The sequence below is a fragment of the Nicotiana tomentosiformis genome, chromosome 5 (assembly GCF_000390325.3).
Source record: "Nicotiana tomentosiformis chromosome 5, ASM39032v3, whole genome shotgun sequence".
In the NCBI taxonomy this organism is placed as follows: Eukaryota; Viridiplantae; Streptophyta; class Magnoliopsida; order Solanales; family Solanaceae; genus Nicotiana; species Nicotiana tomentosiformis.
Genome location: NC_090816.1, coordinates 39,432,099 through 39,503,832, shown reverse-complemented (window position 1 = coordinate 39,503,832; position 71,734 = coordinate 39,432,099). Strand labels below are relative to the sequence as shown.

At 37.8% G+C, this 71,734-nt stretch overlaps 4 protein-coding genes and 1 long non-coding RNA gene across 9 annotated transcripts in view; 3 read left to right on the top strand and 2 right to left on the bottom strand.

Annotated features, from left to right (window-relative positions):
• LOC138892205 (uncharacterized) overlaps nucleotides 1–1,152 on the bottom strand; it is a 1,220-nt gene extending 68 nt beyond the window's left edge. Inside the window, exons 1-2 of the mRNA XM_070175910.1 lie at nucleotides 1,014–1,152; nucleotides 1–534 (exon numbers count right to left, since the gene is read on the bottom strand). The exon at nucleotides 1–534 is cut by the window's left edge and continues 68 nt beyond it. Of these exons, the coding sequence (XP_070032011.1) occupies nucleotides 1–534; nucleotides 1,014–1,152 (673 nt within the window). The remainder of the gene's footprint in view (nucleotides 535–1,013) is intronic.
• An 11,610-nt stretch (nucleotides 1,153–12,762) lies between these two features.
• Nucleotides 12,763–13,423, top strand: LOC138892204 (uncharacterized). Its single transcript, XM_070175909.1, has 2 exons — nucleotides 12,763–12,912; nucleotides 13,220–13,423. The coding sequence occupies exons 1-2, from the start codon at nucleotides 12,763–12,765 to the stop codon at nucleotides 13,421–13,423; spliced, it is 354 nt and encodes a 117-aa protein (XP_070032010.1).
• Nucleotides 13,424–14,044: 621 nt separating this feature from the next.
• On the bottom strand, nucleotides 14,045–19,555 carry LOC138891499 (uncharacterized). 4 transcript variants are annotated; one of them, XR_011407769.1, is made up of 9 exons: nucleotides 19,102–19,555; nucleotides 17,458–18,282; nucleotides 17,151–17,360; nucleotides 17,033–17,065; nucleotides 16,392–16,915; nucleotides 15,929–16,087; nucleotides 15,450–15,807; nucleotides 14,562–15,099; nucleotides 14,045–14,478 (listed from the first exon to the last, which is right to left on the bottom strand). It is a non-coding gene; the product is annotated as an uncharacterized lncRNA (long non-coding RNA). The 4 variants fall into 4 exon arrangements; XR_011407768.1 differs by having other exon boundaries at nucleotides 15,450–16,087; nucleotides 16,392–16,442; nucleotides 16,839–16,915; XR_011407767.1 differs by having other exon boundaries at nucleotides 15,450–16,087.
• Nucleotides 19,556–19,931: 376 nt separating this feature from the next.
• Nucleotides 19,932–34,880, top strand: LOC104120864 (OVARIAN TUMOR DOMAIN-containing deubiquitinating enzyme 11-like). Of its 2 annotated transcripts, XM_070174829.1 has the most exons (10): nucleotides 19,932–20,135; nucleotides 20,522–20,750; nucleotides 21,799–21,872; nucleotides 22,471–22,525; nucleotides 22,614–22,688; nucleotides 28,576–28,649; nucleotides 28,731–28,779; nucleotides 32,874–32,958; nucleotides 33,754–33,810; nucleotides 34,387–34,880. In XM_070174829.1, the coding sequence occupies exons 2-10, from the start codon at nucleotides 20,568–20,570 to the stop codon at nucleotides 34,428–34,430; spliced, it is 696 nt and encodes a 231-aa protein (XP_070030930.1). In that variant the 5' UTR covers nucleotides 19,932–20,135; nucleotides 20,522–20,567; the 3' UTR covers nucleotides 34,431–34,880. The 2 variants fall into 2 exon arrangements, with proteins under 2 accessions (XP_070030930.1, XP_070030931.1); XM_070174830.1 differs by lacking the exon at nucleotides 33,754–33,810.
• Nucleotides 34,881–65,839: 30,959 nt separating this feature from the next.
• Nucleotides 65,840–66,325, top strand: LOC138892203 (uncharacterized). The gene has a single exon (XM_070175908.1). The coding sequence runs from the start codon at nucleotides 65,840–65,842 to the stop codon at nucleotides 66,323–66,325; it is 486 nt and encodes a 161-aa protein (XP_070032009.1).
• Nucleotides 66,326–71,734: the final 5,409 nt, after the last annotated feature.

Genomic DNA, 71,734 nt, shown 5'->3' with positions numbered 1-71,734 from the left:
TGCCTGACACCAAATCAATGCCGAAATCGATATCATGATCTGGTGGCATGCATGGTAGATCAGCAGGAAATACATCAAAAAACTTCCACACCACGGGCACTGAATCTATCGTAGGAGTCTCCGCAGTAGTATCCCGAAGATAAGCCAGATAGGCCAAACAACCCTTCTCAATCATATGTCGAGCCTTTAAGAAAGAGATAACCTGACTAGATGTACTGATAGATGAGACCCTCCACTCCAATCTAGGAAACTCTAGCATCGCCAAGGTAATAGTCTTGGCATGGCAATCAATAATGGCATGCTTCGGAGACAACCAGTCCATGCCCAGGATGACCTCAAAGTCGGTCATATCAAGCAACAGAAGATCCTCTTTGGTCTCATAACCACAAAAATTCACTACACAAGACTGGTAAACCTGATCCACAACAACAAAATCACCTACTGGTGTGGACACATATACAGGAACACCCAAGGACTCACGAGATACGTCCAAAAAATGAGAAAATAGAGAAGATACATAGGAATAAGTAGACCCTGGATCGAATAGTACCGAAGAATCGCTACTATAGATAGAAATAATACATGTAATCACGGTGTCTGAGGTTACTACATCTAGTCTAGCTGGGAAAGCATAAAATCTAGTCGGAATGCCACCTGGATAGCCTCCACCTCTAGGGAGACCCTACCCACCTGCCATTCGCCTTTGGCCGGCTGGACAGGGGTGCGGCAGCTGGTGCGGTAATCATGGGCTGATGGCTCTATTGTACTGCCTTCCCGAAGCCTCCTTCTCATGTGACCAAGCTCCCCGCACTCGTAGCAACCTCTCGGTGCGGAAGACTGCTAACCCTGGGTCAGACCCTGGTGACAAAAATACCCATTGGAAGAACCCTGAATAGTCGATGGATGGTAGGTGCTCTCTGAACTAGCACTGAACTAGGGTCGTGTTGGAGCACTCCGTGCAGGCGGTAGTGCTGAATACATGGGACTACTAGACTGGCCCCTTATGAACTGACCTCTGCCCCTAGATGGGACACCACTTAATCCACCAGAATATCGAGGCCGCTTATCCCTTGATGTATACTCTCGACCCTGGTTGCAGATATGCTCGATCCTCCGAGCTATCTCCATAACCTGCTCGTAAGGAGTCCCCATCTCAGCCTCTTGGGCCATAGAAACCTAGATACCATAGTGCAATCCCGTAATAAACCTCCGCACTCTCTCTGTATCTATGTGGAGTATCATAAGTGCATGGCGAGACAACTAAGAGAATCTCGCCTCATAGTCAGTCACAGACATTTGACACTGCTGGAGCCGCTCTAATTGACCTAGTAACTCTTGCCTCTGTGAGGGTGAGATAAATCTCTCCACAACGAGACGAGTGAACTGGTCCCAAGTCAAGGGAGGTGAACCTACTAGCCTGCCATAGAGATAAGACTGCCACCATCTACGGGCCTTTCCCTCTAGCTGAAATGTGGTGAAGTCCACTCCATTGGACTCTAATACTCCCATATTATGTAGTCTCTCCTTGCAACGATCAATGAAATCCTATGGGTCCTCTGGCCGCTCAGCACCAAAGACCGGAGGACGAAGCCTAGTCCATCTGTCCAGCCATTTCTGCTCCCCAACGGTAGCGGTCAGTCTGGTCTCTGGTCTAACTGTTGCAACCGGCTGAGCCTCGCCCGAAGGTAGTGTACCTGGGGTTTGATAAATAGTAACAGTGTGCCCTGGAGAATGAGTGGTAGGGGTCTATGCTCCCACTCCCGCCTGAGATATGGCCAGATCTGCCAGAAACAGCCCGGCCTGATTCATAGAATCCGTGAACCGTAGCATACGACCCATGACCTTTTGAAATCCCGGTACGATCATAAAATCCATTGGGGCAGTCTCAGCTACAGAAACCTCATCCTACTCCTCAATAACAGGATCCTCTATCGGATCCACTGGTGGTACAACGGGAGCAACTCTAGGATGCCCCGTCCTCTAGCAGGAGTTGTGGCCCTCCCCCGGCAACTGCCTCTCCCTCTAACAACGGGGGGAGCAGTCGTTGAGTATAGCTGTAGCGCGAGTTCTCACCATATGTGAGAGAATTAGAGAAAGATATTTAGCAGAACATCAAATATACGATAGGAGATGAAGAAAGAGAAGTTTCCTAACACCCTATAGCCTCTCAAAGATAAGTACGGACGTCTCCGCCCCGATCTGCAAGACTTTACTAGGCATGCTCATGACTCGTGAGACCTATGTGAATCTAAGGCTCTGATACCAAATTGTTATAATTCAATTCCTACTATAGGTCATGACGACGCCCAACGCCGTCGTTAGGCAAGCCAACCATGAACTAACAGCTTAACTATTCATTTTATTGCTTTTGAAATCATGGTTTTTATTAAGTAAAGGAAATTAAGCGTAGAAAACCATAGAGATATGAAGCATAAATAAAACATAAAATGAATGGTGACAATATTAGGCAAAACCATAAACATCTACTAGAAATTTCCAAAACTCGGTGTCACAAGTGCACGAGCAATCAAGTAGAATATACAAATCACTATAGCTATTGTCTGAAATGAAATAGACAAAAATGAAAACACAACGGGAAGGAGACTCTAGGTACTGAAGATCGGAGCATGGAGAACATTTGACCACTAAGTCTCTGGATAACAGGGATGCGCGCCCGAATGGCCACCAGATGTACCTGCCTCAGTACCTGCACAATTAGTGCAGAAGTGTAGGATGAGTACGTAAATCAACGCGTACCTAGTAAGTATCTAGTCTAACCTCAAAGAAGTAGTGACGAGGGGTCTACATCGACACTTACTAGTGGTTAATCAATAAAGTACATGAAATAAAAATAGACATGAAGCACAATAGAAATAATGGAATAAGAAAGATTGTAAGTAACATGATCCCTCAGCATATTGACAATATAAAATCTCCAAATATCATGTGCTATCTCCGATAGATAAGAACCATCAGGTAAACATCAAATCTGAAATCAAGAAGGAAATATCATGTATATTCTGACTCCGAACAATATTACGTGCGAATTATGTTGAGGCCGTACGGCCCGATCCCTAATAATCGTGTACACTGCCGAGAGTCGATCGGTGCGAACCATAGATGCATCTCAAATATATTGTTGTAGTCGTACGGCCCAATTCTTAATGTTATTTCATAGCACTACCGAGGCGTACGGCCCGATCCACATGAATAGAAAAACTCTTCGAACTACGGGTCTTACAATTACAACACAAGGATGAGCACATAAGGAAACCATGATTTCACCAACAATCAAGTATCCCACCAAAACTAAAGGTAATGAAGCTCAGACCAACATAATCCCTAATCAAATTTCAATTATAAATTTAGATAATTAAACTAACAATTTGAGTTCAAGTAGTACAAATATTGTATGGTAAAGTCCTAAGTCTACCCGGACATAAGCATGATTTTAGCTACGTATGAAATCTCGTCACCTTGTACGTACGTAGCACCTACAACAAATAGCACATAACAATTAAAGCACCTATGGGGATAATTCCCTCTTACAAGATTAGGCAAGAGACTTACCTCGCTTCCAAGTTCACTACTCGGATCTCCAACCTCACGAATTGCCTCAAATAGATGTCGAGCAATCCGAAACTAGCCAAAGGTCGTACGAACTAATCAATAAATGCCCAAAATTTTATAATTTAACTATTAGAGTAATTTTTCAGCCCAATTTGGAAAGTTCATAAGAGTCACCCACGGGCCCACATGCCCGAATTCTAAAAACTTTCAAAGATAAATGTTACCCACGACATTACGAACTCAAATATATAATTTATACTCAATTTGATAATCAATTTTGTGATCAAATCCCACTTTTACCAAACCCTAGGTTTTTCTACATAATCCCTTAGTTTCAACAATTTCTATGTTAAAATATACCATTAAACTATGTATTAAACTCACATTATAGTAATTTCCATAGCCCTACTCAACCACAACTATGAGAGCTCACCTCCAAGCATCTTGAAGATGTGTATATCAACAGATCCTTCAATGTCATGCAGCTAAAACATGATCCCCAATGTCTGACCATTACACAATTGTTGTAGCACTTAGTCGAGTTATCCATAGGCCCTATCTATAAGCACCCTCTACAACACATTCCTTTTCTTGGTGATACTAAAATATGTACTGTTATTCCTCTCAAGTAACTCAAATCGTCTGTGTCATCTCTGATCTTGATCCATCTACCTAAAGACAAACCGCACCTCTCAAAGCAACCAAAACTAGCACGACTTTTCATATCCATCATGATACCATATCTAAGTACCAGAATCTCATTATCTACCCCAAGTCACAAGTAGGATAGTCCTCAAGCTCTTAGAAACCCACTTACTCAATAATCAACCATGAAACCGAGTCTCCCCAAGCTAACCAGGTCACACAGGTTTCCACATCCAAAAGTCCTACCACAAATGTAGTTGTAATGCCCTATTATACTGAAGGAATTGATCATTTCTATTACCATACAAATCCAAGCCATAGCTATGATGATCTAACTTCTTTAGATAACCTTTGACCTGCCTTCAAGGCATCTCTTTCTTTCCAATACAATGTGGTTTATAAGCAAAACTCATAACAAGTGATCCCAACATGAAACTATGTCATCCCAAGATCCGTAAGCCACTTTATTCCTTTTTTGTGCATCCAAAGCACCTCAAACCTAAATGTCTGATCTGTAGAGTCCTTCAATGAATCTGAAATTATTCTTTTCACCTCCCCAACACTATATTGTAAAACCAATGATGATGTACAAATACTCCAAGTCTCAGGTACAATCCAATGCAAATCTCAATTCGTTAGCCACACAACAAAATCTGCAAATACATAAGTACCAAATCCTGGAACTTAAACCCACTAGAACCATTCTCGAGAGTCATATATTCTGCTCTAGACTCTGATGCTTAATCAATACGCTCCAAATGGCTTGTGCGTTAGCATATAAATACTCTAAGAAGCAACCTTATCCTTAGGCAATTGAGTAAATACTTTCTTTTTGCACACTATATCCACAAAGAATATCAAACTTGAGCCATTCCACCATCTTCATATATCAATAATGTATGGTACACTATGCATCCAGCAAATTCCTTACCCAAATCATCCTCGATGTCACCCTTATCAAATTATAGCTAAATCCACAATAGTATCCTAGTCCAAAAATCACAACAACATATGCCCATATACCCAATTGTCGATGGTGGACTCTCCCACTTGGCTTGAAGTCATAATAACATCATCTGATAATCCACAATAACTTTTCCTCCCTAGTATCATGATCTCGCATTTTTACTCAGTTGAATTTCTCATAAGCTCATATAGCACTAGTCATCACACATTCCAATCTATCAGCCCAACATATACTCATCCTTGTGACAATCATGCCAAATTCCTCAAGCGATCTGAACTCTCATTATAGTAAATACATTCCCCTGGGTGGAAGGAAAAACTCTTCATACAAACCTCATAAAAAGTCATACAGCCTCAAGTCTTCTCACAAAAGATAATCCACATGTTTAGTCTCAGATCGGCACCCTTCGATGACCTTACCATGGTTACAACCACTATATAATCAATTGGCCTTTCCAAGTCTATACTCGTCTACAAGGTATAAGAATCCATTTCATTCCACTAATAAACAACTGAAAGGTCCATCAATGCATCCACAACTCAAGACTGTATTAACCACCAAGATGATAATCAAGCATCCTTATTCCTTTTTGCATCTCAAGAAAATCCTTCTAGCCACTTCCAAACTATCTAAGCGTAGTACTTAATAACGTAATACTCATCATATAGCTATCTTGACACTCACAGAGCCATCAATCCCACCACTAGGGACACTACCAGTTATAAGAATCCAAAGCCACATACTCGCATAACTGAATTTGTCGAGCCAAAGCTACGATCTAAACCTGGTCTTAAGTCCTTTAGACTATCCTACCTTCACAACATAGAAATATCTTGCATCTCATCCACGACATCACAAGTTGTCGATGCACAACTGATATTAAATACTTAACATCGCATACAAATAAACTGAAAGAAACCAAAAATATATACTTCAAGCTTAAATAAGTTTGCACGATGAGGAAAGAAAGAAAGCGAAGTTTCCTAGATGCCTTCTAGCCTCTCGAAGATAAGTATGAACGTCATCATACTGACCCACAAGACTCTACCAGGAATTTGCTCATTACTCGTAAACTTATAAACCTAGAGCTTTGATACCAACTTGTCACGATCCAAATCCCACCTAGTCGTGATGGTACCTAAAACAACATGTTAGGTAAGGCAAACAACATATAACACAACTCTAACGAGGAATCATCAATAAATAATAAATATAATTGTGAAAATCAATACAACTATTCCAAGGACTGGTAGTACAAGTCATGAGCGATTAAGAATAGGAATACAACACTAACATGAAGAAGGATTCTATCATCTGTTTGAAATGTACATAAGTAGAATTATAAGTCCTAAACTACCATGAACAAAGTGGTAGCTTGCATCTGGAATGCTAGTATATCTTCAATGCTAGCCTTCATCATCCACAATAGCTCAACTCCAAAATCTGCATGCAAGATGCAGAAGTGTAGTATAAGTACCACCGATCCTATGTGCTCAGTAAATATTTTGACTAACCTCATTGAAGTAGTGACGAGGTATTTTAAGTCAAAAGATTCTCACTTTATATATAACCTGCAGCTCAATAGCATGTATAATAACAAAGAAATATCCAAGGAATGATCAAATAACATTGGATGTCAATAATAAGGTGCCCATATAAAAAATAAAGTAATAAACGTGCCTTTAAATAATCAGATAAAAGCATGTACGAATGCGCCAAATCCGCGTATCCACACAATTTGCATCAAATAGCCTTAATTCAAATACTTATACATGATCATTAAGGACTATGCATGATAAAGTCCATTTTCTCTTAATTTCCAAATAGCATTTATATGAATGCTTCTACATGAGTTCAACATGTCGTTGTATGATAATACTCACCCTTTTTATCAATATAATACTCTCCATGTGTCCAACAACTCACTAGCAAGTCCCATGTATATGTATAATGAATCAACTAGCATATGCAGAAGATGTGCATGAATAAAGCATGTAAAATGCATGAATATTCACAAAGCAATTGCTTGAACAGTCAAAGCTTTCACCTTTATGCTCAAAACTCATCACATCGGATCCCACATCATAATCATCACAACATGTGGGTATATTATCAAGAGAGAAACATGAGAGGGAGATCCTAGGGGGATAGATCCATATCCACAAGCTGCACGGCAGAAACCTCGTACACTAGACGACAGAAACCTCATGCTATAATAATATCAATAACACAATATCCTCACGGAAGAAACCGCGTGCCATAGTAATCACAATATTACAATAACTGCACGGCAAAACCCTCATGCCATAACATATCAATATCACAATACTGCATAATAAAAACCTCGTGCCATAATTATCTCGTTTGCACGGACAACTTATGTGCCAAATCTTGGTCCATATCAGGGGACCATATGCAGGGAAGTATGCATGTGAATAAGAGATGAACTATATGCATGATATATGCATGTATGTAATGCATGACTATAGCTTCTACATGTGATATATCCTCCAAATAATCATTATGTTCAATATAAATAAGGGAACTCAAATAGTCATACAACAGTTTGAGGCATATCACAAGATTAACATGTGTGAATATGTGTTCATAATACAATGTATGACTACAACAAATCAAGTAGATAATCAATCTTAAGAATGGCTCATCATGCCCAAAATAAGGTATAATTAACCTAAACATTATCTCTACCATAGTTTATCGTGCCTACGTAGTCATTTGATCGAGTAAGACATTAAAGTAAAATACACAATCAAACAAGGCATAAAATAGTCTAGAATCTACCCCCGAGCATGAATAAACATGATACAACATATACATTCATCACTTTGTATACACATCACTCCTACATGTAGAAAATAATATTATTTATTAGTAAGAATTCCCTCAACTAAAGTTAAGCAAGGCATTTACCTTATCCGACTAGTCATCAACCCTAAATTATGTCTAAACCTTGTTCTTGACCTCGAATCACGTATTTCTAAGCCAAAAATTCCAAGAAAGTCAAACAATGATATAACGAGCAATCCCAATCAATAAAGCCTTGATTTTTGAAGAATTTTCAAAAAGACAACAAAAGCCAACCCGGGCTAATCCAAAACTAAATACCAAATCTCGATGACCCATAACCTGTCGTGTCAAAATATGTGATTAGATTTGAAATCCAAGTCCAAATCGGTACTCCAATCCTCAAAATTCACTCTCTTAAGTTGTAGACAAAAGTCCAAATTTCACTTTGAAATTCCTATTTTTAATGTAGAAATCTACGGGGATCAAGATATATGATCAAATCTAGGTAGAAATCACTTGCCCTCAAAGTATCAATGAAATTCCTCCCAAAATTCTTCTCCTCTCGTGCTTCCCAAGTCAAAATAGTGAAATGTGACTTTTTCTCAAAAATCAGGACTAAAACTGCATCTGACCGAAAATCCTTAATCGCGACCGCCAAGTCAGATGATCGTGATGCATAAACTAGCATTGCCTCCAACCCTCTTCTATGCCATCGCGGGCACGCCTTAGCGATCGCGAAGGCCAACTGGCCTCTCCTCTATACGAACGTGATCGACCCTACATGAACGCGAAAGCCAAGCTTGCCTATCCAGACTTCCTCTTACGCGATCGTGGTCTCTTACACATGATTGCGATGCACAACACACCCCTGGCCCAGCTCCTCTTCGTGAGCGCAGTGCCCACTAAGGGATCGTAATGCGTCACTTCCAGCTCCACTCCGCAATCGCCACCCCTCTTTCACGATTGCATAACAAAATTTTGTTGCCCCACCTTCCTTCTCCGCGATAGCGAGATACCTCATTGCGATTGCGATGCCCTGCAACACATCAGTAAACCAACAACCCCAAAATGACCTGAAATGATCCGAAATCATACCGAAACTCACCCGAGACATCAACCACAATCACTATCAATACCAATACCACCGTAATTTTAACACGGAATTCGATCACGACCCGATCGGCTAGGCCATCTCATTACAGACATCAACCACAATCACAATTTAAATTACAATTTCCAGCACAATCACCACCATGTGTGCGGCATCATGTTCGATCACGATCCGATCGGCTAGGCCGTCTCACTACAATGTCTTGTGGATTGACATCATCCTTTTCTATCAATCAATCTCATCCCAATTAAAGGGGAATAATTTTATCACATCAATCTCATCCCAAATAAGGGGAATAATTTTATAAAATCAATCTCATCCCAAATAAGGGGAATAATTCACAAAAATAACATAGGTACAAATGTATTTACCTCATCATCTTTCACATTATATGAATCTCTACTAGTATTTTCAACTAATAACATCAACAATATTCCCTTGGCTCTTTTGGTCATTCACAAGATTCTTTATTCAAGGCACAGTGGCCGTATTTGACATTCCACACTTTTATTTCTTCCCTCTCAGGTATCATCATCATAAATATCAACATATATAATATTCCGAAAATCACAACTTTAAGCTCATTAGAAATGAACAACTTAAGCACAATAGATTTCTTTCCAATAAATGGAGTAAAATAATTGGCAATTGATGCGCAAGTTAAAATCATCAACAAGTAATACACCATTTATTCTTGAAATATTTTTTCCCAAAATGGGAAATATACAATTTCCACTCACGAATATGTAAGAACGCAAAACACATTGAAAATACTCACAAAGCATAGCATTTGTTAAAACAGCCACAAATGGGCATAACTTGAGTACATAAGCTTTTAGACAATTCTATTTTCGAAGTCGATTTGGAATAGTTGAATCAAGGCTCATTTCATAACATTTCTCACATCATTTCATTTCATTAGCACCATTGACCACACGTATAAACTTTCACTCTTGGTACATTGGCCACACTTTATATACCCAATTCACTTATTTCACTTCCAACCATCTTTATAAATTATCAACAATAAGACATTTCCAATCAAGATCTTAGATACACATATGAGCAATTAAGAGCCTTAAGCATATTGAGATTTTCTCATACAATTTGGCATCATAGCCTTCATTTGAAACATGACTCAAAGACACAATATTTTAATACACATATCATTCTTGAACACATTCCCAAAGGATAACATAATGTGATAGGAACAATCGTAACACGTTTTGAATACATAATTCTCGACACGTTGCTTATTCGGGACAATCAAATTTATTGGGAACATCTCTGAACATAGAATAAGGAACTTGAGACAACTATACTTGAAGCTTACGGGAACATCATGGAATTCAATTCTAAGAGAGTAGTTTAGCCAACTTACCTCCCTTTGAGCTCTCTTTAAATTACTACAACATTCCGGAAATTCTAGCAATCCCAATCTATTTTGAGACATAACAAAATTGAACACATATTAGGAAGATATTCATGGTTTCAGCTCATTTGAGAATTTTATCAAATACTAGGTGTGCAAATTTGGATACAAGGTTCTTCTACAATATTTCCTTCATTCCACAACCCAATCTTTACTTATTTTAGCTCAACAATCTTCCCACAAACCTTATTGGTACAAGCATGTATAATTAATACTCTTACACCCAAGAATCATACTCCTAATCAAACATCTTCTACCCAAATCCGAAATTCAAAACTAGGGTATGAAACCTTACCTCGTAGATGAAGAACTTGAGAGATTTCTTGTTGGATTTCAAGGCTTGAGCAAGATTTGATGAACAAGATACTTGAGCTTCTTCCTCTCTCTAGAACACTCTCACTTCTCTCTAAAAATATCAGGTTTTAGCTCAAAAATGACTTAACCCCTCTCTCTACCCGGTCTTGGGGGTATTAAATGAGCTCTTACGTGCGCGGCCGCACACCTGGGCAAGTGGCCGCGCACCTAAGGCAGAAACTCTCAAATATGTGCAGCCGCGCATCTGGGCGCGCATATGACACAGGTCCAGTAAAATGGCCATAACTTTCTGTAGAAATATTCAAATGATGAACGGTTTGATGTGTTGGAAACTAGACTCAAAGGGCTTTAATTTGATAGATATATAACCACCTAAGTCATTATATTTAGGGATTTCTATGCATTTGAAGTTGGGTTTTGTGCCAATTGAAACATCCTTTCCACTTAATGTATCCAACTTATTCCACACAAGTTCTTGCTATTCACAAAACTCCATAGTATGTTCCAACACACCTTAAACATACATTATCAATTCAAATTTATGAGGATCTATCCCATAGGTCTCCTTTAATACTCAAACACGTTATTCCCAAATACCGTTGGCGCACTTTAAAATCTTAAATCATTAGAAATTTTTTTTTACGGGGCCTTACACAAAGTATCATCATAACAGAACATACGCCAAATATAATTAAAGTAGGCCAAGTTTACCAAGACAGGCAAACAATTGTCAGTACAATGAAGCACTATTCTGTCATGAATAAGTTTCAGTTTAGGGTGAAAAGGTCTAGTGCAAGAAGGTAGGAACATTTTATTTGTCAAATTCATATTGTGGATAAGTTATAGTTTTTTTGTATATAAATTATTTAAGATAAGTTTTTATGCATAAACAGCCTCGTATTTTATAGCTACAATTTTCATAACATTTTTTGAATTGTTTTTATTCTGTAGCTAGTGTCTCGTATGTGTTGGTGACAATTATACGTGTCACTTCAAGTCCACTAGCATAAATGAATCAGCATTGTTCAAGGTTCGAAAATTCAATAGCTTGCACACATGCTCTTTGATGGACAACATATACATACAACGTAAACCAACTGCCATGGTAGTTGGCAGCATGGCGATGCCAAAATATGCGGATCCTAAGACAATATACACACAAAAGACATACAAATTAACATGTTGTCGAATCATGGTGTGAACTTAACATACATGCAAGCTTGGAGAGCAAAGGAAAAGGCTTTGGAATTTTTGAGAGGTCATCCTGCTGATTTCTACAACCGCTTGTCGAGTTATTTATATATTCTGAAGAAGACTTATCCAGGGTCGGTAGTGAAATTACAGAAGACTGAAGATGATTGTTTCTTGTATGCATTTGTTGCATTTAGTACGTCCATCAAGGGTTGAGAGCATTGTAGGCCAGTTGTAGTAGTTGATGGCACCTTCTTGAAGTCGGCATATAGGGGAATCATGCTAACAACTAGCACAATAAATGCAACAGGTAATGTAGATTAATTGTAAAAATATTGTTATAAAGTTGTTTTTGAGACTGTATTTTTTATATTCTCAAGTTTTATTACAGATATTAAATTTCTTTTTGCCATATGTGTGATAGGTAGCATAATACCAATAGCATACGCCGTTGTTGATTAAGAAAATGATGCATCATGAAGGTGGTTTTTTGGGCAATTCAAACATGCATATGGTGAAAAACCAAATATATGTGTTGTTTCGGACCGGAATGAGAGTAGCTTGAAGGCAACATCTATTGTTTATACTGGCATGCCACATTATGCTTGCATGTGGCATATTTGGACAAATGTAAGGTGAAAGTTCAAGAAGGGTCATCTAAAGTTAAGCGAATTATACTTTGCCACGGCACGATCATACACGCTTGATGAATTTAATGAAAGAATGTCAAATATTGAAGAGATCGACACACGTGTTAAAGCATACATATACGATATTAGCTATCACAGATGGTCTCGGGTATATGCTACAGTGAACAAAACATGGACGACGACATCAGACATTGCAGAGTCATTGAATGCGGTAACCAAAGATGTAAGAGAGCTGCCCGTAGTAGAACTATTATAGTACATGAGGACTCTTCTTGAATGTTGGACTAATGAAAAGTTATTGAATGCAAAGGGTATGTTCACATACCTTGGAAAAAATACAACAAAGAGTTGGAGGACAACAGTACATTATCACAGAAGATGAGAGTAAGCTATAGCCAATAACATCAGATCATTGATTCCATCAAACTAAATATATACTATTAATTGTAGAAAAGTTGTTGTATAATTGTAGTTATTTTGTTTTGTATCTGTTGCTGACAACTTGTTGTGTGTTTGTAATGAAATTGTAGGTGAGGGCTTTAACATATTATATCCATATTGTGATAGATGGTGTGAATCGCTTCATTGTTTGCCTTCAAAACAAAAAATGTAGTTGTGGACAATTCCAGCTTAATGAACTTCTTTGTGCACATGCTTTGGCGGCTTTGAGGCACAAGAACGAGTCTTATGAAAACTATTGTTCTCCTTATTACACGAGGGAGAGCCTTATGTAGACTTATGAAATACCAGTAGACTCGCTGCTTGATGAAAGCAAATGGAATGTGCCATAGCATATAGCTGAAGAAGTTGTAAAGCCACCTACCGGGAAAAGGCAGCCAGGGAGACCTCAAAAATAAAGATACAAACCATATGATGAAGTAAATGCAAATAAGTATAAGGTTTCATGTGGCAACTGCGGAGTAGAAGGGCATAACAAAAGATCTTGTAGGAATGCTCCCAAAAGAAAATAAAAATTGATACATTTTAAAGTTTTTTTTTTCTTAGTACTGTTGATGATAATTTGTCCTTTAAGACATGAAGTTGTATTTTTTCTGTTCTAGAGAATTATTGTTGTGGTGTAAATGTGTTGCTAATTTGAATAAATATTGTCTCATAGAATGAATGCTTGCTAAACAGATTTCAACTCTTAATTCAATTGGTTTGTAGTTGTTTTGTTCAAATACTAGGTTTATTTATTACTTTCAGCCTTTCCTAACAACACTGCTAAATTGAATATATTATGTATTTTTGTATATTCATTGTAGAAATAATTGTAGTTATGTTGTAAATAAATTATATAGTACCAATATCGAGATCAAGTACTAACAACTTTCAACCAAAGAAAAAGCCACAAATGTTTTATATTCTATGTAGTAGAATTCAGGACAAAATAACAACACAAAAGGTAAAACAATTGTAGCACAAATCTGCTACAAATAAATTGCATCTGACTCCTTCTTAATAAACAATTTGTCAACAACTTTACTACAATCCAGCTGCATCTAAACACTTTAACTATAATTTTTCTACTAAAAATGGCAACTAATTCTTCTTTTTCCGGACTTGTGTTCTCTCGTTCACAGCTGGTGCCCCTTTTCTTCTTGCTAATCTTCCTGTCACCTCACTTTCACTAATTGCACCAAGCTCTTGCTTTTTTCTAGCATAATCCCAAAGGAGCGCTCCATAACGTCGACGGTGTTGATCAATATCAGAAGGGTCTTCCTTTGAAATCTATAGCTCTCCAATGCTGACATATTCTGCAAATGCCGCCACGTATATACCACAGTCACTGCAAAAAATAACAGGGGACAAGTTTTAGCATTCAATGTAAAATACAATTAGTTAAATAGATAGAAGGAAAGCAGCACATACAGTGATCCTTCTTTTTGCTGGGGTATCTCACCGACCAACCACTGAATGTCAATAGGGTCAGTAACACATTTTTCAATGTATGCCTTTGTGTTCTTGTAGTTGATATCTGGACGCTTGCCATAGAAGCCGGTGCATGACAAGTAGATGGAGATCATAATAGTAAACTTGTCGACAACAGATTCAACAAATTTGTGATTTCGTGAAGAGACCATAGTATCATAAACATATAGAACCCTATTGGTGATGTCAAACACAGCCAACAACCAATGAAATTTCTCCACTATATTTATTGGCATAATCACAAAATCAACTTTGTCCCATACAACATTTGCAAGTAATCGATATCCCAATATGTATTCTGCCACGACGTCCTGGGTTTGACAACAACAAGCTTCTTATCGGCAGGAGCATTAATGTACATCTCATAAATTTGTTCAATTCTAGTCTTGAACATACAGTCAGTGGCTGTAAACCGTGTTTTATTTGCATGACCATACTTTCCTCTCTTCCTCAAATAGTATAAAATAACATCAATGTGCTGCAAAAAATATATATTTGATTATTTCTCAATATTTCATACAATTTTCAAAAAAAAATCTACATATTTATAAAATAACAGAATACTATAGTTAATCATTAAATTCTGCCAGGGTATGTGTGTACTGTGTTGTTGAGTACTTGTCCGGGATGTGTCAAAGTATAAAACCAGTCCTTTTTATCAACTTTCTCCACTCCAATATCAAACCACGGGTTAAGCTGGTTATCTTTTAAAGTATAAGGCGCCTTCCTCTTATTTAGAGACATAGCAAGTACAATTATTATTTAGTTTCAGTTTGAAATCCACAAATTGTATGCACTCTATAATATGAAAAAATTGTATAATCTAACCTCTTTGAAACCGTGTCGGTATCTAAATATAACCACTTATTGAATTCTTCCAACAAGTCAGGATCAACATCGTCTCCAATAACCCAGTAAATGGATGCTTGATATTGAAAATTGTAGGAGGTCCAACAGAAGTACTTCCCCAGAACTGAAATAAGGGAGAAAGGGGGATCCGGCATACTTTCCAGGAACCCTTGTTCTTCCCTGATGCACAGGGGTTGTTTCATATTCATTTACCTCTCCGAACTTAACAATCTGTGAGAAGTTTTCTGGAAGCTCAAAATCATCAAGTATTATTTCCCCTTTTCCATATCTGGAGTCATTGTCCGAATCACCTATATTGATGTAGTCGGCTGGTTCACTTACAATATTTAAAACAAAAGAACAACATTGTATGTTGGTTGCATTAGTTCTTTTGGGAAGATGAAACTTATATGAAAGCTGTTGTTTTTTTCCTACAATTATATTGTAACATATAATACCAGTAAAATCTTCATTGCAGTCGTCTCCTTTTTGTATATCATTTGCTTGTTGAATGGGAGATTGCAAAGGCACAATCTCTTTCTCCTCATTTAAATGCTCTCTTTCTATGCCATGTTTTGCATCCTATTTTGGAGAGTCCACATGCATTGTTTCCTTCTCTATTACAACAAATGTGTACAACTTAATAAAATTGTAGATCATTTATAATAAACATAAACTACACTGTAGATAAATTTTAGTTTAATTATAGTTAATTTATTTTGGATAGTCCACATGCATTGTTTCCTTCTCTGTTACAATAAATGTGTTCAATTTAATAAAATTGTATATCATTTGTAATAAACAGAAACTACACTGTAGATAAATTGTAGTTTAATTGTAGTTAATTTGTTTAAATACTGTCCTATAGCTCTGATGTAATATGTATTGTGCAATATGGAGATAAAATGTACTAAATCATACCTGCAGTTTCTTCTTCCAATGCCCCTTGAAATTGGGAAGATAAGTCAACACCTACAGGAACATTCTCCTCATTTTGAATATCAGACATGTACCCTATATCTAAGAGAATAATTGAAAATATAATGTAGATTATTTGTTTGTAGTTGTTGGTAATTTAGGCTATATGTAGATATATTATAGATATAATATAAATATAATATAGATTAGTTGTCATCAAATTGTGTTATAATTGTTAAAAAAACTTATTTTACTGCTGCTGGCCAACATTGGTTTAGCACTACTGCCCGGATTCTGTTGTTTGTTCTTTTCTTTGTAATACTCATCATTTTTCGTAGAACTACCAGTAAACTGCATTGGAAATTTGTTAGGCTATGTACTTTATGAATACTATTATAAACATAAATATGATAAAAATTGTTGTCCAAAATGAATATATTTGAATGAAACCTTAGCATCAATTGCATGTAACACGGACTTGATGGATCATTGAGTAGCAATCGAATGTTACCTAGTTCTTCAAAAACCTAAAGAATAAAAAATTTGTTATAATGTATCTGACAATTAGAGGCTTACATATATATATATATATATATATATATATATATATATAAAGAAGACTAAAAATCAAGAATTAGGTATACCTCTTTCTTGAAGGTTCCAAGGTCTGAACCGACCTATGTATTAAAATAGAAAGAGTTTAAAAAATAATTTGCATAACATAAATTAAAGAAATCAGTTAGGATTATCTTAATAGGTTACCTTATCAACATCTTTTCTTAATTTTTTTAATTATTTTATGATATCTTTCTTGTCATATATTCCCATTGCCTGCTTATGTCTAGATGGAGATGGAGATGGAGCATCTGTCGGATGCTCGGCCTTTGTTTCAGCCTCTTCAAGGGTGTATTCAACTTTGTCTGGCAAATTCATTCTTGAAAGCTCTTCTGGGGCTTCAAGCATGTTGGTGAACTGAGAGAGAAAAAATGTGAGGGACCTAGTCATAATATGTATAAAATGTGTAGATAATTTGTATTAAATTGTCTATCCAAAAGTGAAAAATATTTACCTTGATCTATGATGGTTTGATCATTCTATTTTCCAATGCAGATATCTATATCTTGTCCTTACTAGTTGTCCAGTTAAGTATGCGGGGGATCGAATTACCAACCCTTGTAGCTATATCAGTGTTGACTGTAGAGAAACACTCATACAACCATATTTGCATAGCGAGTGCAAAACCTCGAATGAGATAAAAATGCACAGCATGGTTGAGCTTGTGCCTAACGGACTGAAGCAATTGTGTATAAGCTTCGATACCCCATGCGAAATTCGCATACTGCCCCGAGTCCACCAAGTAGAACCTAAAATGGTCTATCAAACTATTATCTTTCTCTGAAGGACATAGGAAGAATTCTATCAGATAGAGAATACACAGCTTGACTACATCCTTATCATTCACCCAACTACGGCTGGTTACAATTTATTTCAAGTATGACTTCTCATCTTTTTCCTTGTTCGAAAAATAGCTCCTCATTATTTTACTGTCATACGTAGTTGTGTAACCAAAGTCCGTTACTTCTGTGAAACATCTAAGGCCAGTGGTAAGGCAAACTCCCTCAACCCAAAGTTCAGCCTCTCACCCTTTATCTCTACTGTAAAAAAAATCAAATCCGGATGCGTTCAATTCATACTTCATGAGAAGGTGAATTGCATGATTTTGGATACATATTTTGGGCAGGGAAAGAAAATACCCAAAACATGTCTTCTTAAACAACTTTAACCCATTTTCAGACAATAACACATTAATTTGGCCAGGAACAGCAGGGTCGGATAATGTCTGAAACCTAGTGATGCCATAATCAATATCATGTGGTGCAAAACATGTTCGATTCTGCACCAAATGAAACAGTAAGTTAAAAAAAAAATTGTTTGAAGACCAAAAAATAAAATAAATACAATTCTACTACAAAATAGCTACAATCAGAAAGACATAAATACCTTGAATACAAGTAAGTTACAAAATTAGTAAACATATATAACAACTGACTACATTGAAGCTACAAATTATGTTTAGAGCAAGAAATTAGAAAGTAACAACAAGACATAACATATACAATTTATTTACAGAAAATGGAGCTAACATCTACAAATAGATCAACTAATAACCAATAAAACTAACTAAATAAGATAGTACATCCCCTAACAACATGATTTCGAATAATAGGCTATAAATGTTCGATTCTACACCAAAAAAAATAGTAAGTTAATAAAACTTGTATGAAGACAAAAAAATAAAATAAATACAATTCTACTACAATTTAGCTACAATCAGAAAGACATAAATACCTTACATACAAGTAAGTTACAAAATTAGTAAATATATATAACAACTGACTACATTGAATCTACAAATTATGTTTAGAGCAAGAAATTAGAAAGTAACAAAATGAAACTAACATCTACAAAATAGAGCAAATAATAACCAACTAAATCATGTAGTACATTCTCTAACAAAATATTTTCGAATAATATATAAGAAATCTATAATTTCGAGAAAAATGTAGAAAAGTTGATAACCAACAATAAATATACACAATGTAGACAAAATTTCTACAAATACAAAAAAATAAAAAATATGTATAGTCATGAAACTGAGAACAAGTTTTGTAACTTTAAAAAAAAATCAAAATTGTAACTACTAAAATTTTACCTTCTCCAATGACTTTTGAGGTATAGTTTTAGGTAATTTTTGAACCTTCTTCTTTTTTGAAGGTTTGATAGTAGGAGAAACTTTGATTTTTTTTGCAGGTTTCAGGATGACTTCTTCTTCGACGAAATCATCATCACGAGCAATTTCTTTGCCCTTCCGCTTTACTGATTTAGCAGATGTCGTAGCTTCACCATCATCCTGTCATGCTTGAGTTTTGTTCGAGTTTCTGACCTAACTTCACGAGGGGAAAGCTTGGATTTCGTCTCTGCTTTTGCATGAGCCGATTTCACTACTTTTTTGGGTGAATAATGTGACAAAACACCCAAATCAAAAGTAGGAATATCGCTAACATTAGCTTTTTCTGGGCTATTCTTCGGAACTTCTTTCTTCTTCGTTGTAAGGGAAGGAAAAATTTAAGCTGCTACTATTTTCGTAGGATTTAGAGAGAGAATTAAGAAAGATTGAGAGAGATTATAAAAGATTTTTGAAGAAAAAAGGGAAGGGAGCGTTAATGGAGGGAGAAAGTACATATTCGTGGGGGTATGGAAAGAGAAACGTGGGTGAGAGTGAGATATGTACGTTAGAGAGATTTTAGGAGTTAATTGATTCTCATTAAATTCCTAAAATGTATATAATTAATAAATTGTATATGCCTATATAATTAAATTAAAATTTAAAAAGAAAATAATAAAAATTTAAATAGTGTATAGGAAGCTTGTTACCGTGAAAATGATAGGACAAGTTTAGGACGAGGTAATACCCCAAGTAAGATGTTTCTATCTCGTGTTTTGTTGACCAACATTTATCTCTTTGCTTGTCGAGGTGATGGAATGACGTCTAATCCAAGTGTTCCCACGTTCACAAGACTCACAACCAACTCTTCGCTTTCCTTTGCCATCTTTCCTCTACTACGGCACCCACCCCTCTCCCTTATGCTTTCTTTTTCTTGAATTATCAAAATCTCATTATTACTTCCTTTTTTCTTGAATTATCAAAATCGCATTTGTTTCTCTTCCTCGTCACTAGGCCAAAAGGTACTTCGAATTTTGCTCTATCTAGCTCATGAATTGATTTATTTTTTCTTTACTATAAAAGAAGGGCTAAAGGAATCGAGATCAAAATTCACATCCAAAATTAGATACATTACTTCGTATTCCAACTGTGGGTCTTTCATACGGACAAGTATCTGATAGATCCTCGCAAAGATTACAGTTCTTCCATTTTCTGTTGTTGGGGTTTTTTTTTTTTTTTTTTTTTTCGGAGCTTATGTATCAATCCTAATTTTATTTGGATGATTTAAGTTATATGCTACTTAGCATTTATTCTAATTTACCGATCAATGCTATTAAATAAAGTTACTCCATATCATTTATGTGACCTGATCGTATCCTAATTTGATATGGGGATTGTTGCTTGCTAGGAATTTTTGTTGTATTGGTCTATTTTGAGAAGTTATTGATTGTAATATGACTGAATATGGAAACTCAAGAGGAAGCTCGAGTTCGACGGCGTCTAGTTTGAATAGCAGTTCACAAGGTACTGAGGATGATCATGCCATTGCGAAAATATTGGCTGAAGAAGAAGAACAAAATGCTTTGAGGTATGGGGGCAAGCTTGGCAAGCGACTCTCTCATTTGGACTCAATCCCGGTACATTTGATATTTGCTGCTTGTACTAGACAAAATTTTTATGTTATCTCGAAATTATTATTCTTTGTAGCAAGAATTATAATAATAAGAGAATTTTCTATATGTATGAAGAAGTCTTCTTTTGTTTTTCTGTTTTGACATAGTTCCAATATTGTTATGTTGTACGTTATCAAGAATCAGCTTATTTTGTAAATATAGGGTTTCTTCTATACATCAAAACAACTATGCCTCAGTCCCAAACAAGTTGGAGTTGGCTAATGTGAGAACTTATCATGAAATTGTCTAGTTTAAGCCAGCCTACCGCAACCCTGCTCCTTTATTCCGGCTTGGGACTAGCAATGTGAGCAAGCTCACACAGGCGGAGTCATAGTTTCTTCTATCATTCATAGAAATATAGTGGTCTTATGACATTTTGTTCGTATGCAATTATAAAAAATATGTTAATGAGCTTAGTTGCTCGGACTGTTCACTTTCAGTGCCGCACCCGGTCGACACGACGTGGGTGTAGGTGTGGGATCCGTACCGGATCTGGTCAACCAATTTTTGTTACTTTGACCAAAATCGACGGAGAAATTCGGGACAAATACTATAATTTTTGAAAACAAAACAAAAGTTAGGATGATATTGAAGAAAATGGAATACCTTGTATATTGAAATTTCTATGTCAGTCCTTTTCCTTTTATCTCCTTCTCGGATTCTTCTCTTGTTCAATATTTTCTTCTTCTCGGAATACCTTGTAAGTTTTCCACGTAATGTCTCATAAGTTAGACATTTTTATAACTCTATTTTTTAATATTGGAATTATTTTTAGCCATTCCCCGCACCTGGATCCGTACCCCCGAACTTAAAATTTAGATCGTGAAGGGTCTGACCTCTAGATCCGCACCCGTATCGGACACCCGCACTCGAGTACGAGCAACTTAGTTAATGAGTTTTTGTACAGAGTTGCATTGATGTGAGTAGTGATATAGTGTGTGCTGTACTTGTTTTTTTTGTAAGCATATGCTACTTACCATCAATTCCACTTATAATTTTACTGTCTTTGCAGCATACTCCGAGGGTTATTGGGCAGATACCTGATCCTAATCATGCAACACTTGACCATGAGAGGCTCTCTGGCAGGTTGTGTATCACTTTACTTATTGTGTCATAAGCTTGACATTCAGCAAATTCGTAGTCCCTATCCCATTATTATTTTTTTTCGGTCTGTATATGCTAGGTTATGGCATTACATCAAATTTGCTAGAAATTTAATTGCCTAGCCATTCTTTTTTCTTTTCTTTCTCTTCATAGTATAAGAACAATATTGATCTTGAAACCACAAACTGAAATGGACAAGCCAGATATATGACCGCAGGGGTTCTAATCGAAGGGCTGGATTTTCCATCTTATTTGGTTTCATAGAATTTAAACTGCTGTATGCTCAAACGATGCAACCTGAGAATAGATATAGCCCTCTGCTTAAAAAAATTTTTTTGGGGTGTCGCTCTACACTGTATCTTTCTCCAGGGGATAGTTAAAACTGCTTATTTGTGATCCATACTTGAAATCATAATTTATGGGAAAAGTCAAAAGTTATAACTTTAGTCATGCTTGAAACTCCACAGTAAGAAAGCTATTTAAAGAGGCCGGACATGTTACTTTTAGGGATCTCTGTACTTTTTTGGGTATTATCAGCAAGAAATGCGCTTCTTGTGAATTAATGTTATCTATCATTCAGGTTGGCAGCATATGGGCTTGCTGAATTTCAAATTCAAGGCGATGGAAATTGCCAGGTTAGTCTCCTTTAACTAGTCTACCAAGCCATTGCTACACTTGATAGACGTGTGCTTTTTATGACTATTTCCTTGACTTATTGGACAGTTTCGAGCCCTTGCAGATCAGTTGTATCATAATCCAGAGTATCATAAGCATGTGAGAAAGGAGGTTGTCAAACAGGTGTGCGTGCATTAAATTTTCTTTTCATCTCATCACTCTTATAAAACAAGATGGTATGAAAGCTACTTCATGATTATGTTTGACGATCCTTTTTCTCTAGGATGATCACATGTTCCAGCTTAGGTTCTTTTTCCTTGATTCTAGTAAGATTATTAGTTTAACCATCAGAAACAAACAGGTTTTTGCTTTTGAAGGTTGTGTACCTGAAGGATAATTCAAAGTGTCAATAATGTTTGTAGCCTTTGTGCTTTTCGTAATCTCATGTTTGAATTAAATGCAACAGGCTATCTTTATCAGAGTTACCTATTGCAAGCATAATGGCCACTGAAAATAGGAAAATGCCATTTTTGCTAGATTGCAGTTTTCTGATTTTAAATATTCTGTCATATTTTTGTGATCTATTTGCAAACTCAAAGATTTAGTTGAACGAGGGAGTTTTGAGATTTACAAGATCATTTACAGAGTTTCTGGATGATAGGAATACCCAAATACAAAGGTTGAGATGTAGCTAAGGAAGAGATGAAATAACAGGTAAAAATTTATAATTGCTGGTGTTCAAGGACTTGGTTTAGTAGAATCAAGGAAAGTCTTTCGTTGTTAAATCCATGTCAAAGTGACTGAGTTTAACAAAAAAATAGGTATTGCGCCAACCGATAGCAATTCCAAAGATGTTTTAATCAATTTAGTGCCGGCATTTAGATCAAATTGTGTTCATATTTATGCAAGAAGAGGCAAGTTCTAATGCTAACTGAAGTTCTTATGCAGCAGGAAGCATGAGTCATTCTGCAGAAGCTAACAGCGGACTGAAAAGAAACTAAAGAATAGCAACTGGAATAAATTCTTAAATTCAAGCAGAAAAGGAAAAGTTGGAAAAAAGAAGTGGCAATTGATTCCTTTAATACATGAATTATGGCTCCTAAAAGTTAATCAAATATCTGAACTTGTAGCTTTGCATAAATCCTGATTAAAAGAAAAAGCAAATTTCCTAAAATGTTACCCTCGTTGTCAGTGGCGGATCCAGGAATTTAAGTTCGTGGGTGCTGAACCTTTTTTGGCATAAAGTTATTACCAATCACATAGTATAAAAATATAACTATTTGAACATGATGATGAAAAATAACAAGAGAACACATGGTATTGATATTAAGGACGTCGTAAAACAGTGATGGATAACACAACTGACGAGAAAAAAGATTTATGGGTTTGTCCCTTCGAGAGGAATTGCTCATCTTCGGGAGGGTTGAACTTTGGAGTCCTTTTTCTTTTTCTTTCTTTATAGTGAATTAGATTTTGTAAAATAAGAAAAGATAAAACAAAGTCAGCAAAAAGAAATTTAAGTAGTATTGGGTAAAAAAAGGTGGTTGGTGAAAACTGGAAAGAAAGAAAAGGAGAAAGTAGCTTGATAATATAAGAAACAAAAAACAGAAATAATTGGCCTGTTTCTAAAAGGCCTCTTCGGAGACAGAATCGAACCCTCGACCTTCAAACTTTCTTAAACCTCCGACTCTCTTCCACAACCAAAGAACCCATCAAACTTTTTGCTTCATTGCTTTTGCAGTCTTTTATATTCATTTCCTCAAATTTTCTATACATACTTTGCGTTGAGGTTAATGGGTGCTCGAGCACCCAAATTTAATATGTAGATCCGTCCCTGCTCGCTGTGTTCAAACTTCAAAGACTTAAAAACCCTCCTCAATCTATGGATATGAACCTGTACACACATGTTTTGATAACTGAGAAATCCTCAAGTATCACACGGTTCGAAACTCGGCGGATAATGGGTCAGGCGCTCCCTCTACTCTTCTCCACTTAAATACCAAACTTCTGTATCCGGAAGCATTCAAACCCATGGCATGTGTCTAAACTAAGCATCACGCTCTTACTACTAGACCAAAAGCCCTGGGGGCGTGTTTTGGTATTAATCAGTCCAATCACTAAATCAACTACCCTCAATGTCATATAGTTGAGGTCGCCTATATCCATTCTTCTCTAAAGGAAAATTCGAGGCTTTCTAAAACAAGATATCTCACACTTATCCTTACCCTTAACATATGTAGAAAGACTTTTGAGGAGTAACTTCCGGGGGCGTATCTAAGGGGAGGGGTATGGGTTTACATGCACCTATGCTCCTCTTCCTAGATCATATATAACAATATTATATCTTTTCAAGGCTACTTATATATATATATATATATATATATGTGTGTGTGTGTGTGTACACATAAAAAAAAATATATATATATATATATATATATATGTGTGTGCGCGCGCGCGCGCGCGCGCGCGCACCCAAGCTCAAAGAGTCCTATGGTTTAATGATTATTGGGTGCACCTTTACAAGTAAAGTTGGGATTTCAAATCCCACGTCTATCTTGTTTTTTCCTTTCTTTTTCTGGAATTGAGCTCGGGGATTTATATCTCACGCCTGTCTAGTTCTTTCCTTTCTTTTTCTAGAATTGGGCACCCCGGAGGACAGACATGTCATGTGTCCCCTCTTGCTTTTTAATTAAGTATTTTTTTTCTTTTTCTGTTGACTTTGTTTGGTTTATTCTTTCAAAATACTATAGTCTATGGCTGTCCAACGGGACGGGACGAGACAAAACTAACTGGAAGGGATGGGACGGAATGGGACGGGACGGGTTCGCGGGCCTTAAGTGCCGTTTAAAAAAAAAATTTAAGCATTAAGTTTGGCAACGACTATTGTTTTGACAATGACTAAGTTTTTATGGTTTGCAACGGCTAGTTTTTTGACTTATTTAATAAACTTAAAAGTTAAACGGAAATTAGGAAACTAAGTAAAGAATTATAAAATATTAAAACAAAAGACTTTTAATGAAATTTTTTAGTAATTATAAATTTATAATAGAGTTATAATTTATTTAATATAATTTCAAGCCATTAAGTAACTAAGATATTCGGTTTGAAATTTAAAAACATCATTTCTAACCGTGGTCTTAGAAAAACCTTGAAAAGCAGGATTATAAGTTTTTTGGATATAATGCACAAAAGCAGGGTGAGAAGGAAAAGTAAAAGGTAAGCCACAGACAGCCACCATTTTTGCTAAGTTCTCACGATCTCTATCTTTGTTATAGGGGCATAAAATAGTACTAGAAGCAGGGTCAAGCTGCTGTTGTAAAAAATTAGAACCCCCGCCAGATCCATTAGGAGTGCCAGTACCGGTGCTAGGATCCGGTATTTATCCGGCTTCTATTTTAGCTTGTATCCATAAAACTTTGTGGTCCCTATCTAAGTGCCTAGTTAAACCCCCCGTCCCACCACTTTTGGTGTGCGCAAATCGTTGCTTACATATTTCATATGTAGCACGTTGATTGACTTTATCAACAACAACAACAGCAACCCAGTATAATCCCGCTAGTGGGGTCTGGAGAGGGTAGTTTGTACGCAGACATTACCCCTGCCCTAGGGTAGAGAGGTTGTTTCCGATAGACCCTCGGCTCCCTCCCTCCAAGAACTCCCCACCTTGCTCTTGGGGTGACTCGAACTCACAACCTTTTGGTTGGAAGTGGAGGGTGCTCACCACTAGAGCAACCCACTCTTGTCATGTTTAAAACATTTCCATACAAGTGATGTTTTGGGACGTTCACCCTTAGGCTTACCCCTTACAGGAGGTACAGGAGGTAAAGCTCCAGACCGAGATTGACTCTGAGTTGGAGCTTGTGTTGCGGGACTAGTGGGTGTTTCATTTAATTCTTCTTCCTCATTTTCTACATCCTCAATAAAAATATCATTGCCAAATTGTCATTGTAAAGTTTCATGATTTAGTTGTTCTCCGAAATTAATATTATAACATGCGGGGGATTGGGAAAATAAAGTTTCATCAAATTTCATCTATATGTTTTCTAATTCTAGGAGAAGGGTTAGGATTAGGATTACTACTACTTTCACCTTTACTACTTTTTTTACTAGTTTTTTTAAATACGCCAAATACATTTTTAGGTGCCATAATTTAAATACGAAATTAAATTTAAAAAGTTAACACAAAAATTAAACACACAAATGAAATACGAAAATAGAACACGTAAAGTAAACACAAAAATTAAGCACTAAAATGATGTGCAAAAATTATATATTAAAATTAGGAGATGGAACGAGTGCACCGTAATTAAATATTGAAACTTGAAGAAATTGCCCAAACTATTGCTCCAAATACTTGACGAATTAATTTGAAGCTTGAAAGTTGCTCCAAAAATTTGCCCAAATACTTGAAACTTATCACTTGATAGTTGATTGTGAGAAAATTGAGAGAATAATATAGATAGAATGTAAGAGATTTGAGAGAGAATGATTGATTTTTGTGGGAAAAAATGAAGAAGGATGGGGTATTTATAGTAGAAAATAGGGCCAAAGTGTAATTTAATAAACTTAGGGGTTATATTAAAAGTTTGGGGGTAGGGGTGTTTTGGGTGGGGTGGGGGCCAAATATGGCCCTTTTTGGCCGTTGGGAACTGCTATTTTTGCAATTGAAGTCGTTGCCCAACGGCTATAATTCAAAAAAAAAAAACAAAGGGACGCGGGACGGGACGGGATAAACGGGACGAAATGGCTATCCCGTGTCCCGTTTAACATGAGCCCATCCCGTTTAGAATTAAGTGCGCCGGGACGGGACGGCCCGTCCCGTTGGACAGCCTTACTCTAGTCTGACACAATGAAATTCATGTTCTTTCTTTTGTCACCATAAAATTTGTATAATTAGATCAAATGCTTATAGTAAAACTAGCAGCGGTGGATAATGTAGCATATAGTCGATGGGTTAGAGTAATCCCAGTATTTTCAACATTAAGTATAGATATATATGTGAGAATTCACTAAAATTGCAAAAAGAAAAAAAGAACTATAATTTCAAAAGTGTAATGGATTCATGCTCAGAACCTCAAGGTTGAACCCCTCATCATATGGACAATATGGTTAGAGAGGAATAAGAGATGTTTGGAAGATAAAAACAGCATTTATCTTTTGTAAAATATAGATGCATGTACAATTTGTATGTCTGGTGGAAGGAGAGTATGTTAGAACATTTAGCACAGCTTCTAGACTTCTTGGACTTGTTAATGAAGAAACTGTAATGGAGTCATTGTAAGACTTTTTGTCTCTAGTTTTGCATTACCTCCTCCTTGGTACTAACTTTAATAATTTGACCTTAATTTATCAACGAAAGAAGGATCAATATTGATCCCAAAAAATAGGATTTCAACCTTTGCCAAACTATGATTAGGGAATAGGAGCCCTTTCTAAAATGTTTAGGGAATAGCCGAATAGGAACGATGTCAACCCCCTTCCTAAAAAAAATAGGAACTATGCCAACCCTATTAACCCCAGATTTACCTAATACTTTGTATCATTGTCTTACCTCATTCCACGTACTTTTTTGGTTTTCTTCATTCTTTCTATGATAAGAACCAACTTTTGTTCCTCTTGAGTATAACACATGAATATTTAAATTTTAGAAGTATAAGTTCAGGAAATAGGTCAAGATCTCTGCTGCTATCACATCAAACAACTATACATTGGATTATTGTCCAGTGACATGCAAATGTTGTTAAGTCAATTATTCTCAGATCAAATATTGTGACAACATTGTATGGTCAATATGAGGTTTTCTTTAGTAGGTCTCATTTTGACATTTCTCTTCGAGTTTTCCTTGCACTCATCTTTCGAAGGATGGCTACTTATACACAATAGTAGGATACTAAAAACCATTTTGTTTTCTCATAACAGTTCGCAATATTTTATAAGACTTGTTAGTTTATGAGGTTGACCTAATGGCTCGGAATGGTGCCCCATAAATATGATCCTTAAGATTCCAAATCCATTTAAGTTCTAACTCCATTTATCCTATGTGCTTATCTTGGTTTTTGTTCTGTTTCAGCTAAAGCATTTCAGAAAGTTATATGAAAGTTATGTTCCCATGAAATACAGAAGCTACCGGAAGAAGATGAAGAGGTGAATTCTGGTTTCAATCTATAGTCTTACCTGGAGAAGACCTTACAGTCCATTAACTGAGGTATTTCTTGTTCAACCCAGGTTGGGGGAATGGGGAGATCATATCACTCTCCAGGCAGCTGCAGATAGAGTAAGTGAGATTCTCTTTTCTGTATCAAACTGCTTCAGTGACATAACTCAATACATGTGTAAGCAGGTGTGGATCATTGTAAGACAGCTTTATAACTAAAAATGTGCTCTATAATAAGTAGGATGTGTGCCCGTCCGACATCAAATCAGTATAGCATGTTTGGGTGGTTTATAACTTACAATTGTTTTGGTTGTTCCCTAGAAATAACAAGGACATGGAAACTTTTCAGAGGAAATCCTGTTAGATGAGCAAAATGTAGCTTTCTAGTAAGAACGAAATCCTCTTAAAAGCGTGAAAACAAATTCATTAAGTTGTCTTGTTAAATTTTTCTAGATGAGCAAAAATGAATTTCAGTAGTTTTCTAAACTAGGAATGGAATCAAATTGCTGATATTATATCAGAGCAGAGCAGTTGGAGACTAGTCAATACTGTGAGAACTAAGTCCCATGTCAAACTGTGCTACCATGTGCAGGTAAAAGTCACATTTACAACCCATAAGGTCGCCTTTATAATATTGCTAGTGATCTAGATTAAATTAGACGAAGATATTAGGGTTTGTATAAGTACTGTGATTTTCTTTATAACCATAAGTTGATACTGTGATATCACATCCTACAAACATATAACTTTACTTTAACTGGAGAGTCCTTATAGTCATTGACATAAACTGTCACCATGTGTACTTCATAGAGTCGGAGCACCTGTCCCCCATCTACTAGGGCATCTCGTCGTGGTGCTGTACGAGTCGACTAATATGAAAATTTGCTATCAATGATATAGCATAGCCGCCATTCACAAATGGTCAAACTATGATCCCTCACAGCCCACAGGCACGTGTGCTTTTAGATAGACGCTACGCCTTTTGGAAGAGAATATACTCTCAGTCACTGAGGTTCTCCCAGAACATTTAACTTGGAACAAGTGACCATATTTAGGTCCATATCATAGAATTAAAATAAGATGGCTGAAATGGAGGAATGCTACGGAATTGTTGTGTGATAGAAGATATATAATAGAGTGAAAGACAAGTTCTGTAGGATGCTACAAGACAAACTGTTATTTGAGAATGAATGTTGGTAATGTTGTAGATAGTATACAGATATTAAGAATGCGCGATCATCAAAATTAGACAAGATTAGTATAAAGAAGATGAATGTTGGCCTAACTCAACTCAAAAGCTAGCTAATGAGGTCAGGATTGCCCCATGATCATATAAGGAGATAACAATTCATCCACTCAACCAACATGGGATACCTAACACCCCCTCCTCTGGCGCAGGAATGGACATTTGGTACATGGATAATATATCATGGGGGCCCAACTTTGGATAAACCGAGAATAAGGATGAGCATGGCTATGGTATTATGTAAGGAAGATGGACACTAGCCTAACTCAACACCAAAAGCTAGCTCATGAGATGTGGATCGTCCAAGACTGTATATGGAGAAACAATCCATTCCCTTAAGCAATGTGGGACACGTAATAATTAGAAATGATCATATCAAGTAGGAGGAGCAAGTAACACATACAGGATAAGCACCTATGTTGCTCGGACTCGTCAAATATGTTGTCGGGTGCATGTCAGATCCTCCAAGAGTAGTGCATTTTTGGAGGATCTTAGACGAGTGTGACAACATTTCTAGAGAGTCCGAGCAACATAAAGGATAACATAAAAGAAAGTCGTTTGAGATGGTTTGGTCGTGTTTTATGTAGACCTCGATTTGCAGAGGAGTGAGAATATAATGATTAAATGTGCTAATAGGGAGACAAAATAAATCTAAAATCACATAAAAGAAAATTGTTTAGAAAAATCTACAATCTATCATAACTAATGTAAAACTTATTAAGAGTAAAACACAAAGAAAGTAAAGGATCCATATTGGTTATACCAAATAGTTGGAATTAAAGCTTAGCTTTGTTACACTTAGATTAATTATGATGTTTGTTAGGAGCTTTTAGTTTGGTTAGAGATAGTATGTAATTGTAGGAACAAATGTGAGATTTAGAGAATCTTTAGTTTTAGAAGCCCGTAATTTGTCTTGAAACGCATATTAGTATTGGAATAAAATTGTTCTGAATAGAACTGAATGGATAAAGACTTTGTATAGGCAACCACGACGATTTCGAGATTGAACCTAGGTAGGTTATTGTTCTCTATCTTTCCTTCAGGGTGAAAGGATAGTGATTTGAAGAAATCAATCCCTTAACGAAAATATTGAAAATTAAAAAAGGCAGAATGGCCTAACAGCTCCTAAAACTTGCACTGGATTTTAAAGCTGGCCTATCAACTTCTGTTTTTCCCATTTTAGCACTTCTATTTGATAAAAGCACAACTAATAAACACCTTTGAATGAGCGTGTTTCTCAATCGTGTTGACAGAATGGCGCATCACATACTTGTCCTTTTATTATTTGACATGTGTAATTTGTGGGTCCTACCTTTTAAAAAAAATCAAAATACTAGTAAAAATTTTAATTTCTCCTTCTTACTCTTCATCTTCATCACAGTTCCACCAGGACAGCCCCCACCCTACTGCCACCATTTTCAACCATAAGAATCCAAATCTAATCCGTTCAGATCCTAATATATATGCTAACCAAGTTTTAATCCAAAAATTTGCTTGGATGGATCATCAGAATCCTCTATAACAATCCCAAAATCACTCTAGCGAGGTTGTCACCGGAAAAATGCCTTTGGCAAATCCAAACCAACCGAGCTCCTCGAATACTTCCTTTCGCATGAAAATCCTCCTTCTGTCCTTCTCTCATCACTGTCTCTTTACGGACAGCACCATCCAAAGAAATAGCTACTTGCTTGAACCTTTTGCCACCGCCCACTTGTAGAGACCAAACAGATTAAAACACCACAAAAATTAAAATAAAGAAAAAAAGGAAGAGAGGATCAATGACCAGGTCGGAGCTTTTAACAGCAACCCCATTCATAAACCACCATCACCCCCTTATTTCACAAAAACCAAACCCCAGAAAAAATCAAACCCTTTGATGTGAAGAGAGTCATTTAGGAAAAACCAGACCCCATGGCTGGTTGCGGAAGAGGTTTTTTTTATTTTTATTTTTTTTTTGGGGGGGGGGGGGGGAGGACTTAATGAAAGAGAGGAAATGAGGGAAAGAAAGGGGAATGGGACGTGGGAGGAGACGGAAGAAAGAGTGAGAAGGGGAGTAGTATTTTTCTTCTTTATTTTTGTCTTTTTATTATTTATAACAATACTAGTGTGATTTGCACGTATTTTGGCCACGTCAACTACGTCATCACCCACATAAGCATGGTCGACAGTCAAAAGTATTTATTAATACTCATTTTATCAAGTAGAGGTGTTACAATGGAAAAATTAGAAGTTGATAGGTTGGCTTTAAAATTTGATGCAAGTTTAGGGGGCTATTAGGCCATTCTGCCAAAAAAGTACGTGTAGTTTATATGGTAGATATTTCTAGATTAATTTGTCCAGATTTATTATATTTGATTACTAGAACAGTGTAGAATATTTTATATGATATTCTAGGATATTCTCTACTTTACTGTATGAGAATAACTATGTACTTGAATTTAACCAGATTAGGATTCTTACATAAGGAGCCTGTATTGTGTAATATCAATAAATAAAGTCTCCAATATATCTCCTCCCCTTAATCCATCTACACTAACAATAGAACATTGACACGGGACCAAGCGTAAAAGCGACTCAGAAAGCAGGACATCTAGTGGCTATTTCTTTTCCTAAAAACCCACCTTGTGTGGATGCAGAATTTCACGAATGTGAACTTGTTTATTCTTGCCGCAAAGTTACAGTAAATTTTGGAGAACATAGAAGGTTCGAGAATCAAAGGTTACATGATCAGGGACCTATAATGGATATAGAGAAATTATATTACATTTTATCAAGTTTTATTAGCCTCTAAATCACTAGGTTAGATCTGGAGATTTTCCACCTAAAGGATTTCTAGACTCTTGCTTTCTGAAGTTGCTTTAACGGTTTCTTCTTTCTTATGCTGCTTAAGCTTCCTATATACACATCATTTGGTGGGCCACTCTGCTGGTGTCATAACTCTTTGCGTTCTGTTGGATTTTGATTGCAGTATGGAGTAAAAATATGTTTGGTCACTTCTTTTCGCGAAAATGGCTACATTGAGATCCTTCCTAAGGGCATACAGCCTTCTAGAGGTACATACTTCTTGTCTGTTTTACACACACATAATGCAATGCGCACGTACTTGCATAGATAGCTAGCTAGCTGTTACTACCAACAGACATAATCCTCTGCAAATAAACTAACATCGGATGATGTTTTGTGTTTGATAGTTCTCTTCATGTACTCCTCCATTCCAGTTTATGTGAACCTATTTCCTTTTTAGTCTGTGCCAAAAAGAATGGCCCCTTTCTAAATTTGGAAATAATTTAACTTAAACTTCCAATTATATCCTTATGAGAACCTTCTATAGGCACACAAATAATCTGGAATGTTTAACCCACAAGTTTGATAGCCACACAAATGTTATGGCTTGTTTAGGACCACAAGTTATAAAAGTCTTTATTTCTTTCTTAAACTTCGTGCCCAGGGGCTCACATAAATTGGAATGGAGGGAGTACTATAGTAACTGAATGCATTCTCCGGAGGAAGTTCAATTTTAGATCATGTTTGTTTGAGGATGTTCTTGAGCTGATCTTTTTTAAATAGGCAAACATTCTGTTTGGTGATGATCTAGGAAAATCTAATTAAATGATTAAGTAACGTTGGCTAGGTTCAAGACGGATCATTGTTTGTTTCAAATGCATTGTTCCAATACTTACCATGGAAGAACCGTGTAGTGGTGAGCAAATTATGCATGTTCAATGAATACAAAAATAGGACTGCTTTATACTCTGGTTTGCATTCTTAATTCGTCCTAGGGTGTTGAATTTTCTCTCATCTTTATAACTTATGTGTTCATACTTTTAACAGCTTTTCTTAATTTTTAGAATTGTGGCTGAGTTTCTGGAGTGAAGTGCACTACAATTCTCTGTACGAGATTGGAGGTATATGCCCTGTTCTCAGAAACAGATTCACAATTTACTCTCGATGGGTTCAATCTTTAGTTCTTACCACAAAATCCTCTACACGTTTGAAATGATGCGTTTCAGAATTAAATATTTGTTGAAATCTTAGTGATTTTCACGCGCGCGCGCGCGCGCACACACACACACACACACATATATATATATATATATATATATATATATATATACACTCCCTCCGAACTCATTTGACTGGGCACGAAGTTTAAGAAAAGAGAGAAGACTTTTGAACTTGTGGTGTAAAATGAGTCACATATATTTTGTGTGGTTATAAATCATTGCATAAAGGTAAATTGTTTCCAAATAAGGAAAGAGGTCATTCTTTTTGGCACGGACTAAAAAGGAAATAGGTTCACATAAATTGAAACGGAGGGAGTACATACATACATATATTATTCCTTGTTCAGTTGGACCAATTGAACCCATATTCTACCAGGCTACCAGCCTCTGCCTGTCCTGTTTCCGTTCTTCCTTACGAAATTGCCTATCATTGGTTGCTGATATGTATGTTGCTATTCTTATCTGGATGTGCAACAGAGGTGCCTGCTAGAGTGCGCAGAAAGAAGCATTGGCTTTTCTAAGGCTTTCATCAGCAAAAGTATTCAGAGCTGCAATTTAGTATAATGCCTCGAGGAAACGCATTTTGCATAGAGAAGATCCAAAATTTCAAGTCGCCGTGTGGAGTACTACTGCAGTCACTACTCTTTAGTGACAATGAGTGAGAACTTAATATGAGTATATGTTCTACAATATTTTCACTGCCTATGTGAAAGTGTAACTGGTCCATGTCTGGATATATGAAAAGGGTTACAAACCAGCATAAAGAATAGTCAAATTATAGGGAAACCTTGTTACATTGGATGAGGAAAATAGTTACTGATAATTCATATGGTCGACTTTATCTACTTTGAGATCGAGGTGTAATGATATACATATATAGCTTGACTGAAAAGTAATAGGTACATTCCTACACTGACTACTTGTGTTTGCAAGATGCTACAGGATAATGCATATGGCAAAATTTCATCCTCTTTTCTCTCGCTATTCCTCTTATTTCTTGATCACTAACCTCAGCGTGTAGTATTTGCTTGTTGGCTTCAGTATAGCGTAACCAGAAATTTGCATAAGGAGATTCAATAAAATGTAAAAATGTTAAACATAAGGTAAGAACGTATGTCAATGGCATTCAATAATTTAGATATATATCTATATAAAAAAAATGCTTTTACCCTTTTTTCCATGGTATAAGTTTGCTATGGAGGGTTTTCAATTGAACCCCTCGACTAAAGTTTGGTACACCCCTGGTGGGAGAGCAATCCCATTAAGGAATATGTTACTTTCCCAAGAGCCCGGAACCAAAATGTTAGGTTTTTTGGACTCCAAATGAAAAAATAACTGGTGACCTTTTTATATATAGCGCATGAAATTCATTCGCTATACCTTAACGGCACGTTTGTTCGTTAAGGTATAACGCATGAATTACATGCGTTATACATGTTAATTGACTGACCCACAATAATCGGTGGGTATAGCACATAAATTAAATGCTGGGCTATACCCTTCAATTATTGTACCCCTCGCACAGATTATTTGCTTATTTAAGGAGCTTCATTCCTTCTTCAAAAATTCATTCCGAAAAATTCATTCTTCAGCATCCTTTGTATTTTTCTTACTCATTTAGAAATATTTGTGTATTTAATTTTTTCTGCACTTTGTCATAACGTTTGAAGTGCGAAAATTTAGGATTGCATTGTATTGGGGGGGGGGGGGGAGGGGAGGGAGGGAGGGGTGAGTTTGTCATGGAGAATAACTCAGTAGACTATAGTTGTTCTCCACAGTGTATTGTTAAGTTATCACTCACATTGGAGTACGATAGATTGGTATCTTTGATATGTAAAAGAATGAGTGTGAGTAAACGTTCGGTTAATATTTATGTAACCGGAAGATATCCATATTCGTTACTCCGCAAGGGATTGCTTGTTATGCTGAGTTTAACATCGAAGACGATGAAACTCTGAAGGATTTTTTGAGGACTCCGGATGAACACCGGGAACTTCTTGTGATAAAAATGCTGGAAATGTACGTCAAGTTTGAAGACGTCTGCAATATTGAGGTTCCGCAAAATAGGGATAACCCTCAATCTTCTAGTGGTGTTTTTGGAGCAGTTTTATCCAAACATGTTCCGTTTGAAAGAGTCTGGCTAGATCTAAACTTATCTCCACGAGCAAATGAGGAGCGATGACATAATTTCTCCTCAAGTTTACATAATTCACACACCGAGTGGTAAATTTTAATTTTTCTTGTTCTAGTATAATTTATTTTTATGTATCGTATTCGTACTAACACTCATATCTTCCAAAGGGGGTACCGTCCAGATATGAATTTTACAAGTTATGAACCAACCAACAGTTGGAATATGCCCAATTTTGGTGGTTTGGATTATGCTGGTCCATTCGCAAGTCATCAGCAACTCGATAATGTGCATCATGGGCTATCAACAGATTATGAATTATAAGTTAAAGAGATAAAGTTAATATATAATGTTGGGATGACTTTGAGAAACTCATTATTTTATGTTGTGCAGCGAAAATGAGCAACATGAAGGTCCTGTCATGACTCAAATGTCTGTAAACGATATATTTAATCAGGATCTGGTAGATGCACAGAGTCAGGAAGATGATAGTGATTATGACAACAATGATGATGAGTCTGGAGATGATACACCCTTCTCTGATGAGGAAACACGCTTTACTGATAAGAATGAGAATGAGCAACCTGATTTGACGAGGGAGCATGATGCCATCAATGAGCATACTCCATATATGCAGACTCCACCTACCGTTAGACCTAGAGTGTACGAGTCCCATGTGCCCTTTCATTCAAGGGAGATTCCCTACCTTGATCAGTTGCCCAGTATACCGGATGTGAATTCCCCCACAAGGGATCTTGATGACATTTGGATAGCAATGTGGGATGAATCTAGACCAACGGAGCTATCAAAAAAATACTTTTTGCTGATAAAGCGTGCCTTAGCAGGGTGGTGCGAATTTACAACATAAAACACTATCGTGAGATCGAGGTTCATGAGTTATCTACGCAAGTATATAAGGTTATTTGTCGTAGATGGTTTCAAGGCTGTAAGTGGATGTTGCGGGCGAGAAAGTTGAAAACAAATATATGGATGGTGGGAAAATACATTGGCAACCACACTTGAGATATGGACACATTCAACGAGAATCATTTTAACTTGAATGTTGACTTGATTTCTCTTGTCATGAGCATCTATACGTATGGAGTGGAAGGTCTGGGACAACAACTATCCATCCCATATTTGTGAAGACCTATGGCCTACCCTGGAGCAATAGTAGCGAGGGAACAACAAGTCCAGGATGCACTTACGGAGGATCCATCACGATGTCTGTAAATTGAATAATACTCCATCCATTTTAATTTATGTGAACCTATTTTCTTTTTAATCCGTGCTAAAAAGAATGGCCCCTTTCTCTATTTGAAAATAATTTACCTTTATGCAATGATTTATAGCCACACAAAATATATATGCTTCATTTTACACCACAAGTTCAAAAGTCTTATCTCTTTTCTTAAACTTCGTGTCTAGTCAAATGGGTTCACATAAATTGAAACGGAGATTAATTAAAGTATTTATATCTTTAATCGTTTAACATCTTAAAATATTTTGTGATATTTTTTATATTAATATTTAATCGATAAATTTTCTATATTATTACTTAATTTGATAAATAAAATATTTATTTATCTGTTAGTTTCTTAGAGTTTTCGACTAAACTTCGGCAGGGTTTTATTTGAACTGTCAATATTTTTTCAGATGTTTTTGGGTTTTAAGAAAATTAAATATTTAATTTTCTAAACTAATCTCGATATTTTTAATAATCATTCATATAAAAAATACTATTAAAGTTTTTTTTTTTGCGTTCATAATGATTTATATCTTAATTTAATAATGTTAAACAAACAAAAACTGCACAATCTCTTTTATGTACTATCAATTTTTTAATAATCTTATTCTCGATTAAAATAATACTAAATACTGAATTTGTTTAACTATTTGATATTATTTTTAAAACTTTACTATTAATTATTTATTTCATTCATAACAATTTGTTTGTTAACTTTTATATTTTACACAAAATTTCGGCAGCGTAGTTTATGAAGATACATAGTTTTTATTCTACACTAAAGAATCCTAAAGAGCACTAAAGTCACACTACTCTAAATGGCCATAAACAACAACTAACATAAATTAAAATTTATTATCAGTTCTATTACGCTAAAGGACACTACATAACATTAAAAGGCACTACATAACACTAAAGGGCACTAAACAACATTAAAGTCACATATTATTGTATGTACAACACTAAAGTCACATATAACAGTAATTATTCAACAAATGAACAATATACAATTTTCATAATTTTTTGCACATAAATAAACTAATCCGGATAAAAAATAAAAAAATAAAAAATTCAAAAAAGCGATCACAAAAAGCATACAATACAGTAAAAACAACTAATTAGTCAATTATATACATGGGTTATACTACAAAAGTGATTCGGAATATCTCTTTTTCGAGTTTTTTAAATTGAGAAAGAATGAAGATTTGACTATCGAACCGAACAATAAAAGAGTTCTAGTACATGACAATGCCTTGGATCGGGTGTAAGATCGCTAAAATAATGATGGGACACGAATTTCGGGGAGGGTGGGCTCTAATAGAGTTTTAAGCTTTTAAAAATGGGGTAGGGTGGGGTGGGGGGAGGGGTTGTGTTTTGTCCCGAAGAAGGAGACTGGCTCGTTTTTTAAAACAAGTATAGCACATATATTTGATGTGCTATACCTATCTGTCTTTTTGTGTTTTGTCCCGAAGAAGGAGACTGGCTCGTTTTTTAAAACAAGTATAGCACATATATTTGATGTGCTATACCTATCTGTCTTTTCAAGTTCAGGTATAGCGCATCTAATATATGCGCTATAACTGTACTTTGACCGCCTTTTGAAAATCAGGTATAACGCATAATTCATGTGTTATACCTTAACGGACAAACGTGCCATTAAGATATAGCGTATGTATTTCATGCACAATATATAAAAAGGTAATCAGTTATTTTTTCCGCCTATTTTGATAGTTTGAGTCCAAAAACCCAACATTTTGGTTCCGAATACAGGGTAATCTTTATTCTCTCATTAAATTTTCTTCTTGGATCCGAGGATGAACTATCTAACATCACGTGGCTTTCTTTTACTCAGCACAAAAAGGTTGATTGATCCATCAGGAATAAAGTGCGTCGACCGATCGAAGACTTGCTTAAGCAACATATGTTAAAAGGACTTTATTCATATTGACCTTTCTCAGACTTTTTCATCATTTGAAGGATTACTCCTCTAGTTTTTATAATTATAGAAACGTCCCTTTTTTCTACATTAACTAATTGCATAAACCTCCCTTGGGTGATTTCTAAGCATTTTCATATGATAAATAATACAAAAAAGCCCTTTGGTCGACACTTCAATTCACATCCTTCATTTTCTTCTTGAAACTTCTTTCTATCTTATGACATCTACTAAATATTGGCATATGTTTCTCCTATAAATGACATCTACTAAATAATGTTATATTTTGCTCATATAAATGACATCAACTAATAATGGTATTTTTCGCTCATATAAAGTATCAGAAGTACATGTTATAAGCAAATTCAAAGAGAAACCTTTTTAATTCTCAATGTCAAAACCTTTTTAAGTTTAAGGTAAATCTAGAGGTTTTGCTCAATTTATGTGAACCTATTTCCTTTTTAGTGCGTGCCAAAAAGACTGACCTCTTTCCCTATTTGAAAACAATTTATATTTATACAATGATTTATAGCCACACAAAATATATGTGCATCATTTTACACCACAAGTTTAAAAGTCTTCTTTCTTTTCTTAAACTCCGCGCCCAATCAAATGAGTTCACATAAATTAAAACAGAAGGAGTATATTTTTCCTTTTGATCTATATTGAACTGAGCCTTGATCTTTCATTCAAACTATGGTCGAGAACAATGAGAATTATCTGGGCAACTAATTACAACAAGTACAAAAGTAGGAAGTTGTCTACGAATAGCAAAATATAAACAAAGTAGACGAGTGGTCTTGCAACTAAAATTAACCAAACTTCAATGAGTAAAGCCTTCAACTGTTACTTTAGCACCAGGATTTTGCAGCATGAATCGGTGTAAAAATTTATCCACACATAATATTTACAACAAAACCAATAGTAACATGACATATGTCTTATGTATATTTTTTTGTTATCTAACTATGATGAAATAATTTGTGAAATTTATTATCTAACTATGATGAAATAATTTCTTATGTATAAACATTGCGCGTAAAATTTCACGCATCAAGAATTCAAGATGAGTAGCCTTTCATAGTTAAACGTGCCAAAATTATTCATTTGAAAATTTATCTGGAATTGATTATTTTGTTAGTTTAACTTTTGTATGATTTGAATATTAAAAGGAACTGTAGTAGTCCTTCATAATTTCTTATGTTTCATGTGCAAATTCCATTTTATTAAATTCATATTTTTTAGTACTACTTCCATTCTTCATACTAAAATCTTTCTACTTTATTTATTTGTTTATTTTAGATGTGTAACTCCATCCAAATTATATAAAAAAATTTGATATTGTTTTATTGTTTTCCTGAAACATATCGTAACTAGGATAAAAATATTTAATCTATCTATATCTATATCTATCTATATCTATACTATATTAAAAATACGAAGGCCCTATCGAAATGTCGTTCGTTTTTTTTACCTTTAAAAAATAATTTTTACATTAGACAAAATAGTCATTTTACTATTTTTCCTAATATATAAGATTTTAAAATTAATTTAACTTTGCCTATTAAACATCTCCTTATAACTTGAACTATGTAAAACTCCTAATATTTAGAAATTTAATTAACATAACCAAGAATTTTTATATGGTTAATAACTCTAATATGGTATCCAAATCAGTCTAGAACTCTCTTACCTCAAAGTAAAAGTACTTCTAATAAATTCATATACTTTTTCTCTCTTCTCCGATCTCTCTTTGCTCTTCTTTTTATGTATCCTTTCATTTCTAATAACCTTTCTATGAGAAGTAAACTTTTAGGGTTGCCCACCCCCACCCCCACCCCCACACAATTATATAGTTTCTTATTCAATTGTTTGAATATAATTCAAATCCATAAATAATTGATGGTAACATTGAGTTTTACTTTGTGGAAGAGAATTAGATTCTCATGTTAGTAAAATCGGTTAGTAATTGATGATGCATTATTTTTACTCTATAGTAGAGATGCAATTTTATTTTTGCATTTTTGAATCAAATTGTAATGCAGTCATATATTGATTTCATAAATTTTTGGTATATTGTTGGTTATTTAACTAGAAATAAAATTCTTATTTCATATTTATTGTTAAAATCCTTTATTGGAGATGAATTATTTGTTCAACGATTAGAAGTTGATTTTCGCTTTTGTTTTAGAAGAAATTTAACTGTAGACCAAGTTAAGGAGTTTGAGAAGCACTTTGCATTGGAGCATTAGGGTATGTTATGACTTTATCAAATATAGGTTTTGAAGATTCAGAGAGCCAAGAAAAGCTAGAACCCAAGAACTAGGAAGTTAGAGTAATTCACAATATCATAACGTGATATAAAACTTTTTACTGTAACTCAAATCGGTAATATTTTTGCTTTAGTCTTAATCTATAAATTATTTTTTATATTGATTAGTTATAGGAGGCTCAATAAGTTGGGAACAATTAAAATATCATATTTTGTATTTGAACAATTTATGAAATAGTAGTTGGTAAAAAATCACTTTAAATTTTTATTCTATATCCAGAAGGAATAAGGTGTCTGGCATAGTGTTTGAAGATTTGAATCAGGGTAAAAGTATGTTGTATTTTTTATTTGTTATAAGCATTTTTTGTGCTTAATTCTTTTGTTGTCATTATATTTTATTATTTGGTGGTGTATATATATATATATATATATATATATATATATATATATATATATATATATATATATATATGTTTGATTAAAATATAGATAATCAATTTTATAAGGAATTTGCAACAATTACAAAAGATAAAGTCTACAATATGCGAGAAAAATTTGATTGAACCTAGAATATCAAATTCAACACATATTTTATTTTCAACGTTTTTATTATACATCTATTGTATTATATGCTCGAGCATGTTTATGTGTGTGTATAATAATAAAATATTAAAATTGTGATGACCCAAAAGGTCATCTTATGTTTTAGAACTCGATTCTGCGCTCTTAAGCCCTAAAAATCTCATTTTATCCTCCTCGATTTGCGTGCCCAGTCCGAACGGATTTTCGTAAAACTTTTATGTTGAAAATAAGAATTTTTGCCTTAAAAGTTAATTTTAGTTGACTTCTGTCAATATTTTTGGTAAACGAGCGCGAATCCATATTTTGACGGTCCAGGTGGTAAACGAGCGCGAATCTCTAGCTCGAGTTTTGAATTTTTGATGAAAATTAAAAGTCTGAAAATTAATTATTTTTAAGAATTGGTTGATGTTTGGCCTTGTTGATACCATGCCAGTATTTTGGTTCTGGAGTCCGATATGGGTCCAATATAATATTTATGACTTATCTGTGAAATTTGGTGAGAAACGGAGTTGGTTTGACGTGATTCGGACGTCCGGTGGTGAAGATAGAAATTTTAAAGTGTTATTGAGAATTTCATTTGATTTGATGCTAAATTCATAGTTGTAGATGTTATTTTGGCGATTTAATATTTTTCGACTTGTGTGCATGTTTGGTTTGGAGCCCCGAGGGCTCGGGTGAGTTTCGGATAGGCGACAGGATGTTTTGGACTTAGAAAATCTTGTATTTTTGCTGTATCTGGTATCTGGTATGTTGTGCTTCCCGATCGCGCAGGCACTCTCGCGATCGCGACGGGGAACCTAGGCTGGGGAGGATTTTACTCTACGTGAACACGAGACCATGGTCGTGAACGCAGAGCATTGGGGGGGGAGGGGGAGGGTGTTGCTCTACGCGAACGCGACCCGTCAAACGCGAACGCGGAACTTTAGTTAGGATGGGCAGGGGACCTGGGAAGCTCTATGCAAACGCGAGCCCTGTCTCACGAACGCGAAGGTAAGGCAGGCTAAACCTTCGCGAACGTGTAAAGCCTCCCGCGATCGCGTAAGTCCTTAGGAGGCTGCTCTTCGCAAACGTGACAGTGTTCACGCGATCGCGATGAACACTGCCGCCCAGCACTTAACAGAATCCAAAAACGGGAATTTGGCCATTAACTCATTTTCTCAATAACCAAACGAGCTAGAGGCGATTTTCAAGAGGTGTTTTCTTTCCCAAAGTATTGGTAAGTGATTCTAAACTATTTTCTTTCAATTACCCATTACATTTTATGAATTATCAACCTAAAATCTAAAGTTTTCATAGTAGAATTAGGGATTTTGGGTAGAAACTAGGGATTTCGGAAATTTGGAGATTTAGACCTCAAATTGAGGTCGGACTCCAAAACTAATTATATATCCGGGCTCGGCGGTGAATGGGTAAATGGATTTTTGTCCGAACCTCGTGTTTTGACCAAGCGGGTCTGGGTCGATTTTTTGACGTTTTGGAGGAAAATTTGGAAAATTTAAATTTATGCAATGTAATTTATTCCTTTAGCAATATTTGATATTATTGAGTCATTTTTGAATAGATACGAATGGTTTGGAGGTGAATTCTAGAGGAAAAGCTGTGATTGAGTATTAAGTGGCCTTCGGAATGAGGTAAGTGTTGTGTCTAACCCTGACTTAAGGGAATTAGGAACCTTAGATTATTTGCTAGGTGAAATTCATGTGAGCGGCGTATATGTGAGGTGACGAGTACTTATGCGCCGACAATTTACCTGTTTTCCCTCTTTTCTCCCGTTTTTCTTATATTATCTCTTTCCTATGCCTAATTGTTACGTGTTTAGACTAGTGTTGTTAAATTGATCGTTCTTGTCATGTTTGCGGATTCTCTAGTGATAATTAAGTATTTATTTCAAAGTTGAGATTGATATTGTGGAACCATATATTGAAGTAAGGCTTGTACCTATTATTCTACCTCCCTATTGTTATTTATGCATTGTATTATGGTAAGGGAGAGTGTTAGGGTAATGCCGTGCCATATTGTGAGTGTAAAAGCACGAAGGGTGATGTCGTGCCATATTGTGAGAGTTAATGCACGAAGGGTGATGTCGTGCCATATTGTGAATGTAAAAACACGAAGGGTGATGTCGTGCCATGATATGGGAGTTAATGCACGAAGGGTGATGCCGTGCCATTTTTATTGATTTTATGGTGAGATTGAGAGTAAAAGCACAAAGGGTGATGCCTTGCATTTTTCCTTTACTGTATTCGTGCTCCTGTTGATTCATAGTATATTGGTTGTTCCAGCGTGCTCTTTATTTCGTATTTCCCCCACTATATTTCCCCCTCCCGATAATTCTTGTCTAGCTCTTCATTACTGTTATTTGTATATACACTGTTAAATTGTACAAGTTGATTTGTAGGTGACTTGCCTTAGCCTCGTCACTACTTTATCGAGGTTAGGCTCGACCCTTACCAGTACATGGGGTCGGTGTTAGTGATACTGCACTCTGCACTTTCTATGCATATTTTGGGACCGGCTCGGGTTGATCGAGATTTTAGCTGTTGGGCCTGCTATCCGGAGACTCAAGGTAGATCTGTCGGCGTTCACAGACCTTGAAGTCCCTGTCTATCCTCATGTTTTACCGTTTCTTTCATTCAAATAGTTGTATTTCTTTCAGACTATTACTTGTAGTAAATTCTAGAATGCTCGTGAATTATGACACCAGATCCGGGTGGTAGTAATCAATACAGTTTTTATATTATTCTGCACTTATTATATTTCATTTTAGCTAATTATTGTTATAAACTGAATGGAAATAGGGATTTGGTTTGATGATTCTCTAACGTTGGCTTTCCTAGCAAGAGAAATGTTATGCGCCATCACGGTCCCGACAGTGGGAATTCCGGGTCGTGACAAGTTGGTATCAGAGCACTAGGTTGCCTAGGTCTCACGATTCACGAGCAAGCTTAGTAGAGTCTGGAAGAATGGTACAGAGATGTCTGTGCTTATCTTCCAGAGGCTATGAAGTTTAGGAACAAATTTCACTTCTATTCTTCTCTGTCGTGCGATGTAATTTTCTCAATACTGATTGAACTCTTCTACTCTTATACTATCGCAGAGCCCGAGCAGCAGCCCCAGTAGTGGAGCCTCAGATAGAGCTTGACGAGGAGGTTCCAGCCCAGACTGTTCCTGCCGGACCAGCTCAGGTTTCAGAGGGGTTCATTGCCACTTTAGTACTTCAGGACGCTTTGGTCCGTTTGGTGGGATTTATGGAGAGTGTGGCCCAGACTGGCGCATTTCCCATGGCACCAGCCGTCTCTCAGGTTGGAGGAGGAGCCCAGAATCCCACTACTCCCGCTCCGGAGCAGATAGCTCCCAGTATCAGGCTCCAGCAGCTCAGCAAGTCGGAGTAGTTCAACCGGTTGTTGCGGCACAGGCCAGAGATAGGCCAGCTATGTCTTTTGAGGCTTTATGGAGATTGGACAGGTTTACCAAGCTTTTCCCAGTTCACTTCAGTGGTGCTCCTTCAGAGGATCCTAGGAGTATCTCGACAGCTGTCACGAGGTTCTACGGAACATGGGTATAATGGAGACCAATGGGGTCGACTTTGCTGCATTTCAGATGAATGGTTCCGCCAAGAAGTGGTGGAGAGATTATTTGTTGACCAGACCAGCTGGGTCGCCTTCTCTTACTTGGGACTAGTTCTCTCAGCTCTTCCTAGAGAAGTTTATGCCTATCACATTGAGAGAGGAGCGTCGCCGTCGGTTTGAGCGTTTCCAGCAGGGCAGTATGACTGTTACTCAGTATGAGACCCATTTCGTGGGTTTGGCCCGTCATGCTATTCTTCTGCTTCCCACCGAGAGAGAGGGGGTGAAGAGGTTTATTGACGGACTTGCTCAGCCTATCAGATTGCGGATGGCTAAGGAGACTGGGAGTGAGATTTCTTTTCAGGCGGCTACTAATGTCGCCAGACGAGTCAAGATAGTTCTTGCTCAGGGAGGTCAGGGGTCTGACAAGAGACCTCGTTATTCCGGTGAGTTCAGCGGTGCCTCATCTAGAGGCAGGTGTACTTTTGGTAGAGGTCATCCTCCCAGGCCGTTTTATTCAGTACTCCAGGCATCCCACGGTGCCTCAGGTGGTCGTGGCCCTCAGATGCATTATTCTGATCAGCTAGCCTACAGTGCACCACCAGCTCCTATTAGTGCACCTCCACTCAAGAGTTATCAGGGTAGTTACTCAGGTCGACATGGTCAGTTTCAGGGTCAACAGTCATAGCAACCGAGGTTATGTTATACTTGTGGTGATCCGAGGCACATTGCTAGATTTTGCCCTCGGGCAACGGGAAGCTCACAATATTAGAGTTCTCGTGCCATGGTTCCGGCACCAGTTGCTGCACCACCTGCTCAGCCAGCCAGAGGCAGGGGTCAGGCAGCCAGAGGTAGAGGCCAGACTGTTAGAGGTGGAGGTCAGGCCGTTAGAGGTGGAGACCAGCCAGGTAGAGGCCGTCCCAGGGACATAGTTCAGGGTGGTGGGGCCCAGCCTCAGTGTTATGCTTTCCCAGGCTGAGTCATCTGACACTGTTATTACAGGTACTATTTCAGTTTGCAGTAGAAATGCTTCAGTTCTATTTGATCCGGGGTCTACTTACTCCTATGTGTCATCCTATTTTGCTTCATATTTGGTTGTGCCCTGTGATTCTTTGAGTGCTCTTGTGTATGTGTCCAAGCCAGTGGGGGATGCTATTATTGTAGATCGTGTTTATCGTTAGTGTGTGATCACCATTGGGTGTCTTGAGACTCGTGTAGACCTTCTACTTCTCGATATGGTTGATTTTGATGTCATGCTGGGTATGGATTGGCTGTCACCCTATCATGCTATATTAGATTGTCACGCCAAGACGGTGACCTTAGCCTTGCAGGGGTTGCCTCGATTAGAGTGGAAAGGGGCTCTTGGCCATTCTACCAGCAGGGTTATCTCTTATGTGAAGGCTTGGCATATGGTCGAGAAGGGGTATCTAGCTTATTTGGCTTATGTCCGCGATTCTAGTACGGAAGTTCCTTCCATGGATTCAGTGCCAGTTGTTCGTGAGTTTCCAGAGGTGTTTCCTGCAGACCTGCCTGGGATGCTACCCCATAGGGACATCGATTTCTGCATTGATTTGGCTCCGAGCACTCATCCCATTTCCATTCCGCCATATCGCATGGCCCCGCCAGAGTTGAAAGAATTGAAAGAACATTTGCAAGATTTGCTTGATAAAGGCTACATTAGACCTAGTGTCTCGCCCTGGGCTGCACCTGTGTTGTTTGTGAAGAATAAAGATAGATCGATAAGGATGTGTATAGATTATCGGCAGTTGAACAAAGTCACCATCAAGAACAAGTATCCATTGCCGAGGATTGATGATTTATTTGATCAGTTTCAGGGTGCCCAGGTATTTTCGAAGATTGATTTGAGATCTGGCTACCATCAATTGAGGATTAGGGCATCTGATGTCCCTAAGACAGCTTTTCGGACTTGGTATGGGCATTTATGTGTTTCTAGTGATGTTATTTGGGCTGACAAATGCCCCAGCAACATTCATGGATTTGATGAACCGGGTGTTCAAGCCCTACTTGGATTCCTTTGTGATTGTGTTTATTGATGATATCTTGATCTACTCCCACACCCGAGAGGAGCATGAGCAGCACTTTCGGATCGTTCTTCAGACTCTGAGAGACAGCCAGTTATATGCTAAGTTCTCAAAATGCGAGTTTTGGTTGAGTTCAGTTGCTTTCTTGGGTCAAGTTGTATCAGCAGAGGGTATTCAAGTAGATCCTAAGAAGATTGAGGCAGTTCAAAACTGGCCTAGACCCACATCAACTACAGAGATCCGTAGTTTCCTGGGTTTGACGGGCTATTACCGTGGATTTGTGGAGGGGTTTTTATCTACAATAGCCCCGTTGACCAGATTGACCCAGAAGGGTGCCCCGTTTAAGTGGTCAGACGAGTGTGAGGCGAGCTTCTAGAAGCTCAAGACAGCTTTGACTACGTCATCGGTATTGGTGTTACCCACAAGTTCTCGATCGTATACGGTATATTGTAATGCATCTCGAGTTGGACTTGGTGCGGTATTTGATGCAGGGTGGCAAGGTTATTACATATGATTCGCTATAGCTGAAGGTTCACGAGAAGATTTACCATGTTCCTGATCTAGAGCTGGCAGCCATTATTCACGCGCTGAAGATTTGGAGGCACTATCTTTACGGCATGCTATGTGAGGTATTCACGGATCATCGGAGCTTGCCGTATTTTTTCAAGCAGAATGAACTCAATTTGAGGTAGAGGAGGTGGGTGGAGCTATTGAAAGACTATGATATCACCATATTGTATTATCCCGGGAAGGCCAATGTGGTGGCCGATACTTTGAGTAGAAAGTCAGCTAGTATGAGTAGCCTTGCTTATATTCCAGTTGGTGAGAGGCCGCTTGCATTGGATGTTCAGGCCCTGGCCAACCAGTTCGTGAGGTTGGATGTTTTCGAGCCCAGCTATGTTCTAGCTTGTACAGTTGCTCGGTCTTCTTTGTTTGAGCGCATCAGAGATCAGCAGTATGACGATCCTCATTTACTTGTCCTTAGAGACACAGTGCGGAACGGTGGTGCCAAGTAGGTTACTGTTGGAGATGATGGAGTTTTGAGGATGCATGGCCGTATTTGTGTGCCTAATGAGGATGGACTTCGTGATTTGATTCTTGAGGAAGCCCATAGTTCCTGGTATTCTATTCATCCGGGCACCGCCAAGATGTATCAGGACTTACGGCAGCATTATTGGTGGAGGAGGATGAAGATAGACATAGTTGCACATGTAGCTCGATGTCTAAATTGTCAGCAAGTAAAGTATGAGCATCAGATACCTCGTGGTTTGCTTCAAAAGATAGCGATTCCTGAGTGGAAGTGGGAGCGTATCACTATGGATTTTGTTGTTGGACTCCCACGGACTCAGAGGAAGTTTGATGCGGTTTGGGTCATTGTAGACAGGTTGACTAAGTCAACGCACTTCATTCTTGTGGCAGTTACCTATTCTCCGGAGCGGTTGGCAGAGATTTACATTTGTGAGATCGTCCATCTTCACGGTGTGCCCGTGTCTATCAATTCTGATCGAGGTACGCAGTTCACCTCGCACTTCTGGAGGCCAGTACAATGTGAGTTGGGTACGCGGGTTGAGTAAACACAACATTTCATCCTCAGACGGACGGGCAGTCCGAGCGCACTATTCAGATCTTGGAGGATATGCTCCGCGCATGTGTTATAGACTTCGGAGGATCGTGGGATTAGTTCTTGCCCCTTGCAGAGTTCGCCTACAACAACAGCTACCAGTCGGGCATTCAGATGGCTCCCTATGAGGCATTATATGGTAGCGGTCCTGGTCGCCAGTTGGGTGGTTCGAGCCGGGAGAGGCTCGGTTGTTGGGCACAAACTTAGTACAGGATACCTTGGATAAGGTCAAGATTATTCAGGATCGACTTCGCACAGCTTAGTCCAGGCAGAAGAGTTATGCCGACCGTAGAGTTCGTGATGTTGTATTCATGATCGGAGAGAGAGTGTTGCTTCGGGTATCACCCATGAAGGGCGTAATGAGGTTCGGAAAGAAGGGAAAGTTGAGCCCTAGGTATATCGGACCTTTTGAGATTCTAGAGAGGGTAGGAGAGGTGGCTTACAGGCTTGCGTTGCCACCTAGTTTAGCATTTGTTCATCCGGTATTCCATGTATCCATGCTTTGAAAGTATCACGGCGATCCGTCCCATATGTTAGATTTCAGCTCTGTCCAGTTGGACAAGGATTTGACTTACGAGGAGGAGCCGATGGCTATTCTAGCTCAGAAAGTTCGCCAGTTGAGATCAAAGAGTTACCCTTCAGTTCGAGTGCAGTGGAAAGGTCAGCCTGTTGAGGCAGCTACTTGGGAGTCCGAGTTCGATATGCGGAGTAGATATCCCCACCTTTTCACCAGCCCAGGTACTTTTCTATGTCCGTTCGAGGACGAACGATTGTTTTAGAGGTGGAGAATGTGATGACCCAAAAGGTCATCTTATATTTTAGAACTCGATTCTGAGCTCTTAAGCCCTAAAAATCTCATTTTTACCCTCCTTGATTTGCGTGCATAGTCCGGGCGTGTTTCTGGAAAATATTTATGTTGAAAATTAATGAAAATAAGAATTATTTCCTTAAAAGTTGATTTTAGTTGACATCGGTCAATATTTTTGGTAAACAGGCCCGAATCCGTATTTTGACGGTCCCAGTAGGTCCGTATCGAATTATAAGACCTGGGCGTATGCCCAGAATCGAATTGGAGGTCCCTAGCTCGAGTTATGAATTTTTTATGAAAATTAAAAGTTTGAAAATTAATTATTTTTAAGAATTGGTTGATGTTTGGCCTTATTGATACCGGGTCCGTATTTTGGTTCTGTAGCCCGGTATAGGTCCAATATAATATTTATGACTTATTTGTAAAATTTGGTGAGAAACAGAGTTGGTTTAACATGATTCAGATGTCCGGTGGTGAAGATAAAAATTTTAAAGTGTTCTTGAGAATTTCATTTGATTTGGTGTTAAATTCGTAGTTTTAGGTGTTATTTTGGCGATTTGATATTTTTAGACTTGTGTGCATGTTTGGTTTGGAGCCCCGAGGGCTCGGGTGAGTTTCGGATAGGCTACGGGATGTTTTGGACTTAGAAAATCTAGTATTTTTGTTGTATCTGGTATCTGGTATGTTGTGCTTCGCGATCGCATAGGCATTCTCGCGATCGCGAAGGGAAACCGGGGTTGGGGAGAATTTTACTCTATGCGAACGCAAGACCATGATCGCGAACGCGGAGCATTGGGGGGAGTTGCTCTATGCGAACGCGACTCGGCGAACACGAACGCATAGTTGTAGCTAGGCTGGGCAGGGGACCTGGGAAGATCTATGCGAACGCGAGCCCTGTCTCGTGAACGCAAAGGTAAGGCGGGCTAAGCCTTCGCAAATGCATAAAGCCTCCCGCGATCGCGTAAGTCCTTAGGAGGCTGCTCTTCGCGAATGCGAAAGTGTTCACGCGATCGCGATAAACACTGTCGCCCACCACTTAACAGAATCCAAAAACGAAAATTTGGCCATTAACTCATTTTCTCAAAAACCAAACGGGCTAGAGGCGATTTTCAAGAGGTGTTTTCTTCCCTAAAGTGTTGGTAAGTGATTCTAAACTATTTTCTTTCAATTACCCATTACATTTTATGAATTATCAACCTAAAATCTAGAGTTTTCATGGTAGAATTAGGGGTTTTGGGTAGAAACTAGGGATTTCGGAAATTTTGGGATTTAGACCTCAAATTGAGGTCGGATTTCAAAACCAATTATATATCCGGGCTCGGGGGTTAATGGGTAAATAGAATTTTGTCCGAACCTCGGGTTTTGACCAAGCAGGCCCTAGGTCAATTTTTTGACTTTTTGGAGAAAAATTTAAAAAATCTAAATTTATGCAATGTAATTAATTCCTTTAGCAATATTTGATATTATTGAGTCGTTTTTGACTAGATACGAGTGATTTGGAGGTGAATTCTATAAGAAAAATTGTGATTGAGTATTTAGTGGCCTTCAGAGCGAGGTAAGTGTTGTGTCTAACCCTGACTTGAGGGAATTAGGAACCTCAGATTATTTGCTAGGTAAAATTCATGTGAGCAGCGTATATGTGAGGTGAAGAGTACTTATGCGCCGCCAATTTACCTGTTTTCCCTGTTTTCTTCCATTTTTCTTATATTGTCTCTTTTCTATACCTAATTGTTACGTGTTTAGACTAGTGTTGTTAAATTGATCGTTCTTGTCATGTTTGCGGATTCTCTGGTGATAATTGAGCATTTATTTCAAAGTTGAGAATGATATTGTGGAACCAAATATTGAAGTAAGGCTTGTACTTGTTATTCTATCTCCCTGTTGTTATTTATGCATTGTATTATGGTAAGGGAGAATGTTAATGCACGAAGGGTGATGCCGTGCCATATTGTGAGTGTAAAAGCACGAAGGGTGATGGTGTGCCATATTGTGAGAGTTAATGCACGAAGGGTGATGTCGTGCCATATTGTGAGTGTAAAAGCACGAAGGGTGATGCCGTACTATGATATGAGAGTTAATGCACGAAGAGTGATGCCGTGCCGTTTCTATTGATTTTATGGTGAGATTGAGAGTAAAATCACGAAGGGTGATGCCGTGCATTTTTTCTTTACTGTATTCGTGCTCCTATTGATTCATAGTATATTGGTTGTTCCATTTCTCATTCTGTTGTAGCTCTTTATTTCGTATTTTCCTCACCATATTTCCCTCTCCCGATAATTCTTGTCTCACTCTTCATTGCTGTTATTTGTATATACACTATTAAATTGTACATGTTGATTTGTAGGTGCCTTGCCTTAGCCTCGTCACTACTTCGTCGAGGTTAGGCTCGACACTTACCAGTACATGGGGTCGGTTGTACTGATACTGCACTCTGCACTTTCTGTGCTGATTTTGGGACCGACTCGGGTTGATCGAGATTTTAGCTGTTGGGCCCGCTATCCGGAGATTCAAGGTAGATCTGTTGGCGTTCACAGATCTTGAAGTCCCCGTCTATCCTTCTGTTTTACTGTTTCTTTCATTAAAATAGTTGTATTTCTTTCAGACTATTACTTGTAGTAAATTCTAGAATGCTCGTGAATTGTGACTCAAGATCCGGGTGGTAGTAATTAATACAGTTTTTATATTATTCCGCACTTATTATATTTCATCTTAAATAATTATTGTTATTTACTGAATAGAAATACGGATTTTGTTTAATGATTCTCTAACGTTGGCTTGCTTAGCAAGTAAAATTTTAGACGCCATCACGGTCCCGACGGTGAGAATTTCGGGACTCTATTAATCTTTAAAGGTATATTTAATGTTGGCTAAAGTTGTAACTAGCACTAAAAACTCAAATCACCATAGGATTTGTTAATAAAAACCATAGGATTTGTAAATCATTAAGAGTTCTTATCCTAAATAATAGGCTATCAAGTATTTCCAAACCAACTGCAATTAGTTGCAAAGTTGTCCATGTAAGACTTGCTTAAGTATTGCTATTGCTAACACGTGACAAACTTGCACGTTCATATTAAATTGTTCACCTTTACAAGTCGAAAAGATACTCAATTATTTTGAATTCAACTATTGTGTTAATATGATAAATCAATATTATATCTTCTTTAACGTACATTGCCGTTTTACATTATTTCTTCTTCTTTTATACAAATTTAATTGATTGACAAGGTATACACGTGCAACGCACGTACTCTAAGACTAGTATCTATTTATATTTATATCTATATTATTATAAAAGCATGAATACAATATCAAGTGACCAAAATAACCTTAAAAATAAATTTTACACTAGACAAAATAGTCATTTATAATTTTCCTAATATTTAGGATTTTTAAATAATTTAGGATTTTTAAATCAATTAAAATCTTACTTATTAAATCTTTGACCTTTTTTAATAAGAAAATATTAGTAATATTTAATCCATACATCATCATGCATTGTCGAGTCCAACTCAGAGTCTAAAAAATTTTGTATTACGTGCCTATTTACAAGTCTTGGTTGCTTTATGTTTATGATATGGTTTGAATGCAAGGAGTGATTACGATAGGCCTTGAAATCCTATTTCATTTCTAAACATTCACGAACACTTTGTCGCTCTTTCTGCATTGAAATAGAACACATAATTTCCTTCTTTATAAGTAATTTACATTGAACTAAAACAAAGATGAAAACAAAAGCCTTCTTCCTCTGCTACAACTAACTTGCCGTATAGCCACTCTTTCCAACTGCAGCAAACAAAATATACGAAAAGATGCCGACTATGGATCAATGAACATAAACAATATATTATTATAAAAGCACGAATAAAAAGTTAATCGACAAAAATCGCCCTAGAATATTGTAATGTAATATTCTTTAAAGGAAATATTCATATTGGATGAAATTATAATTTTGAAAATTTCTAATATCTAAGAATTTGATTTCAGCTGAAAATGGTCTACCCAATTGATTAACCACTCAAGTTAATTCCGATCCAACAAGGATTCATAATTTAATTGTAAAAGCTATTATTTAGGAATTTGAATTTGACTATAATTTCTTAGCTACGTATAAGCATACATCAAAATCATGCTCTGAGATAAACACTAAAGAGATTTAAGGAAATACTATTCTTGCCAAATAATATTTAAAAGACTATTAATATTGGACAAAAAAATGCATATTTTTTACTATTCAAAGTAATTTAAAAAGAACAAAAAACTATCCTAAAATGAAATAAATTTTTACGTTCCTAGCAATAAACTACCTGCCATAATTAACATTCCCATGTTATATGCCTTATAAACCTTTACCTGAAATAGCATTCCCATGTTATATGTTGTGATGACCCAAAAGGTCATCTTTAAATTTAATAATTAATTCTGTATTTTAAGACCTCGAAAAATACTATTTATCACTCCTCGACTTCCGTGCGCAGTCCGTATAATTTTCCAGAAAGTTTTTCTGTGAAAGTTTGGTCAACATTTTGAGCAAACAGACCCGGATCAGTATTTTGACAGTTCCGGTAGGTCCGTATCATGATTTGGGACTTGGGCGTATGCCCGAAATTTAATTTGGAGGTCCGTAGCTCAAGTTATAGCCATTTAACGAAAACTAGTAATTTAAAGGCTAAAGATTTTCAAAAGTTTGACCATGAATTTGACTTTTTGATATCAGAGTCGGAATCCGATTCCGAAAATTTGAATAGATCTGTTATGTCATTGATGACTTGTGTGCCAAATTTGAAGTCATTCCGGGTTCATTTAACATGTTTCGGCACAAGTTTTGTAAATTGAAAAGTTTGAAACTCAAAAGTTCGAATCGAGGTGTGAATTGTAATTTCGATGTTATTTGACACCCCGAGTAAGTCTGTGTTATGTTCCGGGACTGGTTGGTATAACTGGACGAGGTCCCAAAGGGCTCGGGGTGAGCTTCAGACGAGTTTCAGACAATTTTTGTAAAAATTGAAGGTCTGGTTCTGGTGTGTCACACCTGCGCAATTTTGGCCGCAAGTGCGAGGTCGCTTCTATGGCTGAGAGACCGCAAATGCGGAGGTCTCGCTTCTGCGGCTTCCTTCGCGCTTTTGCGTAGTCGCATCTGCGACGTGAAGGTCCGCAGATGCGGTCCTCTGCTGGGCAGCCTTGCTCCGCAAATGCGAGCTTTGTCTCGCAAATGCGAGGCCGCAGGTGCGAAAATATAGCCCGTAGATGCGAAAATGCTGGGCAGAATACATAAAATTGGGTTTTAGTCATTTTTACTCATTTTTGAGTTTTGAGTCTCGGATTTTGGCGATTCCAAAGGGATTTTTCACGACTTTGAATTGGGTAAGTGTTCTATAACCAAAAGTGATTATATTTCATAAATCCATGTCTATATTCATCATTTATTTCGGATTTAGATGGAAGAAATTTAAATTTTGTAAAACTTTTCAAAAACAAAAAATTTAGATTTGAAGATCCATTTGACATCGGAATTTAGTAATTTTAGTATGGTTGGACTCATCTCGGAATGTGTGTTCAGATTTCATAAGTTTTCCCAGATTCGAGACGTGGGCCCACTGTTGATTTTTTAGATGAATTTCGGATTTTAATCCAGAAAATTAAAAAATTCATATGATTTAATTCCTACGATTTGTATTGAGTATATTGAATTGTTTATGACTAGATTTGAGGATTTCAGACAAGAATTCACGAGGCAAAGGTTTATTGGATTCTTGAATTTGGTTGCGAGCGAGGAAAGTGTTGTGGTTAACCTTGACTTGAGGGAGTAAAACTTATTTGTCTATTTGCTACATGATTTAATGTGCGGGAACAACGTATATGTGAGGTGACGAGTACTTATGCGTTGTGGTTAAGTCAAAGCATGCAGGTAGAATTTGTTTATTGTAAATAATTGTCTATTTAATTAAAATATTTCTGCTTAAGTTTATTATTAATTATTTGATCATTATTCGTGAAATTACTATTCATTTAATTATTGTTAAATATTTTGGAAGATGAAGTTGATATTTTGGTATTGAATTGATTGATAAGTGTATATCCCCGCATTTAAATAATCTTCTGAATTTATATTATCATTTTCATAGTAAGGAAGAGTGTAAAAGCACGAAGGGTGTTGCCGTGTCATTTGTGAGTGTAAAAGCGCAAAAGGTGTTGCCGTGCCATTTGTGAGTGTAAAAGCACGAAGGGTGTTGCCGTGCCATTTGTGAGTGTAAAAGCACGAAGGGTGTTGCCGTGCCATTTATGAGTGTAAAAGCACGAAGGGTGTTGGCGTGCCATTTGTGAGTGTAAAAGCACGAAGGGTGGTGCCGTGCCATTTTCATATTAACATTTTCTCATTTTATTGTTGATAAATTAATTGGCTGCTAAGTGACACTTCTCCTGCTGAAATTATTATATCCTTCCCCTTCGTATGTTCCCTCCCAATTTATAAATTATTATTTATTGTATTATTGTTATTTTGTATTTGTACATACTTGTACAAGTTGATTACATACATGTCTTGTCATAGTCTCATCACTACTCCGTCGAGGTTAGGCTCGGCACTTACCAGTACATGGGGTCGGTTGTACTGATACTGTACTCTACACTTCTTGTGCAAATTTCGGAGTTGGTCCCAGCGACGTACATTAGATTTGCCCGGATATAGCTATCAGTGGAGACTTGAGGTATAACTGCACATCGTTCGCAGTTCCGAAGTCCCTTCTATTTTATCTCAGATGTGTATTATCTTTCAAACAGCTTGAACTTTATTCAGACCTTTATTTGTATTATCCTAGTAGCTCGTGCACTTGTGACATCAGATTCATGATGTATTTTGATAATTCGGAATTTATGGTCTTCCGCACTTTATCTTAGTAATTGATTTCTATTTAATTAAATTTGCTTTAACATACTTAAGATTATTTTAATGTTGTCTTGCCTAGCAAGTAAAATGTTAGATGTCATCACGATCCTGAATGTGAGAAATTTCGGGTCTTTACATATGCCTTATAAACCCACATTTTTGCTTGCGTTTTTTTTTTATTATTTGGCGGTTTTCCCCAGATGAAATTTACCATTTCATAAGGCTTTATAGGTACAAATAATATTTCCAGACGGTTAATTAAGTATCTGAGAAATACATAAAGTATTTCAATTAATTTTTATTTCCAATATCTTTGTTCATTTTTTAAGTTAAGAGAGAGATGTTATAAAATTTACATTTTTGGATTATGATGATAGAATCACGAATTAGAATTACTGTTCCTCACTTTGCTACTAATTTACAAAGGAATTCATCTTCGCCCTGCTCATTGAGTATTTCAAGATGCGCTCACTAGACAATAAAGCACGGATATGCTTATACAAAGAGTTTTCATAGTAATATACCTAGAACCCTTAGTCGAAGATATGAATAAAAGAAAAAAATATGTAATTGATCAAAATGCTACTGGTAAGCAATTCATTATTTAGACTAAACTTTTTTAGTATCTTTTGTAAATTTGATCTACTTGTGTGCAGCTAATCCTATAGAAAATGAAAGATATTAGTTGAGATTATGTTGAATTATGTCAGAGGACCCTCTTTATTTGAAAACTTGCTTACTACTAATGGAGAAAAGTGTCAAGTATCCAAATGAACTGCAAAAGAAAGAGAGTTATTAGAATTAGATAATAACATTTTTGAATGCTTACTTGAGACAGTTGTTTCCGAAATGCCATTAGCTCTACAAAATTTGTTTGCAATTGCATATGATAAACCAATTGATATTAGAAAGCTGTATGTTTGTCACATGATTTTGAAAGAATACATGATAGTTGAACTAATACCAACTATAATGCTAACTGAAATGCATTATTTATTTCTTAGAGATCATGGGTTAGAGTATTGTTGGAAAATGATGATAAAAAGTACTTTTAGAAAACGTGATTATTATGGTCTAGATGACAATGTTGCATCAGAAGGCATAAAAATCATTGACGAAAAGTCTATAAAAGTACCTAAATAAGATTTTAATGTATAATCAAAACTAAATCCTGAACAAGAGCAAGTTTTCAAGACTATATTGCAAAGAGACGACTCTGATATCACATAACTGTTCTTTTTATATGGAACTGGAGGAACCGCAAAACGTTCATATTCCGTGCATTACTTGCAATTGTCAGAGCAAGAGGCATGATAACTTTAGCAATAACAAGTGATATAGTAGTAGAAATTTTACCATAGGGTCATATGACTCACTCTAGATTCGACATTGCATTACTTGCAATTGTTAGAGCAAGAGGCATGATAACTTTAGCAACAACAACAAGTGATATAGTAGTAGATATTTTACCATGAGATCATATGATTACTTTAGATTCGACATACCTCTTAAATAATTGAGACAATCATCACTTATATGTCAAATAGATTGGTAGTGTTTAATTAATTAAAAAAACTTGATAATATGGGATAACGAAATGTAAATACTAGTTTGGACGAACATACCTATGGCATCAAATGACAAAAATTCAGCTAACAAAAAAAATGAGCGCAAGAACAATTCCAACATTAGGTAATTTTTTACATCGTGTAAAAAATGGAGAAGATCATACAATAAGCGATAAATTATTTGGTGCTTCTTCTAAAATATTACTCCCTCTATTTCAAATTAGATGAGCTACTTTCCTTTTAGTCTGTTCCAAAATAAATGACATATTTCTAAATTTAAAAATAATTCAACTTTAAACTCTTCATTTTACCCTTAATGAGAAGCTTTTATAACCACACAAATGTCATGGCCCTACAAAGCTTTTACCCCTCAAGCTTTTAAGACCACAAGTTTCAAAAATCTTTTTTTTCTTAAACTCCGTGTCGAGTCAAACTACCTCATCTAAATTAAAAGGAGGGAGAAGTTGTCAAGACCAATATTGTCACGACCCCAATTTCCCTCCGTAGGATGTCATGATGGCACCTAGTCTTTAAGACTAGGTATGCCTAACACTTACTGAATTAATGAAAAAATTCAACCAATAACTATTAAATATGAAATAGAAATTTTTATACAAAGCCAACAATTTCAAAACCGGTAGTACAAGTCATAAGCTCTACGGAGTTCACTAGAAAATCTCCAAGTACAATTGTTCCGGAATAAAAATAAACTATGCAAAACTAACTTCCAAAGGTGATTCCAAGACCTGCGAACGCGATGACAAGTATACCTTGAAGTCTCCACAACAATATCTAATCTGCTATCTAACAATCAACACACTCCGAAGTACCTGGATCTGCACAAAAATATATAAAAGTGTAGTATGAGTACACCACGGTCAGTACCCAGTAAGTATCAAGACTATTAGAGTAGTGACGAGGTATAAATCAAAATACTCACTAGACAAAATAACATGTGCAGTATATAAGTATAAATATGATGACTCGATAGGTCATCTAGAGTTTTAACCCTTAATTCTGTGTTTTAAAACCTCAAATAGCTCCTTCTAGCCTTTGTCAATTTGTGTGCACAGTCCGTGTCTTGTTCCGAAATATTGTTATGTGAAAAATTAATTAAAATGTGAATTCGTACTTTAAAACTCATTTGAGTTGACTTCGGTTAATATTTTGAGCAAACAGACCTGAATCCGTATTTTGACGGTTCCGATTAGTCCGTATCATGATTTGGAACTTGGGCGTATGCCAGGAATCGAATTCGGAGGCTCCTTGCTCGATTTATCGCAATTTGTTGAAAATTCGAAGTTTAAAGGTTTAAAGAAATAACAATCGGATTTTGGTTCCGGAGCTTCATATACGTTCATTACTGTATTTGTGACTTGTTTACGAAATTTGGTGCAGAACAGAGTTGATTTGACGTGATTCGGACGTCCGATTGTTATAATGAAAGTTCTTAAGTTTTATTGAAAATTTTATTTGTTTTGGTGTCCAACTCGTAGTTCTAGGTGTTATTTTGGTATTTTGATTACGCGAGCGAGTTCATATAATATTTTTGGACTTGTGTGCATATTTGGTTTGGAGCCCGGAGGGTTCGGGTGAGTTTCGGATAGGCTACGAGTGTTTTGAACTTAAGGAAAATTCTGGTTTTTAGCCTATGCTTGTTGCTGGTGTCTTCTTCTTAGCGATCGCGAAGAATGTCTCACGATTGCGAAGGGTAGTTTGGGATAGGGGAGGAGATTGTTCTTCGTGAACGTGAGGTCCTGGTCACGAACGCGAAGTGGAGGGGGGCTTGCACTTCGCGAACGCGAAGTATTGTGGGTTTGGAGGGGGGACTGAGTTAGACTGCTACGCGAACGCAGACCCCGGGTCGCGAACGCGATGGTCAGGAGGGAAGAACCATCGTAAACGCGGAGCACTTCTCGCGAACGCGAAGGCCATTTTGGCCGTTGTGCATCGCGAACGCGGGAGGTCCCTCGCGAATGCGATGAAGCCTGACGCACAGACCTTAAATATTTCAAAATATGGGATTTCACGCATTTTTCACGATCTTTCCATTTGAGCTCGGCCTAGAGGCGATTTTGAAGAGAAAATTCATCACCAATTCATAGGTTAGTATATTTTAACTCATTTTCTTCCATTTCTAACACCACCCATTAATTTCTAGCCTTAATCTTTGTTCTTCCATGGTAGAAAACTAGGGATTTAGAAAGAATTGAGGGTTTTTGCAAAGGGAGGGGGTTGCAAATTTAGAATTTAGACCTCAATTTGGGGTCATATTTTGAAACTAATTACATAATCGGGCTCGAGGGTGAATGGGTAAATGAGTTTTGGTCAGAATCTCGAGTTTTGACCAAATGGGCCCAAGGTTTTTGACTTTTTGGGAAAAGTATAAAAATTCTAGCTTTATGTACTATAATTGATTCCCTTAGCATTATTTGACGTTACCTAGTCAATTTTGGTTAGATACGATTAGTTTGGAGGTGGATTCTAAAGGAAAGGCCTCGGTAGAGCTCTGAGTTGTTTGCGGAGTGAGGTAAGTGTCGTGGTTAACCTTGACTTGAGGGATTAGGACTTGTTTGCCTATTTGCTACTTGTTTAAATGTTTGGGGATAATGTATATGTGAGGTGACGAGTACTTATGCGTTGTTGTTGGGTTAAAGCATGCGGGTGGGACTTGTTTCCTTGTAATTTGTTGCCTTCTTTACTTATGATATTGATGCTTAGATTAGTTTGTTTCTTATTTGATCGTTCTTTCCACATTTATGAATTAATTGTGATGGTTGAGTATATTCAGAAGTTAAGGTTTAGCATCTTGGAACCATTATTGACGTAAGGTTTATTCTGGCATTATCTATCTCCACAATTTTATATTCATTATTACATGGAGAGGTTGAGAGTAAAGCACAAAGGGTGATGTCGTCCCATCATTTTCGTTTCATGATGAGATTGAGAGTAAAATCACGAAGGGTGATACCGTGCCATTATTTTCATTTCATGGTAAGGTTGAGAGTAAAAGCACGATGGGTGATGTTATGTCGTCTTTATTCATTATGTTTATCTGTTTTCATTGGTTGATGATTTATTTGACTGTCTTATGTTGTCATTCTTGTTGTAGTTATCGTATCTTGTTCCCATTTCACATGTTCCCTCCCATCTCTCCATACTGAATCTCTATTTATTGATGTTTTGTACATATATCTATGTTTGTACAAGTTTAATTATGTGAGTGTCTTGTTATAGCCTCGTCACTACCTCATCGAAGTTAGACTCGACACTTATGGAGTACATTGGGTCGGTTGTACTCAAACTACACTCTGCACTTCTTGTGCAGATTTTGGTACTGGTCCCAGCTGTACGTGAGGCACATCAGCTCGGATTATCACCTTCAGAGACACGAGGTAGATCTGCTGGCATCCGCAGACCTTGAAGTTCCCTTCCTTTTTCCTTACTTACTGTTCATTTCATTCAAAACAGTTGTATTTTTTTCAGACTCTATTTGTAGAACTTCTAGTAGCTCGTGCACTTGTGACTCTAGATCCGGGATTGTACTTAGAAGATATTTTTGGTTATTTTACCTTTTCGCACATCATTCTAGTTTTATTTCAGTTTAAATGAGTTTTAATTGCTTGAATTGTTTAAAATCGCATACGTTTTACTCTAACATTGGCTTGCCTAGCGAGTGATGTGTTAGGTGCCATCACTGTCCCGAATGTGGGAATTCCGGGTCATGAAAATTTAGTATCAGAGCACTAGGTTGCCTAGGTCTCACGATTCACGAGCAGGCTTTGTAGAGTTTGGAGGATCGATACGGAGACGTTTGTACTTATCTTCTAGAAGCTATGGAGTTTAGGAACAATTTCACTTCTATTCTTCTCTGTCGTGCAATTTTATTCTATCATTGATGATTGAACTCTTCTATTCTTGTTCTCTCGCAGATGGCGAGAAGACATACTGCATCTACAACTGGTCAGCAGTCGGAGCCCCCACTGGTATCTCCTACTAGGAGCAAAGGTCGAGGCCGAGGTTGGGCCAGAGGCCGAGGCAGAGGCAGGGCTCAGCCTAGAGCTCGAGCAGCAGCAGCAGTGGAGCCTTAGGTAGATTTTGATGAGGAGGTTCCGCTCTGATTGTACCTGTTGGACCAGCTCAAGTCCCGGAGGGGTTCATCGCCACTCCAGTGCTTTATGACGCTCTAGTCCGTTTGGTCGGCCTTATGGAGAGTGTGGCCCAGGACGGTACATTTCTTGTGGCACCAGCTGTCGTTTAGGCTGGGGGATGAGCACAGACTTCTGCTACTCACACTTCGGAGCAGATGGCTCTCCGGTATCAGACTCCAGTAGCCCCGCCAATTGGGGTAGTTCAACCGGTTGTTGCAACACAGGCTGGTGATAAGCCTGCCATGTCTTCTGAGGCTTTATGGAGATTGGACAAGTTTACCAAGCTCTTTCCAGTTCACTTCAGTGTTACACCTTATGAGGACCCACATGATTATCTTGACCGCTGCCATGAAGTGCTGCGGAACATGGGTATAGTTGAGACCAATTGGGTCGATTTTATTGTGTTTCAGATGATGGGTTTCGCCAAGAGGTGGTGGAGAGATTATATGTTGACCAGACCAGCTGGGTCGCCTGAACTTACTTGGGATCAGTTCTCACATTTATTTCTAGAGAAGTTCCTCCATGTCACACTGAGAGAGGATTATCGCATGCAGTTTGAACATCTCCAGCAGGGCAGTATGACTATTACTCACTATAAGACTCGTTTTGTGGATCTAGCTCGTCATGCCCTTATCTTGATTTCTACTGAGAGGGAGAGGGTGAGGAGATTTATTGATGGACGCATTTACACAATCAGGTTACAGATGGCTAAGGAGACCGGGGGTGATATTTCCTTTCAGACGACTACAAATATTGCCAGGCGGATCGAGACGGTTCTTGCTCAGGAGAGGGGGCAGGGGTTTGACAAGAGGCCTCGTCATTTCGGTGGGTTCAGTGGTGCCTCATCTGGAGGCAGGGGTACATTTGGTAGAGGCCATCCTCCGAGGCCGTTTCAGTCAGCGCTCCAAGCATCTCATAGTGTATCAGGGAGTCACGGACCTTATGTGTCTCATCCCGATCAACTAGCCTACAGTGCACCACCAACTCGCATTAGTGAACCTTTGCTCCAGAGCTTTCAGGGTGGTTACCCATGTTGACAGGGTCAGTTCCAAGGTCAGCAGTCATAGTAACCGATGGCCTATTATACTTATGGTGATCCGAGGCACATTGCTAGATTTTGCCCTCGGGCATCTGGAAGCACACAACAGCAGGGTTCTCGTGCCATGGTTCCGGCACCGGTTGCTCCACTGCTCGCTCAGCCAGATAGAGGAAGGGGTCAGGCAGCCAGAGGTGGAGGTCAGGCCGTTAGAGGTGGAGGTCAGGCCGTTAGAGGTGGAGGCCAGCCAGTTAGAGGCCGTCCTAGGGACATGGTTTAGAGTGGTGGAGCCCAACCCCAATGTTATACTTTCCCAGCTTGGCCTCAAGCTAATTCATCTGACGTTGTTATCATAGATATTGTTCCAGTTTGCCATAAAGATGCTTCAGTTCTATTTGATCCGGGCTCTACTTATTCCTACGTGTCATCCTATTTTGCTTCATATCTAGTTGTGCCTCGTGATTCTTTGAGTGCTCCTGTGTATGTGTCCACACCTGTGGGAGATTCTATTGTTGTAGATCGTGCATATCGTTCATGCGTGGTAACTATTGGGAGTCTTGAGACTAGCATAGATATCCTACTTCTTGATATGGTAGATTTTTATGTCATCTTAGGTATAGATTGACTGTCATCTTATAATGCTATATTGGATTGTCACGCCAAGACGGTGACCTTAGCCTTGCGGGGGTTGCCTAGATTAGAGTGGAGGGGGACTCCCGGCCATTATACTAGCATGGTTATCTCTTATGTGAAGGCTCGACCTTTGGTCGAGAAGGGGTGTCTAGCTTATTTGGCTTATATTCACGATTCCAGTGCGGAATTTTCTTCCATGGATTTAGTACTAGTTGTTTGTGAATTTCCAGAGGTGATTCTTGTAGATCTATCGGGGATGCCACCCGACAGAGATATTGACTTATGTATTGATTTGGTTCCGGGCACTCAACCCATTTCTATTCCGCCATACCATATGGCCCCGCCAGAGTTGAAAGAATTGAAAGAGCAGTTGCAATATTTGCTTGATAAGGGCTCCATTAGACCTAGTGTCTCGCCTTGGGGTGCGCCAGTGTTGTTTGTGAAGAAGAAAGATGGATCGATGAGGATATGCATAGATTATCGACAGTTGAACAAAGTAACCATCAAGAACAAGTATCCATTACCAAGGATTGATGACTTATTTGATCAGCTTCAGGGTGCCACAGTGTTTTCGAAGATTGATTTGAGTTCTGGCTACCATCAGTTGAAGATTAGGGCATCTGATGTCCCTAAGACAGCTTTTCGGACTCGGTATGGGCATTATGAGTTTCTAGTGATGTTATGTGGGTTCACAAATGCCCTAGCAGCATTTATGGACTTAATGAACCGGGTGTTAAAGCCCTACTTGGATTCCTTTGTGATTGTATTTATTGATGATATATTGATCTACTCCCGCAGTCGAGAGAAGCACGAGCAACATCTTCCGATTGTACTTCAAACTCTTAGAGATAGCCAGTTATATGCCAAGTTTTCAAAGTGCAAGTTTTGGTTAGACTCAGTCGCCTTTTTGGGCACGTCGTATTGGCAGAGGGCATAAAGGTGGATCTTAAGAAGATTGATGTAGTTTAGAACTGGCCTAGACCCACTTCAGCTACAGAGATCTGGAGTTTCCTAGGTTTGGCGGGTTATAACCGCCTGTTCGTGGAAGGGTTTTCATTTATAGCAACCCCATTGACCAAATTGACCCAGAAGGGTGCCCCGTTCAGATGGTCAGATGAGTGTGAGTTGAGATTTTAAAAGCTCAAGACTGATTTGACTACGGCGCCAGTGTTGATGTTGCCCACAGATTCAGGATCTTACACGGTGTATTGCGATGCATCTCGTATAGGGTTCAGTGCGGTATTGATGCAGGATGGCAGGGTGATCACATACGCGTCACGGCAGTTGAAGGTTCAGAAGAAGAATTACCCTGTTTATGACTTAGAGTTGGCAGTCATTGTTCATGCGCTGAAGATTTGAAGGCACTACCTTTACGGCGTGTCGTATGAGGTATTCACGGATCATCAGAGTCTACAGTATTTGTTCAAGAAAAAGGATCTCAATTTGGGGCAAATGAGATGGTTGGAGCTGTTGAAAGACTATGATATCACCATTTTGTATCACACCGGAAAGGACAATATGGTGGTTGATGCCTTGAGTAGGAAGGCAGTGAGTATGGGCAGCCTTGCATACATTTCAGTTGGAGAGAGACCGCTTGCATCAGATGTTCAGGCTTTTGCCAATCAGTTCGTGAGGTTAGATATTTCAGAGCCTAGTCGTGTTCTAGCCTGTAAAGTCGCTCGGTCTTTCTTGTATGAGTGCATCAGAGAGCGGCAGTATGATGACCCTCATTTGCTTATCCTTAGGGACACAGTGGGGCACGACGGTGACATGCAAGTTACCGTTGGAGATGATGGAGTTTTGAGGATGCAAGGTCGTATTTGCGTGCCCAATGTGGATGGGCTTCGTGAGTTGATTCCTGAGGAGGCCTACAGTTCTCGGTATTCTATTCCTCCGGGTGACACCAAGATGTATCAGGACTTGCGGAAGCATTATTAGTGGAGAAAGATGAAGAAAGATATAGTTGCATATGTAGCCCAGTATCTAAATTGTCAGCAAGTAAAGTACGAGCATCAAAGGCATGGTGGTTAGCTTCACAAGTTAGAGATTCCTAAGTGGAAGTGGGAGCATATCACTATGTATTTTGTTGTTGGACTCCCATGGACTCAGAGGAAGTTCGACGCGGTATGGGTCATTGTGGATAGACTGACCAAGTCAACACATTTTATTCCTGTGGCAGTTACCTATTCTTCAGAGTGGTTGGCTGAGATCTACATTCCGAGATCATTCGTCTTCATGACGTGCCCGTGTCTATCATTTCTGATCAAGGTATGCATTTCACCTCATACTTCTAGAGTGAAGTACAACATGAGTTGGGCACGCAGGTTGAGTTGAGCATAATATTTCATCCCCAGACGGACGGACAATCCGAGCGTACTATTCAAATATTGGAGGACATGCTTCGCGCTTGCGTTATGGATTTCGGGGGTTCTTGGGATCAGTTTCTTGTTGCTTGAGGAGTTTGCCTACAACAACAACTACCAGTCGATCATTTAGATGGCTCCCTATAAGGAATTATACGGAAGGCAATGCCGTTCGCCAACTGGATGGTTCGAGCTGGGGGAGGCTCGGTTGTTGGGTACATATTTGGTACAGGATGCCTTGGATAAGGTCAAGCTTATTCAGGATCGACTTCGCACAGCTCAGTCTAGGCAGGAGAGTTATGCCAATAATAGAGTTCGTGATATTGCATTCATGGTTGGAGAGAGGGTATTGCTCCAGGTTTCACCCATGAAGGGGGTGATGAGGTTTGGAAAGAAGGTCAAGTTGGGCCCTAGGTATATCAGACCCTTTGAGATTCTTGAGAGTGTGTGTGAGGTGGCCTACATGCTCGCATTGTGACCTAATTTATCAGCAGTCCATCCAGTGTTCCATGTGTCTATTCTCCAGAATTATCACGGTGATCCATACCACGTGTTAGATTTCAGCTCAGTCCAGTTCGAGTGCAGTGGAGAGGTCACCCGATCGAGGAAGCCAAGCGGGAGTCCCAGTCGGATATGTGGAGTAGATATCCACACCTTTTCACTAGTCCATGTACTTTTCTATGTCCGTTTGAGGACAAACGTTTATTTTAGAGGTGGAGAATGTTATGACCCGATAAGTCATCTAGAGCTTTAACCCTTAATTATGTGTTTCGAAACCTCAAATAGCTCCTTCTAGCCTCCTTAATTTGCGTGCATAGTCCGTGTCTTATTCCGGAAGGTTTTATGTGAAAAATTAATTAAAATATGAATTCGTGCCTTAAAACTCATTTGAGTTGACTTCGGTCAACGTTTTGTGCAAACAGACCCGGATCCTTATTTTGACGGTCACTGTGGGTCCGTATGGTGATTTGGGACTTGGGCGTGTACTCGAATTAAATTTGAAGGCCCCTAGCTCGATTTATCGCAATATGTTGAAAATTCAAAGTTTAAAGGTTTAAAGAAATTTCAAGTTTGACCGAAGTTTGACATTGTTGCTATCGGGTCCGGATTTTAGTTTCGGAGCTTGATATAGGTTCATTATTGTATTTGTGACTTGTCCGTGAAATTTGGTGCAGAACGGAGTTGATTTGACGCGATTCGGACGTCCGGTATGATCACATGCTCACATTCACCCAGCATGTTCAAAGGCTCACAGTCATAATCCGCCCGACATGATCTCAGGCTCACATTCACAATCCGCCCAGCATGGTCACAGGCTCACAATCAAAACCCTCCCGGCATAGTCAGAGGCTCAATATCAACATGGAAACAGATAATACAAGAACACATGGGCATGATAAATAAATGTCAAGTTTCATACTCCTGAGCTAGTATAAGTCGCATGCTACGGTGTATGCTTGTGCGAGTGTACTACTTCAGCCCAAGCCAACAAGTAAGATCAAAGATATCGAATAGCTCATCGAAACAACAAAACAAGTAACACAAGGTGTATGACAAACACAAGGAAAAGCACACCATCACATGAAAATCACCAACACAACGTCTCCAAACTACCACACATCATCCCTGACATTGCCACCCTTATCTCTCTGATAGCCACCCGTATCACTCCGCCCTGACATTATCATTAGCTACCATTATCTCTCCTATAGCCACCCATATCACTCCATACATTCAACAAGAGTGAGATACCACCCTTATGCCTCGCATAACACCAATGGTGAAATACCACCCATATACTCCGCATAACACCAACGGTGAAATGCCACCCCATATACTCTGCATAACAACACCCAAACCACACAACAATTCACATGTGCTATCATCACAACAACACAACATATCAACCCATATCACAAGTTCCCGTAGTCCACAACCTTTCCAAAGATTCAACGATATCAATATTTTTACAACAAATAGCCCACGGCTCAACACAACGTATATAGAATCTCAATAACAACAAAATGAACGGAAAAGTAACTCAACAAGGAACAACACCCCTTTTTAAACACAACTTCAATTAGAATAGATTAATGACTCTCGATAACTTCAGTTCCAATTAATTGTTTAAGAATAACCTCGATAGTGAAAGTACTTCCATGAGATGGAAAACTTCGGACTCTAGTGTATGAATTAGGCTAACAATGAAGGAGATGGCACGAACTAGTTCTACATCTAAATGCATGAGAAAAACCCGACAACAAAAGGATATCATGTGACAAAAATTTCAACTAAGAATAGCTCCACAATAAAAGAAATCACATAATGATAAAAGTGATAGCAACTCCAAACAAAGCATATAAGAGCAAACTCGACAAGTAAAGAATATGACATATAACGACAACTTCAAATAAAGCATGTGATAGTAGACATGACGAATAAAAGATATAACATGTGCTAACAATTCCAAATAAGTACATAAAGATGCCAATTTTCCACATATAAGCCCGAGTACATAGTCGTCACCTCGCGTACACGACTTTCACATGACATAAATAGCACAAACGACTCAAATCCTAAAGGGTAGTTCCCCCACACAAAGTTAGGCAAGATACTTACCTCAAAGAAGCTAGACTGATACTCTAAAATGACCTTCTCGTGGGAAACAACCTCCGGATGGCTCAAATCTAGACAAAATAACTTAATATTATAAATAAAAACTATAAGAAATAATTTCGGATAATAAAGCTTTGATCTTTAATGAAACCTAAAAAGTCAACCCAAAAGGTCATCCCCGGGCCCACACCTCGGAACATCATAAAATTCATAAAATTCGAACACCCATTCCGATACGGGTCCAATCATACAAAATTTATCCCATTCCGACATCACCTCGTCCTTCAAATCATCATTTTACATTTTTGAAAGTTTTCACAAAATTCTCATTTTTCCCCAACTCAAACCAATAATTTAATGATAAAAACAAAGATGGAATCATGAAATAAAATCAAATGAGGGTAAAGAAAATTTACCACAATCCAACACGTGAAGAACCCCTCAAAAAATGCTCAAATACGAGGTCTACAACTCAAGATATGAAAGCAATAGCCAAACCCTCGACTTGGGAATTAATATCTGCTGCCCAGGCATTTATTTGCACATCGCGATCGCAAAAACACGCATGCGATCGCGAAGAAGAAACAATAACTACCCAAAAAATGCAATACGCGATTGCGAGAAGAACAGTGCGATCGCGAAGTCCAGCGAACCAAAGAAGCGCGAATGCGCAACACCTTCCCTGAAAGCATAAGCCAAGGAGTCTGCCTCCTTCCACGGCATTACGCGATCGCGATCTCCATGACACGAATGCGACTTACAAACAACTCAAGCCTCGCTAATGCTGGAACAGTTATGAGAACGCGAAGAAGAACCATGCTCAGCACCCACAATATATTGTAATCGCCACAGCATACACGCGATCACATAGAGTACCTGAAGCATCAGAAAACGAGCAACTCTAAAACGTGACGAAATGGCCTGAAGCCCATCCGAAACACACCCGGGGCCCCCGGGACCCCGTCTGAATATACCAACAAGTTTCATAACATAACGCGGACCTGCTCGAGGCCTCAAATCACATCAAACAACATCAAAACCATGGATAGCACCTCAAATCAAACTTAATGAACTTATAAACTTTCAACTTCTACAACTCGCACCGAATCATATCAAATCAACCCGGAATGACGTCAAATTTTGCATGCAAGTTCCAAATGACACAACAGAGCTATACCAACTCCCGGAAATGAAATCCGAACCCGATATCAATAAAGTCAAGTCCTGGTCAAACCTCCCAACCTTCAAAACCTTCAACTTTCCAATTTTTGCCAAAATGCATCAAATTAACCTACGGACCTCCAAATCCAAATACGGACATAAGCCTGAGTCCAACATCACCATATGAAACTATTGGAATCATAAAAATACTATTACAGAGTCGCCTATAAAAAAGTCAAACTCCGGTTAACTCTTTTCACTTAAGCATCTAAAACAAAAATCATCCTTCCAAATCAATCCCGAATTATCCGAAATTCGAACTCGACCAAACACGCAAGTTACAATACATGATGCGAAGCTGCTCGAGACCTTAAGCCACCAAACATGATACTAATTCTCAAAACAACCGGTCGGGTCATTACATCCTTCCTCTCTTAAACAAATATTCGTCCTCGAACGTGCCAAGAACCGTTACAAAGTCATCAAATCACTGAATGAACTTACTATACATATACTTGCGGGTGATCCCACATCACCCCAATCCATATAGGCCCAACAGGCGACAACACCATCTTAACTGGCAATTTCTCCTTTAACCCACACTAATAAGCCTTAGAACCAACTTTTTCACTATCCGATCATTTCCTAAAGATCTGGTTCCCATATCAACACACGATATCAACCTTAACCAGTTGCAACAACTCATGCCTACACCCACAAAGTACAACCACACGATGTAACACATCACACATATGCCTTTAATAACAACTTTGACCACAATAGCTACCCATAATCAAATCCAACGCCGACAATTAACCTTATCCCAGCTAAAACCTCACCTCCAAACCTTCACAACACTGGCAACGATGTAAGATATATAAGGATCTCATAACCATTTACCCGAATCAACAAGTCACATGTAATGCCACCTGGGCACACATCTCATAAGCTAAAACCCAATAAGCACAACGCGAATATGACTAGATATGCAAAGAGAAACACATGAGAGAATTATGAACAAGCTCGACAGGCACAACTCTCTATCATTACTATACTATGGATCAATTCCACGAGGGAGAATCAAACATATGAACTAATCACAAGGATCTCATCCTAATATAACTCCACTGCGGCACGTAGCCCAGTCCAAACATATCAATCCGCATGAAAATACGAGGATCCCATCCTCAGCTCTGAATCACAAGTA

What these genes read in the sequence shown, in the direction of transcription:
- LOC104120864 (XM_070174829.1), top strand. Translation starts at nt 20,568, where the DNA reads ATGACTGAATATGGAAACTCAAGAGGAAGCTCGAGTTCGACGGCGTCT. An exon ending in CATGAGAGGCTCTCTGGCAG is followed by an intron (nt 21,873 to 22,470) that starts GTTGTGTATCAC and finishes TCTATCATTCAG; the next exon opens with GTTGGCAGCATATGGGCTTG. An exon ending in TACCGGAAGAAGATGAAGAG is followed by an intron (nt 28,650 to 28,730) that starts GTGAATTCTGGT and finishes TGTTCAACCCAG; the next exon opens with GTTGGGGGAATGGGGAGATC.
- LOC138892203 (XM_070175908.1), top strand. Translation starts at nt 65,840, where the DNA reads ATGAGATGGTTGGAGCTGTTGAAAGACTATGATATCACCATTTTGTAT.
- LOC138892204 (XM_070175909.1), top strand. Translation starts at nt 12,763, where the DNA reads ATGTCAAATATTGAAGAGATCGACACACGTGTTAAAGCATACATATAC. An exon ending in TGAATGCGGTAACCAAAGAT is followed by an intron (nt 12,913 to 13,219) that starts GTAAGAGAGCTG and finishes ATGAAATTGTAG; the next exon opens with GTGAGGGCTTTAACATATTA.